The 72,089-nt window shown below is 42.3% G+C and overlaps 1 protein-coding gene across 1 annotated transcript; it reads left to right on the top strand.

The window, feature by feature from the left end:
* The first annotated feature begins 35,452 nt into the window (after positions 1 to 35,452).
* Positions 35,453 to 71,702, top strand: LOC114647678 (adenosine receptor A1-like). Its single transcript, XM_028796283.2, has 2 exons — positions 35,453 to 36,341; positions 71,028 to 71,702. Exons 1-2 carry the CDS (start codon positions 35,992 to 35,994, stop codon positions 71,674 to 71,676), a joined length of 999 nt encoding a protein of 332 aa, XP_028652116.1. The 5' UTR covers positions 35,453 to 35,991; the 3' UTR covers positions 71,677 to 71,702.
* Positions 71,703 to 72,089: the final 387 nt, after the last annotated feature.

Raw genomic sequence — 72,089 nt, 5'->3', positions numbered from 1 at the left:
TGCAGCACAGACAGGCGTCATTAGCAGGGCTTAACCTCAAACCACTACACCACACTGTCTGAACATATTTCAGATTTTTATTTTTAATAGATTTGCAAAAATTCTTACAATAGTTTTTTTTTTTGCCTTTTAATTCATGGGAATTGAGTGTTCCTTGATGATGGAAAAAAAAAGAGTTTTAATGATTTTAACACAAAGCTGCAACATAACAAAATGGGTATAAGGTGAAGGGGTCTGAATACTTTCTGTGTCCATGTTTTTATTTAGCTGTTCTCTTACTTGCGAATTACATACATTAAATACCTCTATTAGTGAGAAGACAGTCTGTGCAGGAAGTTGCACTAAAGGATATAAAATGTAATTTAGCGATAATGAGATCAAAGAAATAATATCTGCACATCAAAGGTCTGAGTTTTGCTAACACACGGTGGTAATGTAAGAATACACATTGAACCATTCTGGAACACTTCTGTGGCAGAAGTAAAGCATGGGATAAAGAAGGGGTTTTAACTTGCCCACACAAAAATGACAAAATAAATGTAGGAATGTGACAGGAAAGTTAATTTGCCCACTCCCAGGAATGGCAAAATAATATAAGGAAGCGAGATAGAATGCAGATAATTAAATCATTTGATAAAGATCTTACTTTATTTACCTTACCTTTCTCTGTTGTAGGAGGCTTACAACTTATTAAAAACACAAAGATTATAGGAATACCAGTAACGGCGCTCTGCACGATAACGTGCAGTGAATACACTTGACTTGAGCATTCCTAGTATTCATCCTCTTTCTCTGTCTCTGTTTAGCATTCATTTGCTCAGAGGTTGATGTGCTTGCTGCTTTCTGAGGAGCTCTTGTTTACTCCACCCTAGCGGCTCGCTGCTTCTCTTCTTTCGTCTGCTTCTTTTCGCGTTAAAACTGAATAAGTTAGTTTTTGTGTTGCAATTACTTAGTACATTTTCTTTAATCTTTCACTTAATCTGGCATTTAAGTCTTCCATCTGCCTCAAGAATGATTAGCGAAGGTTATAGGGAATGAGAATGGCGCCCGTACGCATGCGCCACACGGCCACCCTGCTGCGCGCTGCCTAGAGTTGATTCTACAATAAAATAAAAATAAAAAGAGTAATAAAATCATCACCCCGAAAGCAGATAGTAGACGTCACGTGGTATATGTGTACCAAATTTCAAGTCAATAGGTGAAACGGTTTGCGAACTGCAGGTGATTTAAAATTCTGGACAGACAAACGAACAGCCACAGTAGGGTATTATAGAAGAAGATGAAAACTGCATATTGTGAAAGCCCAGGGCGTGTATAGCCACTCTAACCCGACACAGACAGGCAGAGAGACGAGTTTAGCACACAACACCCGGTTTATTTACAGTTCTTCTCAGTGCACAAATCACCAGAGCCCAACACAGTCCCTTTTCCCAGCCAGTCCTTCCGCCTCCACTCCTTCTCAGGCTTTGTCCTCTTCCTCCCGACTCTGGCCATTGAGTGGTGGTGATTGTCTCCCTTTTTATAGGGCACCCTGAAGGACCCCATTGCCCAACGAGCTTCTTCCAGCCATACTTCTGGGTGTGGGAGAAGTGCAGCCAAATAAGGCCCTGAAAATGTCCATACACCCCCTGGTGGTGGCCAAGGGCCCCAGCAGGGTTGAGCCCCCTGGTGGTGGCCAAGGGGATTGCCTTCTGTTGGTCTGGGGGAGAAATTGACTTGAAAATACTCTCAGTCCTTCCGTAATGAGGGCATCCCAGCCGGGTAAGGGCCCTGGCTGTCTGCCACAATATGAATTGACATATAAGAAAAGACTCAAGACAGACAAACATGTAACACAAAAGAGGCTGGCTGCTAGAGTTCAACTTTATCTTGGCACAGGTAAGCAGTTTTACAATACCAAGTCCTTATGAATGGTGTCTGATATTGTGCGGAGTCGTTTCTTGTTGCTACTCACGGTTCAAGTGGAGGACTTTCTTCTTGTTGAAGTGCACCCTTTCTCTTTGAGACGTGGTCCTTTGTTGATGCTGTGCTATGCTTTTCTCGGGCACTTCCGTGTGTCCTCTGTGACTTCAAAGGGAAAAGCGTTACTCTTTCTGGCACAAGAGTATAGACAGGCAGACAGGCAGAGAGAGAGATATGAAGGACACTATATGATAGATAGATAGATAGATAGATAGATAGATAGATAGATAGATAGATAGATAGATAGATAGATAGATAGATAGATAGATAGATAGATAGATAGATAGATAGATAGATAGATAGATAGATAGATAGATATGAAGCAATAGAGTCCACAAAATCAAAAAGAGTTGGGGAATAGCCCCATATAATGTCCAGTGGACGTTATAGAATCAATAATGACAATGATCAAAAACTAAACCATGTGACATCAGACAGTTGTAACATGGCGATATTTATACAGAAAAAATGATGGTCGGAAATGATGTGGCAGGAAACAATGTCAAACCTGTTGGCTGGAAGTGATGTCACCATGGAAAAGATGGAAGTGACGTCATCATCAGGAGCCAGAAGTGACAAAATTGAGAAAGGAATCGGAAGCGATGTCATCAATGAGACGCGGAAGTGACGTTGGGTGGCCATTTTGTGAATCCAGAAGTATTGCAGGTTAGTCATTTTTCTTCTTTGGGTGTGACAACAAAGATACATAGATATGAAAGACAGACAAACAGACAGACAGACAGATGTAACTTGAGGTCCTGACTCTCTGTGGTCATAAAAGATCTCTGGACCTCTCACAAAAAGAGTAGGATGTTTTCTGATGTACTGGTTAAATTACCCACCACAGCCTGGTCATTATGGCCCCCTAACCATCCCATTTCTATAAACTGATGAACAGCATTTTTCACAGTGAATTAGGACCTTGTTTGCCGATTATTTTCCTGGAAATCTGATGTTCAGCTAGCTTAGGCACACATTTTTATCCAAGCACCCCATGATGCTTGGATAGCATTACATTACAGAGGTGTAGCAGCCATGGGCAGAACTTTCACACATGATTACTGTAAGATCATTGGCAACACTGCAGTTGTTGCATCGCAAGCACACGAGGAAATTAACTAAATAAATAAATGGCCTGTCAGACTTAACAGTGCTGCATGATATTTTTGCCCCATTAACCGCGACCACGTATAAGACCCAAAAAGTGATGGCTTGACAGGATCAAGGATGACATGCAACAAATTGACGTCAACAACAACAACAACAACATTTATTTATATAGCACATTTTCATACAAAAAGTAGCTCAAAGTGCTTTACATAATGAAGAAAAGAAGAATAAAAGACAAATAAGAAATTAAAATAAGACAACCTTAGTTAACATAAAAAGGAGTAAGGTCCGATGGCCAGGGTGGACAGAAAAAACAAAAAAAAACTCCAGAAGGCTGGAGAAAAAAATAAAATCTGTAGGGGTTCCAGGCCACGAGACCGCCCAGTCCCCTTTGGGCATTCTACCTAACATAAATGAAATAGTCCTCTTTGTAGTTCGGGTTCTCACGGAGTCACTTTATGCTGATGGTTATACAGACTTCTGGCTTTTAATCCATCCATCATTGTTGGAACATCATGGTGCTTTGGGTAGATGGTGGTGGCACAAGCCACCACCAATAGGACACCGGAAAAGGAAAACAGAAGAGAGAGTAGGGGTTAGTACAAATTTTGAATGAATAGTTATTATAATGAATTGGATATACAGAGTGTCAGGATTAAATTACAGTGAAGTTATGAGAAGGCCATGTTAAAGTAATGTGTTTTCAGTAGTTTTTTAAAGTGCTCCACTGTATTAGCCTGGCGAATTCCTACTGGCAGGCTATTCCAGATTTTAGGTGCATAACAGCAGAAGGCCGCCTCACCACTTCTTTTAAGTTTTGATCTTGGAATTCTAAGGAGACACTCAGTTGAGGATCTGAGGTTGCGATTTGGAATATAAGGTGTCAGACATTCCGATATATAAGACGGGGCGAGATTATTTAAAGCTTTATAAACCATAAGCAGAATTTTTAAAGTCAATTCTGAATGACACAGGTAACCAGTGTAGTGACATCAAAACTGGAGAAATGTGTTCGGATTTTCTTTTCCTGGTAAGGATTCTAGCAGCTGCATTCTGCACTAACTGCAAACGATTGATGTCTTTTTTGGGTAGTCGACCTGGAAGACACCCTAGATTGGAAGAAGTGGAGGAACGCATCGAAAGCAGCGTACCCTGTGTTAGCGTGGATTAAACTCTAGGAAAGAAGAACCACATCCATTTCACAAAGGGAAAACATTGCTCTTTACTCACGATTGGTTCAGCTCCTCTAGATATGCAAACTTCCAAACTTAGAGCATTTTCATTTGTGGGGATTAATAGTTGGCCATAATGAGAACACAGTGAGTATTACCACCAGATATAAAACTGTGAGCTGGCAGCTGCAGTACCGCATGGCTAATTATGCATTCAAATTAAAGGAGCCCTCCCTCTCCCCCTTTCCTCATCACAAAACACAGGACACTCTATGAAGTAATAAAAACAAAAGATTTTTTTCTATTTACAATGCATTTCTTGACACAAGCATCTGCACAGATAAAGTCAGAAACTAAACAGATGTTCTAGTTGTGCCCAGAGTCACATAAAGCAATAGAACAAGCCAGTCTTATGCCAGTGCTTAGTGGCACGACCAATATATGAGTGGAACTCTGTCAGCTCAATAATTTGTATTTTATTTACTTATTGCTCTTTTATGGCCGTTTGTTGCATTCTGTTTTCTGGTAATTGTTCTGTCTGCATCTTTCTTGTTTGAGGTAGGGTGGCACAGTGGTTAGCATGGCTGCCTCACAGCTCAGATCACATATTTGGCCACCCAAATCAGTCTGGCATAGTTGCCATACTTTTTCCTAGCCCTCATACTTAAAAGATCATTGCACCATTATAATCCATTTACAACCAGTTCAGTTCCTCGTTTTCTATTGACTTCAGCACATTTCGTGGAGTTCATCGAAGTCTGCAAATATTGACATGATGTGGCTGAACTCACAGTGAAGAAAACGCTGCAGGATTTGTTCATCACTTCTGGTAACTGTTGCTCTCACCCCTTCACCAGCTAATAGATAATATGTGCTGGACGTACTGGCACAAGAATCATCCAAGTGGACTCCGCACATTGATGGAGCTTGAAGTGGCTCCCCACTCTCTACATAAAGTACTCTGAGTAGCAAGAAAAGTCCTCTATAAATGTCATTTGCTGTTATTACTTTTATTATTTCTTGAGAAAAAAAAACTTTTTTGGCTTCTTTTCCAAGAAAGGATTCCATTTAGAAGAAATGGAGAAGTAACCTCCACGCTAATGTAAAGTTCCTCTTTTGTTTTCAATAAATTGAGAAAAAACCCTTTCCTTAGTGGATGCTGTGGCCTGGAGGGGGAGTAGCAGAGCGACAAACCTCAGACACAGTTACACCAAAGACAGTTACGGGTTCAAATAAACTATTTTTATTACACAAAATACCTCATCATAGGTTTCAATATTAGTACAAATATTTATCTTTACTTTTCCTTCTCTCCTTCACCCCTTCCCAGGCAAGATTTGTCTTTCTTCTCTCCCGAGTTGGAGCGGGTCCTTTTATTTCAGACCCTGGATTGCCACAGCATTGCACACAGGAAGCAATTCTGGGCCAGGCGTGACCCGCTTAAACTGGAGAAGTCTTTTTCCTGTAGCTTCCAACCCTAGGAGCTCAGCAGGGCTACAACTTCTAGGAAGTCTTGCAGTTCAGAAAAAAAACAGAAATCTTAGTGACTGGCAAAAATGGATATAATGAGGGTATTAGAAATAAACAGGCTTAAAAGACAAGACAGAAGTAAAGAATTTAGGAGTAATTATTGACTCTGAGCTAAATTTTAAATTACAAATTAATCAGATTACCAGCATTTTTTTACTTAAGAAATATAGCAAATGTTAGATCCCTTACAACTTTGCAAGATATTGAAAAATTCATTCACACTTTTGTTTTTAGTTGACTAGATTACTCCTCTCAGGACCACCAAAAAAGACAATGAGCGCAGAATAAAGCTGCCAGAGTCTTAACTAGGAAAAGAAAATCCGAGCACATCACCCCAGTTGTGATGTCACTACACTGGTTACCTGTGTCATTTAGAATTGATTTTAAAATCCTGCTTATGGTTTACAAAGCCTTCAATAATCTGCTCCAACTTACAGTGCATCCGGAAAGTATTCACAGCGCATCACTTTTTCCACCTTTTGTTATGTTATAGCCTTATTCCAAAATGGATTAAATTCATTTTTTTCCTCAGAATTCTACACACAACACCCCATAATGACAACGTGAAAAAAGTTTACTTAAGGTTTTTGCAAATTTATTAAAAATAAAAAAACTGAGAAATCCCATGTCCATAAGTATTCACAGCCTTTGCTCAGTACTTTGTCGATGCACCTTTGGCAGCAATTACAGCCTCAAGTCTTGTTGAATATGATGCCACAAGCTTGGCACACCTATCCTTGGCCAGTTTCGCACATTCCTCTTTGCAGCACCTCTCAAGCTCCATCAGGTTGGATGGGAAGCGTCGGTGCACAGCCATTTTAAGATCTCTCCAGAGATGTTCAATCGGATTCAAGTCTGGGTTCTGTCTGGGCCACTCAAGGACATTCACAGAGTTGTCCTGAAGTCACTCCTTTGATATCTTGGTTGTGTGCTTAGGGTCGTTGTCCTGCTGAAAGATGAACCGTCGCCCCAGTCTGAGGCCAAGAGCGCTCTGGAGCAGGTTTTCATCCAGGACGTCCCTAGTTCCTGCCGCTGAAAAACATCCCCACAGCATGAAGCTGCCACCACCATGCTTCACTGTAGGGATGGTATCGGTCTGGTGAAGAGCAGTGCCAGGTTTCATCCAAACATGACGCCTGGCATTCACACCAAAGAGTTCAATCTTTGTCTCATCAGACCAGAGAATTTTCTTTCTCATGGTCTGAGAGTCCTTCAGGTGCCTTTTAGCAAACTCCAGACAGGCTGCCATGTTCCTTTTACTAAGGAGTGGCTTCCGTCTGGCCACTCTACCATACAGGCCTGATTGGTGGATTGCTGCAGAGATGGTTGTCCTTCTGGAAGGTTCTGCTCTCTCCAGAGAGGACCTCTGGAGCTCTGACAGAGTGACCATCGGGTTCTTGGTCACCTCCCTGACTAAGGCTCTTCTCCCCCGATCGCTCAGTTTAGATGGCTAAAGCTCTAGGAAGAGTCCTGGTGGTTTCGAACTTCTTCCACTTATGGATGATGGAGGCCACTGTGCTCATTGGGTCCTTTCTAAGCAGCAGAAATTTTTCTGTAACCTTCCCCAGATTTGTGCCTCGAGACAATCCTGTCTCGGAGGTCTATGGACAATTCCTTTGACTTCATGCTTGGTTTGTGCTCTGACATGAACTGTCAACTGTGGGGCCTTATATAGACAGGTGTGTGCCTTTCCAAATCATGTCCAGTCAACTGAATTTACCACCGGTGGACTCCAATTAAGCTGCAGAAACATCTCAAGGATGATCAGGGGAAACAGGATGCACTTGAGCTCAACTTTGAGCTTCATGGCAAAGGCTGTGAATACTTATGTACATGTGCTTTCTCAATTTTTTAATATATTTGCAAAAATCTCAAGTAAACTTTTTTCATGTTGTCATTATGGGGTGTTGTGTGTAGAATTCTGAGGAAAAAATGAATTTAATTCATTTTGGAATAAGGCTGTAACATAACAAAATGTGGAAAAAATGATGCGCTGTGAATACTTTTCGGATGCCCTGTATATTTCAGAATGTCTCCCACCTTACAATCCAAAATGTAACCTTAGATCTTCATATGAGTGTCTGCTTAGAATTCCAAGAGCTAAACTTAAAAGAAGTGGCGAGACGGCCTTCTGCTGTTATGCACCTAAAATCTGGAATAGCTTACTGATAGGCTGATACAGTGGAGCACTTTAAAAAACTGCTAAAAACTCATTATTTTAACATGGCTTTCTCATACCTTCATTTTAGTGTAATTCTGATATTCTGAATATGCATTTAATTATCATTATCATTCATGGTGGCTCCACAATCCGTAATAACCCTTACATTCTCTGCTGTTCCTTTTCTGGTTCTCTGTGTTGCCAATCTGCGCCACCCACCTGATCAAAGCACCATGATGTCCCTTCATTGATGGATTAAAGGCCAGAAGTCCACATAAAATAAAATACATACGGATGATGCTATCACAAGTATGAAGATAAGTACAGATGACAGCAGATTGTGACTAGTGCATTTTCATGCACATGACAGCAGCCTTCCTGATTCTTAAATTAACTTCCTGATTACCTCACATGACAGGAAGCAAGGGAAGGGAGGGAAAATGCCAGCTGGACCCACTAGATGGAGCTAAACTGCAAATCTTAATACAATGAACAGTTTTTAAAAGTTGTAAAAGAACACCTACATTTCCACAAACTCAAATACCTAAAAATTAGAATCAGGTACAATGTAGACTGGGGCAAAAATTCACTTTTCAGCATGACATGACCCAAAGTATACAGCCATGACAATGCTAGGGTGACTTTGGGACAAGAAAACCCTATAGAACAGCTGTGGAGAGACGTGACGACAGCAGTTTACAGACACTTCTCATCCAATCTAACGGAGCTTGACAGGATCAGCCAGGAAGAGTGAGTGAAATAAACTGTCCCAGTCCAGGTGTGCAAAGCTTGTAGGGACTTACCAAGGAATACTGAATCTGGAACTGCTGCCAAAGGGGCTTCTGCAAAGAATTAAGAGTCTGAATAGTTGCATAAGTTTTTGCTTATTAACAAATTTGTTAAACGTCCTGAAAACATTCTTTCATTTTGATATTATGGGTTAGTGAAAGTAGATTAAGGGACAAAACTGGACAAATTTATCCATTTAAAATTAAATCTACAACAGAATATAGTGTGCAGAAAGTGAAGGGGTGAATACTTTCTGAATCCACTGTACTTCTCATAACAGGGAGAACCATTAAAATGAAGGCACCTACTGTAGATACTTGCGTATAAGTCGAAAAATTTATGCCTTAAAATTCATTCAAAAAAACAGAATCGACTTATCCGCGGGGCAACACAATTGTCCATAGAATTTGGGTAATGACATTGTACACTCAACGCTTCACGGTGTTAAGTCACCGGTCATCTGCCGTTTCCCATGGTCTTTGAAATAATTATAAGCCAGCAATACTATTGCTAATTAGCTAGTTTTTTTTCTAATTTCATTAAATAATTCTTTAAACTGTGAAATACCTGAATTTGAGCATTAGCTTTTGCAGGTTTTGGATAACAAACATACCATTAGCTGCCACATGCAACCAGATTTGGAATCAAAAGAACCAAGGCAACGCACGCTATCAATGCGATGCAAGTGCAGCCCGCGATTCAAAAAATTTCTCTGCCTACCTGTTTGTCTCATCTGACAGTAGCTGAAAAGCAGCATCAGGAGAGAGCAGCCTGAAGTAGTCCAGCAGCGGGTGATCTGTCGTGTCCAACAGCAAGCCATGCTGTCTTGTGAAGTCCGGTAGCCAGTTTGGCTCCCACGGATCAATGTCTGGGTATTCCTCCCACGCGAACCTTGCCGTAGCTGCATCGGCTGCGCGAATGCGTTCAGCTGGCAGCCGATCAGCTGGCACGGCATCGGTTGGTGTCCGATCAGCTGATGCCGGCTTCTCACTCTCTTGCTCGATTCCTGATCACTGTCAATAAAATCCGATTCTGAAAAATCAGAGTCCGACTCAGTGATAATGTGCAAAACATTGTCTGCCGAGTGTTTTCTTTTCTGCACTCGCTTCGCTCCCTTGTGACATATCGACGCCATCTTGCCTTTGCTTACATTTCGCAACTCACGCACACACAAGGATTAGTTGCCGAGTCAACGAGTCTAGCATTTCTCTAAGCACAGAGGGAATGCCTGTGACGTGACAGTGAGTTTTGTCGCCATTAACAGATGATTGTCGCCCTCTATCTCTGATAGCTGTCAAGTTTTACCCTCGACTTATACGCGGGTCATAACAAATTTCGTAATTTTCGGCTTAAACAATACACTCGACTTACCTGCGAGATCGACTAATACGCGAGTATCTACGGTAATTCTTTTTCTTCTCAATGGATGGCCAGTGTCACGTGTGTGATCATGAAACACGGCTTATTTGCTTGATTAAGTATGATTACTCGCCAAGCCAGAGGTTGGTGCTGTGCTCTAATCCTTTTTCTCTTCTCCCTCTGCAGATCAGCAGACTGATGACACTTCAACTGTTGATGTCATTTCCTGTTTCTGTTCTCCTGAACCCGCCACTTCTGGTCTACCCACCATATAAACCACCACTCATCCTCCATCCTCAGCTCTATTCTGTTGTGGGTCCGTGTCTGTAAAGCCTTATTGATTTCTCTTGCTAAACGTCAAGCATACAGGCTTACCAAGGTGGTGGTCCCACCTCTCATTGGGTGTTTTGTCTCTCTTATTTACACCAGATAAAAAGAATTAAGGTGACTTCATCGATGTCTGCTGGTTACATGACCTCTTGGATACACTCAGCAGCTAATGTGGTCACAAAAATCAAATAAAAAGTCAAAGATGTGTTAAGAGTGAAGAGGAAACAGAGCAACAGTAAAAGAAGAAGCAACTTGAAATCAGAAAATGGTAATGTCGGCTAAATAGTCTTGGAAAGCAGAAGGAAACGGCACAGTTGGCACTGTCAGGCATTATGTGCCCGGGTGGCACAATGGGAAGTGCTGCAGCCAAGTGCTGTCCATTCTCTTGGTGTTTGGATTCATGTCAGTGTTTTAAAATGAAGTAGAAAAACTTTGTCACAGTACTTGAGTATGTTTTGAGAACATCTCTGCTTTACTGTCTGCTACATTTTCAAACACAAATGGCTACTTTTGCTCCAATACATTCTGCTAGACGCACTCGTTAATGCAATAATAAGCAGACGGTCTACACAAATATGCACAATGCGTTACTCCAGTGTTTCTTAAACTGAATGAGAAAAGGGAACGAGAAACCTTTTGCGAAAAGCCTTACAATGGGTCAATGCTTGCATGGCTGAGAATCGGCAGCAATTCTCTAAAGGGGAACGACGATGATCAGAGGAGATTCTTCAAGGGGAAGGGGGCGACAATCGAGGATGATTCTCCACGGGGGACGAGGATCAGTCACTGTTCCATGGCAATTACAGGTTACGAAGACGTACAAATAGGCAAAATTGGGTTGCAAGAAAAAAACGTTTAAGAACCACTGCTTTACTCTAAATGTGAATTTCCCACTGGGATTAATAAAGTATCTATCTATCTATCTATCTATCTATCTATCTATCTATCTATCTATCTATCTATCTATCTATCTATCTATCTATCTATCTATCTATCTATCTATCTATCTATCTATCTATCTATCTATCTATCTATCTATCTATCTATCTACTCAGTCAGCCTCCCCTAAAATACGGAACAACGGTTTGCAGAATGGAGAGGGGCTACATGTTCAGAGCAGGGCTGGACATTGATGATGTGTAAACCCAACCTCAGTCATTTATTTTCCACGGCTCATGCTGTGGTGTTCAGACGTTGTCCTCGCTGCAGCCTGCCAAAGGGTGTGGGGCTTGATCTGCAGGCTGCATCTGCTATTTTATCAGGTTGAACTTATCAGTATTTCATGTTTTATTGCTGCTTGTGTTAATGTTGAGTTATTATATTTCATGCCTGTTTGCTTTTTTCTGTTGGTTTCATATGGGATGTTGCAATTCCAGTATGTGCAGTTCCTTTAAACAGAGCTATGTTCCTTGTACTGTGAAGTTCTCCAGGCTGGTGGTAAGGCTGTCCTCCTGGCAGCGCAAGCAATCTTTGCTTTCATTAGGGAGACTGGCATCAACCCAACTGACTCAAAAACGGGACTTGTCGTCTCTATCTGGAATTCGCCTGGATTGAAGTACCTACACTGCTTTCGGTGTCTAGTTAGGTCCTCACTAGGGTCATCTTCAATAGGATCTGTGATCATTTGCTTACCTACCAGCGACCGAAGCAGTCTGGTTTTACACCTAAAAGGTCTACCATTGACTGTATCCTGGCACTGAGGGTTCTCAATGAGAACAAACGTGAATATCAGCAGAGTTTCTTTGCAGCCTTCGTCGATTTTCATAAAGCGTTCAATACAGTTGATCAAGCTGTCCTTTGGGACATCCTGAGACTTTGTAGGATCCCCTCAAGGTTGCTGGATATCATGGCCAGCCTGTACACTGGTACTGTGAGTGCTGTGCAGAGTGGAGGCAGAACCTTTGTGTTTTTCCCATTTGATTCTGGGGTTCATCAGGAGTGTGTTTTTGCTCCTACTCTGTTCAGTCCTTACACAGACTCGGCGTTGGGAAGGGTCTTGGGGTCCAGTGGCTGTGGGGGATCTGTTGGTGAAGAAAGATTCACTGATCTTGACTTGATCAGGGTGAGGAGTCTGTCTGAGGAGGCTCTGATCAGGGTGAGGAGTCTGTCTTGTGAGTGTCCTGATAAAAACTGAGATCAGCAGTGTGTCTGTCTGCGGAGAGAGTGTCGACCTCGTCAAGAGGTTTACTTACCTTGGCAGTGACATTCATGTCTCTGGTGACTCTTCCTAAGAAGGCAGTAGACGGATTGGGAGAGCATGGGGGGTCATGAGGTCACAGTAAAGGGGTGTGTGGCACTCCTGATATCAGTGCAAAAGGATGAAGGTCCAAGTCTTTAGAGTCCTGGTGCTTCTTGTCTTGCTAAATGGTTGTAGGACATGGACGCTATCTAGTGACCTGAGACAAAGACTTGGGTACCGTTGGTTTGACTTTGTGTTGAATGAGTGGTTGCTCATGGAGTCCCGAATGAGGTACATTACCTGCATTTTAAGAGAGCGCCAGTTACAGCACTATGGCCATTCCCTGAGGGTGACCCGGCTTGCAGGATCCTCTTTGTGAAGGACCCAAGTGGCTGGACCAGGAAAAGGGGAAACCCACGTAACACCATTTTCAGGCGGTGGGACTGGACCGCGTGTCTGCCTGGGGGGGTTGCCAACCAGGATCCAGAGCTGCTTCATCGTGTGGTGGGTGTGGCAATGTGCTGTACCAGTCCATGCTCCCCAACTTGTCTGGACCTGCTCCTTGTAGGTGGAGCCTCAGGAGGCGGGGCTCCCCAGACATTACCACCACCCCGAGCCCCCTCTCAGGTTTTGTGAACTGGCTACTTCTCGGTAGCCATAGCGGGTAGTCATTATTAGACTTCGATAACTGGGGGTACGCAGTTAAATAACTGCCACCCATCTGTGAAAGTAATGTGGAATTTATGGAGCATGCGCCCCTTAGGTTTCACTAACAGAATGCAAACAGTATTACTAAACTTCAATGACTAGCGTGGGTGGGTGCTCCCTTTATTGTCTGAAGCAAACACCCGTTCAGATACATAATTGTCGCATCTATAGGTACATACCATAGAATTTACAGAGCTTGCAATCCTTAGCTTTCATAAACAGCATGCATACAGTATTACAAGACGTCAAGGACTAAGAGAGGGTATCCCCCTCAGTGTCTGGAGTGCGCGCCCCTTTAATTATATAACTGCTGACCCTCTGTGTACGTAACGTGGAATTTGCAAAGTGTGAGCCTCATAGCTTTCATAAAAGTAAGCAAACAGCATAACTTGACTTTGACGACTTTGTCCCCCTCTGTGCTTGGACCATACGCCTCTTCAGTTACATAAATGCTGCCCCTCTGTGCACATAACTCAAACTTTTAACAAAGCCCATACCACTGAAGTCTAAACACGCAACACTTAACTGTCAAAAATGGCACCTCTAATGGAGTCACTGGTTCAGGCTGTAATCATCACTTGAAATTTTTTGGTATGGACGCCCTGTGCTGCTCATGGAAAGATGCCACCTTGGGCAGCTGCCCATACCTAATAACATCAAACAAAGATCTGAACGTCCTTAAAGTCCTAGTCAGCACCACATTACTTGGTCATTGATTTCACGTGTTTATGGTTCTTTGCATGAGAAAAAATTTCCAAAATTTGTGTGAAATCTGCCCTTAAGTTTCCAGCTGTGTGCCCTTGTTCTTAATGAACTCGTTTTAAAGTCACAATCTCGATCAACTGGACTAATTCAGTTCTCTTCATAATTTTGAACACTTCAATTGTGTCTCCTCTTAAGGCTTTTTTTGCCTAAACTGAAAACTCCCTCAATCTCTCATACTTCTTAGCCCAGAATCAGCCTAGTCGCTCTTCTCTGAACCTTCTTCTAGTGCTGCTATGTCTTTTTTGTACTCTGGAGTCCAAAAATCTGCACACAGTACTCCAATCGAGGCCTCGCCAGTGTGTTATGAAGCTTAGTGTAGCCTTCTTTGACTTGTCCTCTAAACCAGGGGTCGCCAACTCCTGTCCTGCAGGGCCGCAGTGGCTGCAGGTTTTCTTTCTATCCCTTTTCTTAATTAATGACCTGTTTTTGCTGCTAATTAACTTCTTTTGAATTAATTGGAATTGACTCTTGAAGACGGGTGGCACGGTGGCGCAGTGGAAGTGCTGCTATCTCGCAGTAAGGAGACCTGGGTTCGCTTCCCGGGACCTCCCTGCGTGGAGTTTGCTTGTTCTCCCTGTGTCTGCGTGGGTTTCCTCCGGATACTCCGGTTTCCTCTCACAGTCCATGACATGCAGGTTTGGTTCATTGGCGATTCTAAATTGTCCCTAGTGGGTGAATGTGTGTCCTGTGGTGGGTTGGCGCACTGCCCGGGGATTTGTTCCTGCCTTGTGCACTGTATTGGCTGGGATTGGCTCCAGCAGACCCCTGTGACCCTGTGTTAGGATATAGCGGGCTGGACAATGACTGACTGACTCTTGGAGACTCAGACCCCTTAATTGTTTCTTTTTCCTTAATTAGCTGCCAAACAATAATGAGATACAAAATGAGCCAAAACAACTGGTCATACAATATCTGAAGATAAAGAAAGATGAAGATCTCAGGAATGCTGATCTGCTCAGGTCCCCTAAACATTTTAACAGAGCTCTTAGAGAGAGAAAATCAACAATTATAGAAATGTCTGCTAATGCACCATGAGAGCAGCAACAAGCCACGGAATTAAAGAACGAGTTTAATTAACGACAAGAATCGGCATCTCATTAAGCAACTGGTTAGAGTGAAATTGGTTGGATTTTGAGGCGCTGATTTAGGTGGTCTTCTGTTGGCTCACTCACTTCACATTTTATTTCTGTTTGGGTGCCGTTTAAGGAAAGAAATGAAACAATTCAAAGGAACAAATCTTAAAAGAGAAGACAATTAAAACGAATTCACAAGAAGTTAATTAGCACAAACAGGGCACTCATTTAAAAAAGGGTTAGAATGAAAACCTGCAGCCACGGTGGTCCTCCAGGACCGGCGATGGGGACCCCTGCCCTGTACATCCTGAAACACACTGGACACTCAATTAGCTTCCTTGATAACTTCTGTTCACTGTCTGAATGTTTATAGGGGTGAGCCCACTACAACTCCCAAGTCCTTCTCCATTCACGTTTCAGACCTTCCATTGTGTATTCTGATCTAACATTTCTACTCCACACATGTAATACTTTACATTGACTTACATTACATTTCATCTGTCCAAGTCCCACTATATCAGTTTAGATGATTCTATGTTATCTTCCCTTCCACTTGTCTTGGTATCATCTGCAGACTTAACCAGCTTATTATTTATATACTTGTGCAGATCATTTCTGTATATTAAAAAGAGCAGTGGTCCCAGGAATAATCACAAATGACGTCATTTTTAACATCACCTAATTCTGAAAAAGTTTTCGTAACCTAACCCTTTGCTTCCTATATTTCAGCCAATTTTGTACCATCTGTGCCCTGAATTCCTTCTTGTTAGCTTAAATGTTAGCCTTCTGAAAATCAAGATAAAATATTACATGCACCTCTTTGATCATATTTTGTTGTTGCTTCCTTATAGACGTCCAGCATATTAGTGAAACACAACCTTCCACAAGCCCATGTTGAATCTTTGCTAAGCTTTTGCTAGACATGTGCTGCCTGATCTTTTCCTTAATAATTCCTTCTGTTAATTTACAGGGGATGTAAGATAAGCTTACTTGCCTATGATTACTTGGATCAGTCGGATCACCTTTTAATACAATGGAATAATATTTGCCAGCCTCCAGTCTTTAGGAATTTCCCCAGTTTTGAAAGATGTGTGCCAAGGGTTTATATGTGCGCTCACTAACTTCCTGAAAGCGAAGGAAACCTGCACACCTCTGCTAATAATGCCCCACTGAAGTAAGATTCAATCATTAAAAGATGTCTGCTCAGGCTGCTTCAAATTTCAGTTACTTGGCCCATATTTCAGTGACTGTAACATGACACACATAAAATGAAGGCAGCCCGAGTTATTTTAAGTTTATAAAATCTTTCTTTGACTATATATATATTGTAAGGGATGGCTGGCTGCCTTACCTGCTCATGAGATGGAAGCACCAGTGGCGTAGCTGGGGGGGGGGGGCAAGGGGGGAGATCTGTTTCCGAGGGCGCAGCATCCAGGGGGCCCCAAATTTCCCTTCCCCATTGCATTTTGGCAAACAGGAGGGGGCGCGAAATCTTCAGTTGTCCCCTGGCGCTGAAAACCCTAGCTACGCCTCTGGGAAGCACTGGGGGAAAGAGCAGGCACAGGGCATTATCTCCCAAAGAGCAGTAGATGGCAGTCCCCATGGGTTGCAGCGGTGCCTCTAATTCCTACAGGGCAGCATGGGACTTAGTCCTGTTGGGTTTCTGTGAGTGCAGAACTGTGCATTATAAAAAGAGCCAGAGTGAAGGAGAAAGAGAAGAAAAAGAAAGAAAAGGAGAAAGAAATTAAGTGTATTGTGCTTTGGGAATGCGTGTTAGACTTGTGGGGAACGGGGAAGGCGTTTCCCACAAGGGAAAAGAAAAATAAATCACGTGTGCTGTTATAACTGTGTCCTACGCCCGTCTGTGTCAGGGTTGGCCTTTACAAATGTTTATTATGTACATTTTTCTTTGTGTTCATTTGTCTTTGGTTAATGTCCCTTGTGTTTTGTGGGTGGCTCCCCAAGGGGCGGGGCCACCTGCCTATCATCACCAGGAATAGGCCCCCATCCATCCATCCTATTTAAGGGGTGGCCTCCCATAGTCCCTGTAAGTTCATTGTCCAGTGTTATTGTATCTTTCGCTTTTGCTATTGTTTTGTGAACTTGGGCTTTGTCTTTGACTTCATCTTTGATTGTTAATATTTTTGAACCTCTGCTCTGTTTTCGACCATGATTTTGCATTCTGTTTTGGGACTTTGTTTATTGTGTTTTTCCTTTCCTTTCAGGCAGTTTTTTGTGTTGTTTGGAGCTTTGTACTGCACAACCTTTGTTAAAATAAACCTTTTATTTTATAAAGATTTCTCTTGGTCTTTTGGGTTTTCTAGTTAGGGTTTTGACAGTGTTTGCCCCCACTCTAGTGGGCAACTTTATAAAGTATTTTTGGTACCTGTGCTTTTGGGACTCCCCAGATCACGACGCCAGGCAGCAGTCAATCTTGAATGGTACCCTGCTCTGTCATAGTGCACCCTGAGTCCCTGTTTCAAGTAACCAATCCACCACACCTTCAAATTCAAAACCATGAGAAACAGGGAGAGCAGACCAACTCCAACAAAAACAAAAACAACAAAAACCTGCAGCCACTGTGGCCCTCCAGGACCCACATTGCCGACCCCTGAACTAAGGGGTCTGAGTCATGTCAATTAAAACTAAGGCAAAATCAAGTTAATCAGCAGTAAAAACAGACCATTAATTAAGAAGATAGTTAGAATGAAAACCTGCAGCCACTGTGGCCCACCAGGACTGGAGTTGGGAACCTCTGATCTATAGCAATGATGAAGAATTATGTATGTTCTTCATTACCAAATGAAAGGGAACTGGATGTATCACAATTTTCATATTGTTCCAGTAGATCCACAGTGGATGTCACCCTGATGCTACATAAAATATTGCCCGCCTAAAGAATAGGAAAGAGAATTCTGTGTGAATGCAATTAATAGTCTATGGTTCAGGATTTAACACCATAATCCCCTCTAAGATCATCTCCAAGCTCAGGGACCTGCATCTGAACACTTCACTGTGCATCTGGGTTCTTAACTGCTTGACAGGCAGACTCCAGGGAGTTTGAGTAGGTAGCCACACTTTGTCACCTCACCTTCAACACAAGGGGGGCTCCACAGGGCTGTGTTTCATGTCCTCTGCTGTACTCCCACTACACATATGGCTGCACGTGACTCATTATCAAGTTTACTGATGACACAGCTGATCTTTAGCAACAATGAGCAGGCTTACCTGAAAGCAGTGGAGAGTCAGTCACACCGGTGGCAGGACAACAGTCTTTTCATGAATGTCAGCTAGGCAAAGTAACAGATGCAAAATTCAAAACCTTGAGACACAGGGAGAGCAGACCAACTCCACATAAGAGGGAAAAGGCCAGGATTCAAACTCGGGTCCCTGAAGTCTGGAGTAGGCATCCCCAACTGGCATGGCACCTCTCAGCATATAAAGTGTGAACACTAGGTGTCGCTGTTGTCCCTTTAAACCCAACAGACTCGGGACACAGGGTAAAAGCATTAAGAGGTATTTTGATACTTTTATTTTTATAAATAGTGCCCCTAAGCACTACAGCCACAACTAATACAACACAATTCTCTCTCTGTCTTTTCTCCTCCTCACCTCCCAGCAAGCTTTGTCCACCAACACCCGACTCTGGCTCCCTCGCTGGGTTCACAGCAGTTCTTTGTATAGTGTCCGAACATGAAGTGCTTCTGTTTTTACGTCCATGTGACTTGCCAGCACTTCCAGGTCAGATGGAGAATTTGTGTTTTTCTTCAGCCCGGAAGTACTTCTGGATTTCCGTCCACATGACTCACTAGTACTCCAGGCTATGAGGGAAGCAGGACTCCCCAGATCCTCCTGCAGCGTCTCCCGCAAGCACCCATGGTACCCAGCAGGGTTGAGAAGCCGAACTCCAAATCCCATAGTGCCCAGCGGGAATCCGGGGCACCGCTATGCTGCAGGGAAGTCCCCATCTAGCGTCTTGGGGGAGGCAGTGTCTAAACGTAGTTGCCTTCCCCCATTCTCCCCTTCTCATGGGCGTCCCGGTTGGGTTGAGCTGCCAGCTATTCTTTACAAGAGGTTCACCAATTTTCTTTAAAATAAAAAACAAAAGGATCATTTATGGCTTCATATTATTACAGAGTCCCTGCATTATTTCTTCTTTTCAGGATAGCTTAATTGGCCTCAGGCATATCTCCCAACCTTGTGCGTCTGCTAATATTTGAATTTGTAATCCTCTAGTGGCTATTATCGTGCGTTTCTAATGTATGATCTACAGTGCTGACTCTGCATGTCCTTCCAGCTATGGCCACCCTCCCTTTTACACGCACTGCTTTCACTCGGCCAAGCACTAAATTCTGATTGAAGAGATTGTTCAGTTATACAAGTGCAGGACTGCGAGTCATCATTTTTCGTTAGAAAGATGACATTTATTTGCAGACATCATGACTTCTTCTTTACACCCTTTGAATGATATAATTGAATTTATTAGTATTTTCGCAAGGCTGCCAGCTGGCCACAAAATGAAGTGAGCACTGCAGTAACAGTTCCATAAATCATTGGGTGGGAGTCGGGCATTTTGGCTATAGCAGGTGGTGTGGATCACAAGAAAGGTTTCCACAACATGTTTCAATATTTTTTAAATATGGCCCCCGGTTGAGTGCTCAGATTTTAATTTACCTTCCATCTCATTCAGTGGACAGGGTGTCCTAGTGGGTCTGGTCACAAACTGGAGACACTGTTTAATTTGTGTACCACATGTAGTGCTTACAAATACATTCCAGGACCCCAACATCTACACAAAATATTAATTTTTATAATGTTTACAGAGTTCACAGTAATATATAGTCTCTTTAACACAGTCTGCCATACAAGCATGCCTTAAAAGACCCCTGACTCAACAAAATTAAGTACAACCTGCCTAAATGACTACTAGCTCATTGCTCTAACATCTATGGTCCTGGAGGGCCGCAGTGGCTGCAGGTTTTCATTCTAACTCTTTTCCTAATCAGTTTTCACTGCTAATTAACTCCGTTTCCCTTCATTTTAATAGCCCTGTTTTTAAGGATTCAGTCCTCTGAATCAATTTGTTTCTTCATTAAATGGCAGCCAAACAGAAATGAGACATGAAACGAGCTGACAGATGACCAGCTAAATTAGAACATCAAACTCCAGCCAATTTCACTCCAACCAGTTTCTTAATGAGAAGCCGATTCTTGCTGTTAATTAAAGTCGTTACTGAATATCAGGACTTGTCGCTGCTCTTATTCTGCCACAACAGACTGTTGATTTTCTGTTTCTTCTAAAACCACCGTCAAGATGTTTTGGTGACCTGAGCAGACCAACATGACCGCGACCTTCACTTTTCTTTATTTTCAGGTTAGCTGGTCAAGTGGCAGCTTGTTTTGTGTCTCATTATCGTTTGGGTGCTCATTAAGGAAAAAGAAACAACTATGGCACGGGTGGGCAATGTCAGTCCTGGACAGCCACAGTGCCTGCAGGTTTTCATTTCAACCCAATTGCTTAATTAGAAACCAATCCTTGATAGTCTCAAACTTTATTTAATTTTATGACTTGTTAGTCTGCAATGTAAGGTTCTTATATAGTAGATTTTTTCCTTTTCCAAGGATATCTTCAAAATGATTTGAAGCCTAAAATGGATAATTTTCAGTCTGTCACATTTTTCTGTTAAGTGTTTTATTAAATCAAACAGTGCATGATGAACACACACAGATGTAAATTGAAAGAAGCTAGATGGAGAACTGCTGGCTGCTTTATCATTTACATCTTATTGCTAATAAGGAGCCATTAAAACAGTGAATGCAGCTATTTAAACAATTAAGGGTGGGGAACCTTAACAAGCGAGACCACTAAAATGAAGCATTAAAATGTCACTTAAGTAATAAGCGCTTCATCAGCAATAAATAACTTCTCATTAAGAAACTGGGTTGGAACAAAAACTTGCAGCCACTGTGGCCCTCCAGGACCCACATTGCTGACCCCTGAACTAAGGGGTCTGAGTCACGTCAATTAAAACTAAGGCAAAATCAAGTTAATCAGCAGCAAAAACAGACCATTAATTAAGAAGATAGTTAGAATGAAAACCTGCAGCCACTGTGGCCTACCAGGACCGGAGTTGGGAACCTCTGATCTATAGCAATGATGAAGAATTATGTATGTTCTTCATTACCAAATGAAGGGGAACTGGATCTATTACAATTTTCATATTGTTCCAGTAGATCCACAGTGGATGTCACCCTGATGCTTCATAAAATATTGCCCGCCTAGAGAATAGGAAAGAGAATTCTGTGTGAATGCAATTTATAGTCTATGGTTCAGGATTTAACACCATAATCCCCTCTAAGATCATCTCCAAGCTCACGGACCTGCATCTGAACACTTCACTGTGCATCTGGGTTCTTAACTTCTTGACAGGCAGACTCCAGGGAGTTTGAGTAGGCAGCCACACTTCGTCACCTCACCTTCAACACAAGGGGGGCTCCACAGGGCTGTGTTCCGTGTCCTCTACTGTACTCCCACTACACATATGGCTGCACGTGACTCATTATCAAGTTTACTGATGACACAGCTGATCTTTAGCAACAATGAGCAGGCTTACCTGAAAGCAGTGGAGAGTCAGTCACACCGGTGGCAGGACAACAGTCTTCTCATGAATGTCAGCTAGGCAAAGTAACAGATGCAATGTGGGGGAAAACAGACAAGGCACTACCACCTCCTTTGAATTATCAGCACTCTACACATGATTGATGGTGAATGATGACCAGCTGTGCTTCACTGACCACACTCCTGTTATCTCTCAGTTGAGCAGATGCAGATTCATTCTGCATAACATCTGCAAGATCAGACCCTACCTGACAGAGTATGCAGCGCAACTCCTGGTCCAGGCTTTGGTCTCATCACGTCTGGACTACTGCAACTCTCTGCTGGAAGTGTTGTGGAGAAATCTTAAAAAAAACAAGCAGAGTCTTTGGAAAGGCAGTCAGGATTTAAGACTTTATTGCACAGCATAGAAAACAATTGCGGAGCACATAACGCCTGTCTCAGTTCATGAAGTGAGCCCTGAGTGTCCAGAGCACCCTGAATATATTACAGTTCTTATCTCTAAATGCCCCCCTTCCAGACTAGGTTCCCAGCATTTACTGTATGGAGGTTCCCATTTGGAGGTTTTCCCCATTCAGCACCTTTATCCATAGCAATCACCTGAGCACTAGCACATGTCACTAAGCCACTGATTTAAAATATAGAAGTCTGGTCTTCATCTAGCTGTGGTGAGCACACGTGCCTCCTCTTTTCAGATCACTACATTGGGAACTCTTTGGAAACATCTATTAAGTTAAAATGCCTAATGGTTGCCTACAGAGTAATCAATCAATCAACACCTCTATATATGGAGATACTTGTGAGGTCCTGTACTCTTTCTTGACCACTCAGGTCTGCCGATGAACAACGTTTGGTGATACCATTTGTGTCTGGCATCAGATCTCAGTCCATTCTCTTTTCATGTGGAGATCCTAGCTGGTTGAATGAGCTGTCCACATCCATTCAAAACGAAATCATGCAGCAGAATTGTGTTTTGTGACTGACATTGTGGACATTAGCTGACCTATGGCCATAGGTATTGCAGGCTCTGGTTAGACCCTTCTCACTTTCAGAACCTTCAACTTACTGAGGCAGCAGGAGACAGCGCTGCATTGTGACCTGTTTGCGCGTGCGCAGCGTTTGACTCGCGTTGCATGTGGCATCTGAGCGGCAGTCCCAGTCAGACGACTAAAAAAGGAAAAATCTACATAATCCACAAATGTAAGCAACCGCACCGCTCAACAGGTAAAGCAGAAATAGTAAATTAATTCCGAGTTAAAGTCGCACAGAACGTTTAAGATGGACGAGTTCGCAAATTCGCCAGCTCTTTTCAATGGAAGAATTTGAAGTTTTAAAACTTCATACAGCGCAATCTGTTCGAGATATCTCAACAAAAATTGAATTGCCTCGCCAAATTTCTATGAAGAATTAATATGCTACATCACAGCATTGGTCCAGGGTTGGGGGGGGGGGGGGGGGGGGCTTATTTGTTTCTCGTGGCCAGACTGGTAAGTGCTTTCCTAATGCAGGTGTTTCGCGCATTACTTGTATATGCAAACGCACCTAAAAATGCTTTAGCTTTCAATCAATTCCCTCGTTGCGTCTGAGCTTTATGCCGCACATTTTCTTACTTGGTTCTTTTTAAACTGCAAATATCGCCATCCAACCTGAGTTTTGGTCAAGCTTTGGAGTCTTATACACGTCTAATGTTTAGACTTGAGCTCTCAGAGCTCATTAGCATAAAACTTAAAAGACAGAGAGGAAGGCGTTTTACTATAATGCAATTCCAAAGACTGCGGTGACAAGCCATAAATTGTAAGTATAATATGAGATGGGATACCACAGATAATGCGATCGTTTCATTAAAAGGCTGTCTGAAGGAGTCAATTTACAGATCGTACATTAAAGGCAGCACTTCAATCACATATGCGATAGCTGTCTGTGGCGCTGGCCTTTAATGTAAAGCCCTTAGCTTGCAGAGTGCAGCTTGGCTACGGCGTTGAACTTGGCAATGGAGACCTGACTCATACTCTGAGGCATGAGAAGTGATGTCAATGCTGCACGTGAGAGTGGGTGGCTTGGAAATGAAATGTGAGACAAGATAAGTCTTTAAAATGTTTCCTTTTTTCAGTTACTGCATACATCTGAATTAATGTATTTGAGCTTGAACTTGTTGTTTGAGGACTAATATATGTTATCGTCAGGATTTTTATACATTTTTGGTGAGGTATTTCTGCAATTTATATTGTTCTTTTTACCTTCCTATTAGGGTTTTCAAACATGCAGATTTCATTTCTGCTGTTTTAATATTTTTGACATGTTTTTTAAAGACCTCTTTTCTGACTCTATTTGTTTTTATTATGAGCGCCATCAACTTTTGGATTGGTCGCTAAGAAAACTCTCTTGGGTGGTGCAACACGTCACATCACTCACGTGAATGCATAAAGGTCAGCCTCGGGGACTGCTGATCACCAGAGGAAAAATATTAGACATACAGGAATGAAGGGCAATATATGGGTGGGGGGATTATTAGTAAGGTGGGGTCCAGAAGGTGTTGGTCATAAAGTCTTTTTTTATTATTTAGATGTTTTTCTTTTTAAGCCTGCATATGCTGATTCAAGTCCAAGTTTCTGTTAATTGCATATTCATCAGAGAGCCACAATTCAGCCAGCTCTCTGGCACTTAGCATTGGCCCTGAATTTTACTTTCACAGTTTCCCAGTTAAATGTCTGTCCAGTGGAACTTGAATGTGTGTAAATCAGAGACCGTGGGTCTTTCATTCTGACAGCATTGCGATGTTTCTGTATACGTGTTGGGAGTCTTTTAGATGTTTGATGTTTAGATGTCCCACGTATACCGCTGAGCATGCACTGCATGGAATGCTGCAACCTGCGTTTCTTGTCTCTATGGTCAATGTTTTACTTTTGGCATTGAAAAGGACAGTCCGTAAAGTGTCTGCTGGTTGGTGCACGATTCCAGACCTGGACAGGACTCGTGCTGTACTTTCTGATACTGAATTTGGGACTTTCATTAGTTGTAAGTTATAATCATCAACATTAAAAGAAATATATCAGTCTGTGTGTAATGAATGAATCTAATATACAAGTTTCACTTTTTGAATGGAATTACTGAAATAAATCAACTTTGTCATGATATTCTAATTTTATGACCAACACCTGTATATATATATATATATATATATATATATATATATATATATATATATATATATATATATATATATATATATATATATATATATATATATATATATATATATTATATATATATATATATATATATATATATATATGGGCGGCACGGTGGCGCAGTGGGTAGCGCTGCTGCCTCGCAGTTGGGAGACCTGGGGACCCGGGTTCGCTTCCCGTGTCCTCCCTGCGTGGAGTTTGCATGTTCTCCCCGTGTCTGCGTGGGTTTCCTCCGGGTGCTCCGGTTTCCTCCCACAGTCCAAAGACATGCAGGTTAGGTGGATTGGCGATTATAAATTGTCCCTAGTGTGTGCTTGGTGTGTGGGTGTGTTTGTGTGTGTCCTGTGGTGAGTTGGCACCCTGCCCAGGATTGGTTCCCTACCTTGTACCCTGTGTTGGCTGGGATTGGCTCCAGCAGACCCCCGTGACCCTGTGTTCGGATTCAGCGGGTTGGAAAATGGATGGATGGATGGATATATATATATGGAAGAGAAATTCTGTGATACGGTTTGCATATTTGCAGCTGGAGATCCACAAAGGGAGAATATGAATCACATATCATAAAGTAATTTTTATTCCTGAGCTTTCAGCCCCTACCAGGGGCCTCTATCAGAGGATAATGCTTAGACTTACAAGAATCAAAAGCAATATATAGCAAAAATTACGTAGTGGAGGGGGGGGGCGGCGAGGGGGGGTAAGTCAGTGTGAAGGGGGGGTTATTGGTTGTAAAGATATGAACATGTTCTTAAGTTTGCATACGCTGGATTTATGTCCAAATAAAATACTTTTTTTACAAAACCCCCCTCACACTGATTAGCCCCCCCCCCCCCCAGATAACCCTCCCAAAATCCATCCATCCATCCATTTTCCAACCCGCTGAATCCGAACACAGGGTCACGGGGGTCTGCCGGAGCCAATCCCAGCCAACACAGGGCACAAGGCAGGAAACAATCCTGGGCAGGGTGCCAACCCACCGCAGGACACACACAAACACACCCACACACCAAGCACACACTAGGGCCAATTTAGAATCGCCAATCCACCTAACCTGCATGTCTTTGGACTGTGGGAGGAAACCGGAGCCCCCGGAGGAAACCCACGCAGACACGGGGAGAACATGCAAACTCCACGCAGGGAGGACCCGGGAATCGAACCCAGGTCCCCAGATCTCCCAACTGCGAGGCAGCAGCGCTACCCACTGCGCCACCGTGCCGCCCCCCTCCCAAAATCCTAATCTTAATCATAGTATTATGTTAATCATATGCTGATATTAACCATATTCTAATATGATTAGTGTTATGTGGCTGACATTGAGGGCGTTTTGTGATTTTGGGGCATTACTTTTCTGACCTCAGGGGTACTGCGGTCTGCAATTACACTCTGTTGGAAGTTGGTCCTGGGGACCCCCTGTGGCTGCAGGTTTTCGTTCCAACTAGCTTCTGTTTTTAAGTGGACTCCTGGGCTAATTAGGTGAACTGTTATTTCCCAGATTTTGTGTTTTGGGAACAATATAGAAATTATAAAACTAAGACTATTAATATATATATATATATATATATATATATATATATATATATATATATATATATATATATATATATATATATATATAATCCAACATCTGTCTGTCTGTCTGCTTTTCACAAGAGAACTGCTTAATGGATTTAGATTGGGTTTTTTCTATAATTTGCTTGAACATTCCACTTTATTTGGCGAGGTCTCTAATCACGCTATGTATCATACTTTGCTTGCGGTACTGGTTTATTTGTGTGAATCTGAGAGACATGCTCCGGGCCGAGGGGAGAGATAGCAGTATATAAATATATTGGCCACTTCAATATATACATATATATATATATATTCACGGCATTCGTAGTCTGTGTCTCAATCTGATTATTTGGGTGGTTACCTACCAGGTAACACTTGTGGTTGGCCAGCAAGTCTGCTAACATCTGCCACGGTGTCCTCAGTTTGTGAAGAGCAGATCATAGAATTGTTGAAATAGTTTACTGTCAAATAATGCAAAGAGTACGCGACACGTGTTTCGCCCTCATTCTGGGCTCATCAGGCGTACACACTCTAATGCACTCCCTCTCGGGAATCGAACCTCGGATGTCAGCGCCAGAGGCGATGCCCCTAACGTTGCGCCACGGCGTGTGGTTTGTTTATTTGACAGCATGTAGATCGGGGTAATTACATTCACGGCATTCGTAGTCTGTGTCACAATCTGATTATTTGGGTGGTTACCTACCAGGTAACGCTTGTGGTTGGTCAGCAAGTCTGCTAACATCCGCCACGGTGCCCTCAGTTGTGAGAAGCAGATCATAGAATGGTTGAAATAGTTTACTGTCAAATAATGCAAAGAGTACGTGACACGTGTTTCGCCCTAATTCTGGGCTCATCAGGCGTACACACTCTAATGCACTCCCTCTCGGGAATCTACATGCTGTCAAATAAACGAACCACACGCTGTGGCGCAATGTTAGGGGCATCGCCTCTGGCGCTGACGTCCGAGGTTCGATTCCCGAGAGGGAGTGCATTAGAGTGTGTACGCCTGAAGAGCCCAGAATTAGGGCGAAACACGTGTCGCGTACTCTTTGCATTATTTGACAGTAAACTATTTCAACCATTTTATATATATATATATATATATATATATATATATATATATATATATATATACAGTGGAACCTCGGTTATGCGAGCATAATTTGTTCCGGAAACGTGCTCGCAGTCCAAAGCACTCATATATCAAAGTGAATTTCCCCATAAGAAATAATGGAAACTCAAATGATTCGTTCCACAACCCAAAACTATTCATATAAAAATGATTAATACAAAATATAAAGTCAAAAATACATAAAACAAATTAACCTGCACTTTACCTTTGAAAAAAATCATGGCTGGTGTGAGTTAGTTTCTAAAGTCTTGTGGGATTCCACCCAACGGGACGACATGCGGAAGAGCAATATAAAGCAATCGCAGTCTCCCAGCGCTGTAGCAGTTCGCCGATAAATTGAATCCGAAAAGATGCTATAAGTGCCTGCCGTCGATGGGTGATACAAGAACAAGGAACATTATAAATGAGCAGGGCACACTACTACTTGGCCACAACCCTGCCTGACTGCTGTGTCTGTGTACAGGTGAGTGGCAGATCCCGCTACAATAAATAACCGCGCTGTTGTTGTTTCAAGCTGAATAAAGCTGGTGTTGCTAAAGTACTGAGACTCAGCTTCATGTTTTGGGGTGCAAGACGGGGACTCACAAATCATAGCACACATGCGCACATGTGCACGTGCACACACACACACACACACACACACACACACACGCACGCACGCACACACACACACACACACAGTCACAATGCTGTAGTAAACACTATACCCTCGTACGGATGTTGACTATATGAGTGAGGTACGCCGACTCAGACGGAGAATAGGAGACAATTTCCCACAATCCCGCAGCAAGAGAGAGAAGAACCATCAGCTCAGTTGTGATCACATGACACTCAGCAGACAAAGCGTATACATACTAGATAGATAGATACTTTATTAATCCCAAGGGGAAATCTATTTATACTTCTCATATTGCAAGACCTCACTCATTTATCAAGTCAAAATTTATTAAAAATTTTAGTTTGTCTTGCAAAACACTCGTAAACCAAGTTACTCGCAACCGAGGCTCCACTGTATATACATATTTGTATATAAAATGTTTCAATTTTTGGGCTAGATTTAAATACTTAACTGTCATTTGTTGTTTTCCTATTATTTTTTCTCTTTTTTATGTAGTTTGATCCTTTAATTGTATCCTTATAATGACAATTAACAACAAGCAGCACAGACACCTGGGCAAACAACACTGAATAATAAAAGGCTGAAACTACAGCATCAGACCCTCTAACTAGTAAATAATAGAGCATCTAGAAAAGCAGAATAAAAATAAGGATGAAAATGTTGTTAAAAAGTAAAAAACAAACTACAGTATATTATCCTCTGTAAGAGAAGAGACAAACCACGATAAAGAGTAGGGGAATTACCCTGGTGAGCTCATATAACTGGAGTTCAGCAAACACAAAAGAAAACATGCAATAATTGTGAAAATACAGACACGAATCCCCAAATGAACTGTCTCAATAAGTCTTTAGTCCTTCTAGCAGGAAGAGGCAAGTCCAGGCTGTGGCATATGGCTGGGGCCCTTGTCCAGCTGGGACACATCCATGCTGGGAGGCAGAGCCGGGCCTAGAGGTATTTTCACCTGAGGCAGAAAAATAAATTTGCGCCCCTAGGTATATAGTATCTAATAAGTATTAAATAAAAATACTTTCTAGGGCGATATCATACGAGGAAACGAGTGTATTGAGTGAGAGCGTCTGATGCAAATCGTCAGTTTGCTTAAGGTATTTAATGAATATTGAAACATACATTTGGCTTTTTCTTTTTTTTTATTTTGCAATATTTTAAATTTCATTTTTCATCAATTTGGCGCCCTTTCTCATTGTTCACCTGAGGCAAGTGCCTTGTTTGCCTCACCCTTGTCCTGGCCCTGCTGGGAGGACCAGGGGAAGGAGCCTATCCTGAGCATTACCTCCCCCAGAGTGCTAGGTGGCAGTCCCCCTGGTTTGCAGCAGTGCCTCGGACTCCCGTAGGCCTCAAGCCCTGTTGGGTCCCTTGAATGCTGCCAGGGGCTGCTGCAGCTGCTGCTGATCCCTTTGGTGCTGCTCTTCTGCCACACCCAGAAGTGCTGCTGGAAGTAAATTAATGAGCACTTGGAGCACTTCTGGGTGCCTTGTAAGAGAAACTAGCAGCCACTATTCAGGGAGCCAGAGTCTGGAGGAGGTAGACGAAGCTTGCCTGTAGGAGTGAAGGAAAGAGAGCAGAGAAGAAGAAGAAGAAAAGACTTTCAGATTGTACCGGTGAGTATGCTGAACTGTGTTGTACTTGTGTGAAACGGGGAAAGGTGTTTCCCACGAGGGAAAAATAAAAAATAAAAAGCATATGTGCTTAACTTGTGCCCCTGTGTCTGTCTGTGTCGGGTATGGACGGCAGGCCACAAGGCACACAGACACCGGAAGTAACATCAGAGGTGTTACTGCTGTCAATCATCCAGTATGCAGAAGGAAGAAGAGATAAAGCATTAGGGCACAGCGCCAACTTCTGGAGTGGCAGGAAATTACAGTCACCAGAACCCTTAAGTTGCTCCCTGTGCTCACATGCATGACACCCTATAGTACCGCTTAGAACATTTTAATAAAAAATATACCTTAGTTTTGTAATTATTACATTGACCCCAAACCACAGAAACTGGAAATAACAACTCATTTAACTACACGTGGAATCCAATTAAAAACAGACGTTGGTCAAAACAAAAACCTGCAGCCACATGGGGTCCACAGGACCAAATCAATTCCAGGTTTGTCTGCCGTATTAGATTTTGCTCAAGGCAGGTTATTTCAGCTTGTATAACTTGTCAACAGTATTTTCCCCTTTTACACCCCTAAAAGACACTCCTGTCAGCTAAACAGACAGACAGTAGTCAGTACGAGTGATTGACACGGTAGTGCGCGTGGCTACGGCTTACACCGACTATACATACAGCAGCCTGGCAGTCTGAACAAATCTCTGTCACACGTCTTACATACTCCCCTGACAAAATCATTACAAAACAAAAATGTCATATCTGTCTCTTTAATGACGCCAATAAATAATAGAAAATGGTCCAACTTTCAAACGTTATGCTATTTTACATTTTCTAACTTCAGAATGCTTTCTGTTGTTAAAATATCATTAATAATATTTTTTTTTCCTTTTCCGTGATGATGACTGACGGATAAACCAATTTAGACGTCCTAGAGTTGTTCTCTTGGAGTTCTGTGCTGCATTGGAGCCTACATTAGAGAGACCATCACGCAGAAATCATGCAATCCCAGTTCAGTTTATAGGTTTAGAACAACCGGGTTTAGAAAATGGATATATGGATTGATGGATGGAAATTAAAATTGCGACTGACGCATTATTAAAATGCTTAAAGAAATTCAATTTTCTGTTCACTTCATTGTCTGCCTGCCTGGAGCCACTAAAATGCCAACACCAAAAACGTCTGCATAGGGCTTATGGATGTTAAAAATTTTGGTGATGTATCCAGCTGCCGACAGGACAGTTTTAGGCCTCTGACAGATCTGAGCACTTCAGACACTGTGAGGCCTAGAACCTCTTGGTATTCATGTGAGAAACACTTTGACATTTTTTCCCTCTTGTATAACTGTACAATTAAATAATTTAGTAACTGGATTTAGTAGACACTTTAAATGTGATGTGCTGCTTTACCTAGAAAATTGATTCATTTTTTCACGCAAAAAATAAAAGTTACATTGACTTCAGAAAGGTCAGGTCAGGTTGGGGAGCATGCACTGGTACAGCACGTTGCCGCACCCACCATATGAGATACACTGGACCAGCAGGCAGATACACGGTCCAGTCACAGCCCCTGGACATGACCCTCTATCTGCCACAGCCAGGTGTTACATTGGCATATCCTTGGACTGGTTCAGCCACTTGGGTGCTCAACAATGAGTATCCTTTGAGCCGGATCACTCTCAGGGAATCGCACCACATGGCTGTAGTGTCGTATCTGATGCTCCCTCACATGGCAGGTAATGTGCCTCATTTGGGACTCCATGAGCAACCACTCATTCCACACAAAGTCAAAACAGTGGTACCCAAGGATTCTCTTAAGAGACACACAAAGGAGTCCAGTCTTCTTCTCAGGTCACTGGATAGCGTCCATGTCTCACAACCATATAGCAAAACAGGAAGTACAAAGACTCTAAAGACTTGTGCCTTCGTCCTTTTGCATAGATATCTGGAGCGCCACACACCCCTTTCCAGTGACCTTATGACCCCTCATGCTCTCTCAATCCATCTACTGACTTCATAGGAAGAGTCACCAGAGACATGAATGTCATTGCCGAGGTAAGTAAACTTCTTGACAAGGTCGACGCTCTCTCCGTAGACATACACACTGCTGATGGCTGTGCCTAAAAGGTCATTAAAGGCCTGGATCTCGGTTTTTATCAGGACACTCGCAAGCCCAGACACTCAGACTCCTCACTCAGTCTCTCAAGAGCCCCCATCAGAGGCTCCATTGACTCTGTGAAGATCACAGCATCATCAGCAAAGTGAAGATCCACGAATCTTTCTTCACCAACAGATGCCCCACAGCCACTGGACCCAACGACCTTGCCCAACACCTAGTCCATTCAAGCACTGAACAGAATAGGAGCAGAACACATCCCTGACGAACCCCAGAATCAACTGGGAAAATCACAGAGGTTCTGCCTCCACTCTGTATAGCATTCACAGTACCAGTGTACAGGCCAGCCATGATATCCAGCAACCTTGAGGGGATCCCATGAAGTCTCAGGATGTCCCACAGGGCAGCTCAATCAACTGAGTCTAATGCTTTACAAAAATCGACAAAGGCTGCAAAGAAACTCTGCCGATAGTCGCGTTTGCGCTCCAAGAGAACCCTCAGTGCCAGGATGCAGTTGATGGTAGACTTCTTAGGCATAAAAACAGACTGCTTCAGTCGCTAGTAGTTGGGCAAGTGATCACATATCCTATTAAGGATGACCCTAGCAAGGACCTTACCCAGCAAAAAGAGCCATGTTATTCCCCTGTAGTTTGAAGCAATCATCTTTCCCTTTTCAGATAGGGATGACAAGTCTTGTTTTCTAGTCAGTTGGGATGACGGCTGTCTTTCAAATGGAAGCAGAGATTACTTGCAATGCCAGGAGGACAGCCTTACCACCAGCCTTTAGAAGTTCACCCCGGACACCATAGATCCGTGCAGCCTTCCTTACTATCAGCTTGTTCACCACCTGTGAAATCTCAGTGAGATTGGGTGGTTCACAGCTAATTGGAGGATAAGCCTCAACCCTAACCCTAACCATGGACCCAGAGATATCCAACATCCTAGCTGGAGGATCAGCTTTAAACAACTGCTCAAAGTAACCAACTCATCATGTCTCAACTGCAGTGTTATCCGTATGGATCATTCTGTCAGCCACCCGGACTGATATATACTGTATATATCAAAAACCAATAACAAAAAACACATCCATTCTGTAGATTTGCTTCGGATGCAGAACTGAGAGACCTCGATAGTTTCGAAGTTTAATAAATTCTGAATACACAGGCCTCAAAGGTCCACTAGTTTGATAGCAGGAACTAAAAGGAATTGAAATTGACTTGAGGGAGGTGTAATGTAGGTGTCAAAAGAGATGCCTCTGACAGGGGCGTCATCACATGGGCCTCAGAACGCCTTCAGACTACCTCATCTGCAGCTGGAGTCTAAGGAAAGTTTGCACAACTTGAAGCCAATTTCCATACCAAGGTCAGTGGACTTCATCAGTGTGAGCTTATGACTTGCACTTACAGAGAATTCCTAATTCATGGTAACAATTGCATGCCCTGGTCCACATCACAATATGGGTCCAACACCTTACCCATACCTCTGAGAACTGGGCAGGCACACTTTGATCCACTCAGTGTAGAGTAGCCCTGGACATCTAAAGATGTCACAGATGTGTTATTGCTCTGTCTCACATGTTCACTACTGTGCAGCAGACCTCTCAGAACTTTTCTCCTTCTTCATATGGCCATGAAAAGGTGTAAATCGTCTACATATTCTCAATTATAATAGAAATTTGTCATTTCTCACTATATGACAGAAGTTCATAGAAGCCTAGATCATTAGAAAATGTTCAAATTAAAAAATAACATTGTATCTCTGACCTTAAAATACTCTAAAACGATGTCCAGCATGCTTATGTTTGAAATGTATCATTCTGAACCTTCCACAAGTGGCTCTCAGAGGGCTAGGACCATTGGTGAAGAATCAGATATCAAAAAAATTATCATTATTTATGATCAGCAACCTCAAAATAGTATAAAACGACACCCTACATGTCTATTTTATTGAAGTTTTGTGAAAATGAGTAACTTTTAACCATTAGGGGTCAAGGGTGTAGACAAAATGGAACTGGCCAAGATCCAAAGCAGACTACATTTTTTAGACATGGTGGTGGGCGAAGGGGGGGGGGTGGCTGTTATGGCTTGGGCATGTATGGCTGCCACATCATTGATAATAGGACTGCTGACAGCAGTAGCACAATGAATTCTATGGTGCATAGAAATGTCTGATCAGCTCAAATTTCAGTAAATGCTTTCAGACTCATTGAACACAACAAGGTAATGATCCCAAATATACTACAGAGCCAACACAGGAGTTTTGAAAAAGCTAAAAACTGGAAAATTCTTGAATGGCCAAGCCAGCCACTCAATGTAAATGCAATTGAGCAGACCTTCCATATGCTGATAAGAAAACTTAAGGGGACAAGCCCCCCTGAAACAAGCAGGAGCTGAAGATGGTAGCATTAGAGGCCTGGCGGAGCATCACCAGAGAAGACCCTCAGCATCAGGTGATGTCTATGAATTGCAGACTTCAAGGATACCCTAATTTCATCATCACACTTCCAATTTCCAGTTTCATAATCATTACTCTGCCTGACACTCTTTTCACCTCCACAACACTCTTGACACACTGTTCCTTCAGAATAACTCCTACTCCATTTCTCTTCCTATCCACAGCATGATAGAACAATTTAAATCCACCTCCAATCCACCTGACCTTACTCCCCTTCCATTTAGTCTCTTGCACACACAATAAATCAACCTTCCTTCTCTCCATCACATTGGCTAACTCTCTCCCCTTACCAGTCATACTGTCAACATTCAAAGTTTCTACCCTCAGTTTCATTCTCTTTACCTTCCTCCTCTCCTTCTGCCTCCGGACACGTCTCCCCCCTTTTCGTCTCCTTCTTCTTTGGCCAACAGTAGCTCAATTTCCGCCAGCACCCTGTTGGCTAACAGTACTGGTGGCGGTCGTTGTTAGCCCGGGGCTCGATCGATCCGGTATGGGAATTTGTATTGTTGTCCGCATATTGATTTGGCAAAATTTTACACCGGATGCCCTTCCTGACGTAATTTATCCGAGCTTGGGACCGGCATGAAGAAACACACTAGTCTGTGCATCTCCCATGGCTGAGTTGTGACAAGTCCTAAATATGACGGCTTTAATAGACCTGCCACTGTTATGTCCCAGACATTAGGGTGCCCTGAAGTGGGGGACCATGTAGAGGAAGTGTGTGACTGTAATGTCTGCAAATCCCCTTAAATGAAAGTCTGCCGTGTTCACTTTAATCACGATGTCTGAATTAGAGACAGTAGAGCGATAAATCAAAGAAACAATAATGGAGGGCACTGTATACCTCATGCAATTTATGCCATAAATGATAAAGGGATTTCTCATAGCTGGTGTACTTTCAGGATGAAGGACTTACTCAATGCCATAGGAGCCACTGACTGAACCAACAGGCTTATGATTTAATAATAATAATAATAATAATAATAATAGTAGTAGACAACTTTCCATTTTGTTCCTTTTTGTTTCACTGACTGGATTGGCTGGAGAAGCAGATGTGTTCAGCTGGGCAGTTTATTAAGAGGGCTTCATGCCATTGTCATAATTTAAACTCTGCAGTGCCCCCCGTACACAGTGACAGCGGGAGCTCATCGCACGGCAGGAATGCGAGCACAGCAGTTGTTTCATTCATTTCTCTCCTTGTGAAGTGTTCAGGCACCGAGAGCCATGCAACAGATGAAAGCCACACAGCTCAGCTGGAAGACCCCCAAACCGACATGCACTCCCCCCACCCGCTCCTTTCATGTAAGTGAAGCTGTAGCCTGAGTCCATCTGTCTAAAGTGAAATCCTGCTACTCAGTCAATGTTCCTTGGGAATGTATTGGAGATTTTTTTTTTTTCCCTGATGCAGCAAACGGGCTGACAAGAGTCGGAGGTCCTATGCCTGCAAAAAATATGCAAACTAAAGTGGAATAAGCCCCTGTGCGGGTCGGAGAAGTGACCTGAGCAAGTAGAGACTGAGCTGTTAAGCTGCCTGGGCAGAAGACACAGCAGACTGTCAAGAATGTCAGACGGAAGTGGCCTACAAGGACATGTAGATGCTCTGTATATCTCAGTGGAAGCTGTCATTGCCTTAGCATCTGTCCTGGGAAACACACTGGTGGTGCTGGTGGTGAGAATAAACCGAGCCTTAAGGGATACTACCTTCTGTTTCATCGTCTCCTTGGCCGTGGCAGACATTGCAGTGGGAGGCTTGGTCATTCCGCTGGCCATCGTGATAAACATTGGATTCCGAACTCAGTTCTACACCTGTCTCTTTTTAACGTGCCTGCTGCTGATTATCACGCAGAGCTCCATTCTCTCCCTAATGGCCATCGCGATAGACCGCTACCTGAGAGTCAAGATACCCACGAGGTAAGGAGTCCGCACTACATCAAGCGCGCTGAGTTTTAGAACACAGGTGTTAGTTTGATTTAGATGATTCAGATGAGAGGGAATTTAGGCATTAAAAGCATTCGAATGACTTGACGTTTCTGCGAGTATCGACACTTTAAGGGGAAAGGTGCTATATTTACTGCGGTGGGTTGGCACCCTGCCCAGGATTGGTTCCTGCCTTGTGCCCTGTGTTGGCTGGGATTGGCTCCAGCAGACCCCCGTGACCCTGTGTTCGGATTCAGCGGGTTGGAAAATGGATGGATGGATGGTGCTATATTTAAAAAAAGAATTGATTTGAAAATGGAATGAATACTTGATCAATACACCTGAGAAAATAATTTTATGTATTTTTGTTATGTAAGAGTAATTGTATTGAAATTTGATGACTACCATAACAGTTTTTACAGTCCATTTGTGCTAAAACTGCTTTTGTCATTTCACTGAGTTTCAGCACTGCGGTAATGGTATGCTGTAAGAAAGCCATAATTCATTTTAATAAGTATTTAAATAGCAATTCTTCTCAACATTAAAGTTTTTTTATTTTTGTGATGTAGAAATGTTCATATCCCTAAGCGCCCTACTGGGAAAGGTGCTATATAATAAAGATTGATTACATTAACAAACTTTTTAGTTCGGTTGAGACCTGGTGGCGCAGTGTTTAGTGCTGGTGCTTCACTAATTCAGCATCTCTCCACACCTGCATGGGTTTTCCACTTCTTCTTCTTTCCATGTTTATATGACTTTGCTGTTATATTTTTACTCGACTTTGCCAATGGAGGTTTGATTTGTACAGCCAGATGCCATTCTTGGCATCAACCCTCTCATTTATCCGGACTTGGGATCGGCTCCAATATGGAGACTGGGTTTCTGCATGGGTTTTCCACAGAATACTCTTAATGTCTTACTCCCCCATTTTAAAAAAATGCCCATGTTACTCTGATTAGGGATTCCAAGGTGTTCCTGCGTGAGTGCCAGCATATGCAGGTGCGTGAGCAAGTCCTGCTGCAGATGGGTGCTCCTTAAAGCACAAGTTCCCACCTTGCACCCAATGCTGCTGGGATGAGCTCCAGTCTCCTGCAGTTTTTTAGATCCATATCTATGACTGTAAGATTTAGCACTCTGTGGTGTACTGGTTCTAGCTTTGGACTTTAAGCTCGGAGGCTGTGGGGTTCAAATCCCTAACCCTGAGCAAGTCACTTCACCTGCTTGTGCTCCAATTGGAAAAACAACAGCAATGTAATGAATTGAATCTCATAATCAGTAAGTCACCTGGGATAAAGGCATCACTTTTAACAATGGGAAGGGTTCTATATGAGAATAGCGGATCTGAAATGCAATGAATATGTGTAAAAGTTTTTATTTATTTGTAATGGTTTCTGACAAGAAAAGGATTCTGACAGGAAAAGATTCTACATAAGCAGAGTTCATCTGAAATTGAATGAATGTCTGATTTTGTATATTTGTCATTTAATGTGATGTGTTCATTTCTGTGAGTTTGAAAAGGAATGGCGCCATATGAGAATACTGAATGTGTGCATCCATTCAAAATCAATAGGGATGGACGAGGCTACTCCGCTGTTTTTGCATTAGGAGGATGTGGCTTCAAAATAAAATTCATAACTTTCAAATCTTTTACGTTTCTCCGTATATTGCTAAAAGGTTCTACTTATTTCTGATTGTTGCAGTTGTTTAATTATAGTAATGGGGATGCTTTAGCATCCGACGTGTGCCTTTCTCTAATTGCATTTTAGGCCTCACAGCCCACGTGTCCCATATTTTTGCGCAGCTTAAACTCAGATCAATGGTCAAGACGAAGAAAGCTTTTAGGCAAATTAAAACTCTTCCCATCCAGATCTGCAAAGCCATTTAAACAAGTTGATGGCTTGGCATTTTTGGCAGCGCTGTACGAAATTCGATTTAACTAAGTACAAGTCAGAGTGAACTTTCACAGACCAAGAAATGAAATTTTTTAATTTAGATCTTAAGGCACAGTGGGTAGTGCTGAAGGCTCACACCTCAAGGGCCAAGGGTTCCACTTCAAGGGCTGCATAGTACATGCCGGTGGGCTCTGATTGCCACCCATATCTGAAACACGTCCAAGAGAACCTAAACGTTCCAGTTTATTATTTAGCATTAAGAAGAAGGACGCCTCACGACTGGACAAACTGGTGAGGAAGGCAGGCTCTATTGTTGGCATGGAGCTGCACAGTTTAACATCTGTGGCAGAAAGACGGGCGCTCAGCAGGCTTCTATCAATTATGGAGAATCCACTGCATCCACTAAACAGTATCATCTCTAGACAGAAGAGCAGCTTCAGTGACAGACTGAGGAGATCATTCCTCCCCCACACTATGCGACTCTTCAATTCCACCCAGGGGGGTAAACGTTAACATTTAACATTATACAAAGTTATTGTCTGTTTTTACCTGCATTATTATCAATCTTTAATTTAATATTGTTATTGTATCAGTATGCTGCTGCTGGAGAATGTGAATTTCCCATTGGGATTAATAAAGTATCTATCTATCTATCTATCTATCTATCTATCTATCTATCTATCTATCTATCTATCTATCTATCTATCTATCTATCTATCTATCTATCTATCTATCTATCTATCTATCTATCAGTGTCAGTCAATATGGCGATGCGTCTGAGTTTACGTGGTGCTGGACCAACATCTCATCCAGGCTGGTTTCTACGAGGGATGTTCAAAAGTTTCTGCACTTTTATATTTTCATTAGAAATGGTGAAGGCACCAAATTTCTGTCTTCAAATTTGTTGGGTTATAAATTGATCTGTTTGTATGGAATGATTACAATGAAAATTAATAAAATAAAAATATTAAAAAAAAGAAATGGTGAAGGCAGGAGGAGTAGTAATTGGTCATTAAAAAGTTGGTACGATGCTGGGAAAATAGCTTCACAAATGAAGGTGACTATGTACAGAGTGGTCCAGATCTAATTGTGCAATTATTGCTTTGTATTGGATAACAAGTTGCATAGTTAGATCTGGACCACCCTATAGAAAAGTGATTTCATTTATTTTTGAAATTCTTAATAAATAGAGTTAAATAAAAGAGCGGAAACATTTTGAACGTCCCTCATATCTTGTTTGTCATGCTGTTGAGATGTATTTGGGGTCTCACACAACACAATCTCTTTGAACTGCCTTTCCCAAGGTTTCTTCCATTTTTCCCTACTAGGTTTTTTTGGGAGTTTTTCTTTGTCTTCTTAGAGAGTCAAGGCTTGGGGGCTATCAAGAGGCAGGGCCTGTTAAAGCCCATTGCGGCACTTCTTGTGTGATTCTGGGCTATACGAAAATACATTGTATTGCATTGTATTGTAATACAGCCAAAGGTTCATAACTATGGGTTGCAACAAAATATTGGGTTGCATGTTGTTTATGAGTTATGTTTCACACTAGTACTCAACGGGAAAGAGTTGCTTGTGGTTTGCAGATTGTCTTACATTTTAAACAAACATCATTGCTCCACTGCGACCTGCATCAGCAAATCTCCAAGGACCCCTCCAACCCTGACATGATGGCCGTCATCGGTGATTCTCCAAGAGGGACCCTAGCGATTCTAGGTCTCGAAGACACAAAAAAGATGCAAAACTGGGTTACAAGAAAAGAAGATTTAAGAACCACAGTGATACTGGAATTGATTCATTTCCAGAAAATTGATGAATGGGTGCAGGTTAGGTGGATTGGCGATTCTAAATTGGCCCTAGTGTGTGCTTGGTGTGTGGGTGTGTTTGTGTGTGTCCTGCGGTGGGTTGGCACCCTGCCCAGGATTGGTTCCTGCCTTGTGCCCTGTGTTGGCTGGGATTGGCTCCAGCAGACCCCCGTGACCCTGTGTTCGGATTCAGCGGGTTGGAAAATGGATGGATGGATGGATGGTTGCAATTTTTATCCAAAGTAGTGTGCAAAAGTTTGGACACCTTGGCCAAATTAAATGTTTTGTTGATTTGTGAAGTGAAAAGAAGTTAACGCTGCTATTAAGGTCAAGTCAGACGTCTTTGCTTGGCTCTTGTTTAAAATGCTTCTTAAAATGTTCTTTTCATTAATGATCATCTCTGACGAAAATTATATTAGTGTTAGATATCTCTCTATTATAATAAAAAAAACCTTGGGTCGATATGTGATCTTCTCGGAAAGATACTTTGACGTCCTACGAGACTAGACTTTACAACCTTTGGAAGCAAGACCTGTGAGATGGTCACTTTTGCACGTCACCCCCTACTTCCAAACAATTTTAAACAAGATCACAGACATCTAACCTCGCAGTTGTAGGAATGCTTTTGGCAGACACACTTCATGTGCTCTCAGCTCTTAAAGGAGGCAGCTTATACGTCCCCCGGGCCACGAGGGGGCAACCACCCTGGATAATGAGGGGACCACGGGAACGAGCCAGGAGGCTCAAACTTATAGAGGCCCGTGGCCACCGCCAGGGGGCGCCCCAAGCATTGTGGTGCCCAGGACACCTGCACTTGGAGGAAGAGCCTTCCAAGGACGCCCAGAGTGCTTCCGGGTGCTAGTGCGGCACTTCCACCACACCAGGAAGTGCCACCGGAAGATCAGCAGCAAGCAGCTGGAGCACATCCGGGTGAAGATAAAAGGGGCCGCCTTCCTACAGTCAGAGATCTAGAGTCGGGAGCTGGAGCAGGACAAAGCTCCAGTGACAGGAGGAAGAAAGGCGGCCCACGGACATTGGGAGAGGCCCATGCTGGGAATGTTTGGTGCTGGAAGCACTGTGTGTTGTGTGGGATTTTGAGAATAGTAAAACATGTGTTTTATAAAGCGCTGGTGTTTGTCTGATGGTGTTCGGACCAGCTCTCACACTGGAGATATTTGCATCATAAGTGGTGCACCCAGAGAGTCCATGCAAGACTAGGAGTTGGCTTTTCTAGTTATTACCAGAAATTTGTGACACAGTAGCTTCAGATTTGGCTTGGGGTGATGTGCACAGCTGGTACCGCCAATGTTCCCAGTGGTACTGTAAGAGCCAATCTTAGAAAGTTAAAGCTTTGAGTTAGTGTTTGCTTAATTTGAATAGAATATACATTTCTTTCATAGTTATAGACAATGCTGTAGTCTCTTCCCCTGTAACAGAGGCGTGACCACGGGGGGGCTGGGGTGGGCACTACCCCCCCAGAGACAAGCCGTGCCCCTCCTGCGAAATGCTCTGTCTGCCCAATGAAAACTCTGGACAAGAATAACATTTGATTTTCAAAACTGAGTTGCTTTCCAATCGGCCCGTTTGAATTTGGGGCATATCCGTCAGTGTCTCCTCCACTAGACAGGCACCGTGCTGCTCACAGTTCACTTCACCACACATTTTGCAGCACATTTTGAACCTGTTGACCGCATTCTTTAAATAAAACAGCGTATACGTTCCATTCTTCTTTTATTTTCTGGTTGGTAACACCAAAGGCTATGCATAGGTGGCTTATTAAAAAGCAGACATCTTCAACCTCTGTCCCTCCGCAAGCTGCTGGCTCCATGGTTGAGCCCAGCACCGCTGCTACCAACATGGAGCACAGCGCACCCACGTCGGGAACTGAAACTCTAAAAGATGTAGATAAGCCTACACAATCCTCCAGCTCTGCGCCCATGTCGGGTAATCCAAACATCTGCCTTCAACAAAATATACAGTCCAGTCTGCCTGACTTAAATACGGATAGCCCATCCCAGCCCGTTTTAATTAATTATCCCATGCGCGCATTCGGACAGACACTCAGATGTTTTAGTGCAAGCTGGTATCAGTCTCGACCATGGCTTGAATATTCTGTTGTCCGTGATGGCAGCTTTTGCTTTACCTGCCACAAATTTAGTGTTTCCAATTCGGACTGCGAGGACCGAACACCAAACACGGCTACACTAATTGGAAAAAAGCTCTAGAAAAAAACGGTGGCGGCTTCCACAAACACGCGTCTAGTATCCCGCACGTCAGAGCCATGTCTGCATCACGGCACTCATCATTGGTGTGTCTTCAGCTGCATGTGAAAGCTCTTTCTCTACTTTGAACCGCATTCTCACTCCACTCTGCCGAACAATGCTGCATTCAAGGAAGAGAAATTTAGTTATTCTGGCACATGAGAAAAACATCACAGAAAATCTAAACATGAATGAAGTTATTTCAGAATTTGCGAAGAGTAACCGCAGACTGGTCTTGTAGATAATATCCAGGTTAAACACTGGAAACTGATGTCCTATAGCCTCCCATGACTACAATAAGCCACGTTTCTGTTCTTGCTCTCATATGTTGTACACATTTGACTTTATTGATATTTACCTTGTAGATGTAGTTCTATATTTGTTCACAAAAAATAATAATACAAGTTCCATTGCCTCTGTTAATTTTATTGAACAATAGGTTATGATTTATGCCACAATTTTTGCTTTTATATGTTATATAAAACTGTTGTTATTATTATTTGACCCCCCTACAAAAATGGGGATGGATGGATGGATATTTTTTGCCCCCCCAGACAAGCCAAATGCCCACCCACACATGATGTTCTGGTCACACCTCTTCCCCTGTAAGTTAGTATGAGGTAGAACTTTCTTGCTATAATTAAGATACAGCGAGTTAACTGAGTTAGTTGTTGGTTAGAACAGGTCCCGTTATACAGGGACTTAAAAGACCCATTTTAAACATAGAAATGGGACAGGCGTACAGTTTTCTAAACTTTTTGAAATGGTTTACCTGTATAAGCAAACTTAAAGAAATGAAACAAGAATTTTAAGCTTAAACTTAACTTTTCTTAACAAGAATTTTTTTTTGCTATATCAATTTTCTCTTTTTTGTGGGAACTGTTTTACTTTGAATTTTTACTAAAGCTTTTAAAAACAACGATATTTTGTTTGTGGAATCATTTCGACACGTTAGGCTTTTGTTGAATCCCATTTTGTATGCCAGAGCTGCAGAACTTAATTTTGGGAGAACGCAGCTACAGGTACAGTGCAGTATTTGGGACAGTGTTAGCATACGGGTATGTTAGGAGAGGAGTGGGTGACGTGAATATCAGAGTTTATTATTTCTTACAATCATTTTTTGCTGTTGTTTATTGTTTATTCACTAATTAAATTAAAAAAAATTTGACAGAGGAAAATAATCTCCTTGATGTAAGATGACCTGCTGTCATGTCCAGCCATGCCCTTGATACCATTTAATTAGACTGCCAATCCCTATGACCTAAAAAAACTGGAAAAGGATGGATGGGCTCATTAAAAAATCTTCTCATTAAATCCCAAAAGCCAATGTTCCCTCTGTCAAAAGAAATACAAACTACTCTGTAAGTCGCTCTGGAACAAATAAATACATACTCAAAAAAATCAACATGATGGACTGCCTGGCCAGAGACCCAGATTACTCATGGAAGTTAAAAGCTGCTACTTTGGCTGAGTGATTGTTTTTGGCAAATGTTTCACATGCAGAAAGAACATCATGACAAACTCGCAGTAAATACATCTTTTAACCTTGCAATATTCTTTATGGAATTTATGGAACTACAGAATTTTAACCCAAAAAAGCATGCAGCCTTTAAAATGCTTTATCCACACACACTGTCGAGTGGAGAACATTAAGAAGAATGAGGTCCTAGTCTGAGAGATACAGTGGATTTAGAAAATATTCATTTTCTGCACTCTTCACTGTGTTGTAGATTAAATTTTAAATAGAGAAATTTACCATTCTTGCAATCAATCCACACTAAACAACCCATAATAACAAAGTGAAAACATGTTTTTAGAAAGGTTTGCAAATCTCTCCATCATTTATGCATGTAGACTCCTCATTCAGTGCTTTTTTTGAAGATCCTTTAGCAATGCAGTGATTACCACCTGCAGTATTCTCGGGTGAGATTTTATAAACTTCACCTGCCCAGATTTGAATAATTCTTCGCATTGAGGCAGATATTCTCAAGCTCCATTAGTTTGAATGGGAAGCATCTGTAAAACGGACATCTACAGGTCTCCGTACAGATGTTCAAGTCTGGGCTTTAGCTGAGGCACTCAAGGACACTTACAGAGTTGTCCCGAGGCCACTGCAGCAAAAATAATAATGCAGCAAAAATAATAATGATAACATAAAATAAATTTGTCCAACGGTCTGTGCTTTAAATTTGTTTTCTGTATGATTCCAATAATTGTGATCATTTTTATAGTGAAAATCGCTGAATTGGCACATGTCCTGCTCAAATAAAGGGGAGAAGCGTGAGGTGCGGCAGCGACAAGCCTCACCTCACGTCGGACTGCGCTTTCCCTCACACACAGGGTTGATGCACGCAATTGTCGTGTGCCTGTTGCTGTCTGTTTGTATGTCGCCGATGTAATGTTTTCAGACACGTTTATTACACACCCTGACTTTCCACAGTCGGGATAATATCTTTAATGAATGTGTGTGACATATTTAGTCTTGCTGATCGGACATAAAACCGCAGTGAAAAGCCACAAGGTGAGGCAGACAGTACTGTGCCGCCCTGAAGGGGGCGCATGTGAGCCCAACAGGTGCTTGTTGCTGCTGTTCTTCTATGCAGAGGCGCCAATAAGTTAGCGCTGTCAGAAGGTCAAGTGCACTGCAGCGGTCCGTTTATTTTTATTTTTTGTTCTAAATTGACTGTCAAAATGGAAGATTAACACTTTTAAAACTAAAGGAAAATAAGGATTTCTTTTACAAGAAAGTGATGTGGAGATTTTCGTGGAGAAGGATAGGCGTATGGACTTCATTTACAAATAAAGGTAAGACCATTAACGGTTTTCAATTTTATAAAAAAATGGGATCAGACTAAGAAAAATACAATCCAATATTTAAAAACTAAATCTTGACCTTAAATACAATATTCTACATCCTTTTGTTGAACAGTCTGTATTAAAATTGATTAAAGCATCATAATTAAAAGCTTTTCAAAATAACTAAATATTTCAATAAAGGTCAAAATTGAAATCCATTTTTTTTGTATACTGCTCTATACTTTCATTTATATTAAATTAGTTTGAATTGTGGAATTGCAACGGCAAATTTAGAACACATGGAGGGTGAGGAGCAAATGCGCTCTCTCCGCTCTCTCTCTCTCGCCGCTATAAATGTAAAGTTTTATCTCAGTCAAATATGCACCTTACCTATGCGTGTGTAAAGAATCCTAATGAGATATGAAACCTAACCAGTAGTCAGTGTGCGGGCTGCCCATTGATTAGTGAATAAGCTGCTCTTTTGGGTTCATATATTTGTAAATCTGACTCTGAAGGAGTCAGTGTCTCACCAGCCATGAACCTCACCGCACGTCACTGTCTCAGCATTGTCTTGGCTGTATGCTGCAGGATATTGACAAAGGCAGAGAGAGAAACTATCTATTCAGACAGATGGATATCTGAATTTGTATGACATCTTCAATAAAAGTATCCATCACATGTAAACTAGTATCAATGAATAATATGGCATTATATTTTATAGTAAACTAGCTGTCCCTCATGGCTCTGCACGTAGTAGTGAAAGAGGATAAACTTTTAAAATCATCACAAAATAAAAAAAAACGTAATTCTGGGCAAGCGGAAGGTAGGTACGCTCCAACGTCAAACGTTGGCACTGTATCTGATCGTGTTTAGCTCTGACAGAAGAGTATCCTCTGCTTGGGGAGAAAAGCACATGGCCGTGAAATTTCATCAATCACCAGGACTCCGCCCGCTTCCCCCTCCACTCTGCATGCAGCCTTTCTGTTGGATTCGCGTGAATAAATCGGTATTGCAAGTAAACTATGATAATTAGTACCATGAGAGCCGGAATGTTCAAGCAATCATACAAAAAACCCCATCTAAATCCATAGTTCTCTCATGTACGGAGGAAAAACATACAGATCGACAGACGTTGGATTATATATATATATATATTATGATTTGGTTTATATATAATTAATTTGTCGAACTGTTCCAAGAGACTGAGTTCGAATAGCAGCATGTTCAAGTGTCTGTGTGTGAAATTCACATTTTCTTACCTTGTTACAGTGCTCTGCTCTCACATGTATGCATGTTTGGTTAACTTGTGACTCTGAATTTGACTGGTACACAGTATATGTGTATGTGCATGAATGTGGCAAGCAATAGACTGCTGTCCAGTCATTACTTGTTCACTGCTTTAACACCAGTGGAGCCATGACAGATGGTACTCATCTAAAACAGACTGAGCAGGTTTGATCATAGACTGTGGAAGAGGGGGACCACCAGGCCACCCAGCCAGTGCCCCTTTAAGCCAGTGCCCCTTTAAGTTTATTAGTTAATATGCATGAGCCAATGATTGGAGTGAAACTGTTTATGCAGCAAAACTGTCATTTAAAAAAAAAAACTGCTGTTTTATGACCAATAAAATTCACAACATTAACCCAAGAGTTAAGATGTTTAGTATATATACAGGTGCTGGTCATAAAATTAGAATATCATGACAAAGTTGATTTATTTCAGTAATTCCATTCAAAAAGTGAAACTTGTATATTAGATTCATTCATTACACACAGACTGATGTATTTCAAATGTTTATTTCTTTTAATGTTGATGATTATAACTGACAACTAATGAAAGTCCCAAATTCAGTATCTCGGAAAATTAGAATATTAATTAAGACCAATGCAAAAAAAGGATTTTTAGAAATGTTGGCCAACTGGAAGGTATGAACATGAAAAGTATGAGCATGTACAGCACTCAATATTTAGTTGGGGCTCCTTTGGCCTGGATTACTGCAGCAGTGCGGCGTGGCATGGAGTCGATCAGTGCTCAGGTGTTATGAGAGCCCATGTTGCTCTGATAGTGGCCTTCAGCTCTTCTGAATTGTTGGGTCTGGCGTATTGCATCTTCCTCTTCACAATACCCCATAGATTTTCTATGGGGTTAAGGTCAGGCGAGTTTGCTGGCCAATCAAAAACAGGGACACCATGGTCCTTAAACCAGGTACTGGTAGCTTTGGCACTGTGTGCAGGTGTCAGGTCCTGTTTGAAAATGAAATCTGCATCTCCATAAAGTTCGTCAGCAGCAGGAAGCATGAAGTGCTCTAAAACTTCCTGGTAGACGGCTGCGTTGACCTTGGACCTCAGAAAACACAATGGACCAACACCAGCAGATGACATGGCACCCCAAACCATCACTAACTGTGGAAACTTTACACTGGACCTCAAGCAACGTGGATTCTGTGCCTCTCCTCTCTTCCTCCAGACTCTGAGGCCTTGATTTCCAAAGGAAATGCAAAATTTACTTTCATCAGAGAGCATAACTTTGGACCACTCAGCAGCAGTCCAAAGGCGAGACGCTTCTGACGCTGTCTCTTGTTCAAGAGTGGCTTGACACAAGGAATGCGACAGCTGAAACCCATGTCTTGCATACGTCTGTGCTGGTGGTTCTTGAAGCACTGACTCCAGCTGCAGTCCACTCTTTGTGAATCTCCCCCACATTTCTGAATGGGTTTTGTTTCACAATCCTCTCCAGGGTGCGGTTATCCCTATTGCTTGTACACTTTTTTCTACCACATCTTGTCCTTCCCTTCACCTCTCCATTAATGTGCTTGGACACCGAGTTCTGTGAACAGCCAGCCTCTTTAGCAATGACCTTTTGTGTCTTGCCCTCCTTGTGCAAGGTGTCAATGGTCGTCTTTTGGACAACTGTCAAGTCAGCAGTCTTCCCCATGATTGTGTAGCCTACAGAACGAGACTGAGAGACCATTTAAAGGATTTTGCAGGTGTTTTGAGTTAATTAGCTGATTAGAGTGTGGCACCAGGTGTCTTCAATATTGAACCTTTTCACAATATTCTAATTTTCCGAGATACTGAATTTGGGACTTTCATTAGTTGTCAGTTATAATCATCAACATTAAAAGAAATAAACATTTGAAATACATCAGTCTGTGTGTAATGAACGAATCTAATATACAAGTTTCACTTTTTGAATGGAATTACTGAAATAAATCAACTATGTCATGATATTCTAATTTTATGACCAGCACCTGTATATATATATATATATATATATATATATATATATATATATATAGTGGCAAGCAGCTGGGGGCGGTACCCAGTTGGGACATCCAGAAGGACCGGAGGAGGGCTTACGCCTCCTCCAGACCACCAGGGGGTGACCGCCCTGTTGGCTTTGGGGACCACGGGAACAGAGCTTAGAAGCTCAACCCTATAGGGGCCCGTGGTCACTGCCAGGGGGCACCCCGATGCCTATGGAGCCCTGGCCCTCAGCACTTCCATCATACCTGGAAGTGCTGGGGGGAAGAAAACCAGGGACACCCGGTGCGCAGCTGGTACTTTCGCCACACCAGGAAGGGCCAGCGGAAGCTTATCAGGAGGCACCTGGAGCACATCCGGATGAGCATAAAAGGGGCCGCTTCCCTCCATTCGATGGCTGGAGTCAGAAACGGAGAAGGACGGAGCTCGGAGGAGAGGAGTGGAGGTGGACCGAAGGAAGGAATAGAGAAGGAAGGCCTGGACTTTGAGGGAGTACTGGGTTATGTGTGCACTTATTTGTAAATATATAATGTACAATAAACGTGTGTTGGGTGAACCATTGGTGTCCGCCTGTCTGTGTCCGGGCTATGCTCCACAATATATACAGTGGTGTGAAAAACTATTTGCCCCCTTCCTGATTTCTTATTCTTTTGCATGTTTGTCACACAAAATGTTTCTGATCATCAAACACATTTAACCATTAGTCAAATATAACACAAGTAAACACAAAATGCAGTTTTTAAATGATGGTGTTTATTATTTAGGGAGAAAAAAAATCCAAACCTACATGGCCCTGTGTGAAAAAGTAATTGCCCCCTTGTTAAAAAATAACCTAACTGTGGTGTATCACACCTGAGTTCAATTTCCGTAGCCACCCCCAGGCCTGATTACTGCCACACCTGTTTCAATCAAGAAATCACTTAAATAGGAGCTGCCTGACACAGAGAAGTAGACCAAAAGCACCTCAAAAGCTAGACATCATGCCAAGATCCAAAGAAATTCAGGAACAAATGAGAACAGAAGTAATTGAGATCTATCAGTCTGGTAAAGGTTATAAAGCCATTTCTAAAGCTTTGGGACTCCAGCGAACCACAGTGAGAGCCATTATCCACAAATGGCAAAAACATGGAACAGTGGTGAACCTTCCCAGGAGTGGCCGGCCGACCAAAATTACCCCAAGAGCGCAGAGACGACTCATCCGAGAGGTCACAAAAGACCCCAGGACAACGTCTAAAGAACTGCAGGCCTCACTTGCCTCAATTAAGGTCAGTGTTCACGACTCCACCATAAGAAAGAGACTGGGCAAAAACGGCCTGCATGGCAGATTTCCAAGACACAAACCACTGTTAAGCAAAAAGAACATTAGGGCTCGTCTCAATTTTGCTAAGAAACATCTCAATGATTGCCAAGACTTTTGGGAAAATACCTTGTGGACTGATGAGTCAAAAGTTGAACTTTTTGGAAGGCAAATGTCCCGTTACATCTGGCGTAAAAGGAACACAGCATTTCAGAAAAAGAACATCATACCAACAGTAAAATATGGTGGTGGTAGTGTGATGGTCTGGGGTTGTTTTGCTGCTTCAGGACCTGGAAGGCTTGCTGTGATAGATGGAACCATGAATTCTACTGTCTACCAAAAAATCCTGAAGGAGAATGTCCGGCCATCTGTTCGTCAACTCAAGCTGAAGCGATCTTGGGTGCTGCAACAGGACAATGACCCAAAACACACCAGCAAATCCACCTCTGAATGGCTGAAGAAAAACAAAATGAAGACTTTGGAGTGGCCTAGTCAAAGTCCTGACCTGAATCCAATTGAGATGCTATGGCATGACCTTAAAAAGGCGGTTCATGCTAGAAAACCCTCAAATAAAGCTGAATTACAACAATTTTGCAAAGATGAGTGGGCCAAAATTCCTCCAGAGCGCTGTAAAAGACTCATTGCAAGTTATCGCAAACGCTTGATTGCAGTTATTGCTGCTAAGGGTGGCCCAACCAGTTATTAGGTTCAGGGGGCAATTACTTTTTCACACAGGGCCATGTAGGTTTGGATTTTTTTTTCTCCCTAACTAATAAAAACCACCATTTACAAACTGCATTTTGTGTTTACTTGTGTTATATTTGACTAATGGTTAAATGTGTTTGATGATCAGAAACATTTTGTGTGACAAACATGCAAAAGAATAAGAAATCAGGAAGGGGGCAAATAGTTTTTCACACCACTGTATATATATATATATATATATATATATATATATATATATATATATATATATATATATATATATATATATTGTGGCAGGCGGCCGGATCCCTTCTATGTATGTCCATGGGCTGCTCAATACCTCACCCAGGACATTTGGTGGCAGCCTCACTAGCTGACGGTGGTGCCTCAGCTTCCCGCAGGGCTCCATGTGAGATGAAGTTCTCCACAGCCCTGTTGGGATCTGGGGTGGCCGCCAGCAGAGCCCAGCTGGACTAATCTTCAGCCCCACCCGGGAGTGCAGCTGGAAACAGGTGATCAAGCACCTGGAGCACTTCCAGGTGGGCCATAAAAGGAGCCAGCAACCACCAATCAACAGCTAGTCGGGAGGAGGAGGACGAAGCTTGACGGGAGGAGTGGTGGTGGTGCCAGAAGGGAGTATTGTGTTGGAGAGTTGTGTGTTTGGGACTGTGTTGTACCTGTGGGTTTCACGGGGAAGATGTGCCCTATAGGTGAAGAAAAATAAACATTTGCTTTATTTTATACATGCCTTGATGTCAGTGTGTGTTGGGTCAAGTGCAATATAGCGCCTTTGTTACTATACAGTGGTGTGAAAAACTATTTGCCCCCTTCCTGATTTCTTATTCTTTTGCATGTTTGTCACACAAAATGTTTCTGATCATCAAACACATTTAACCATTAGTCAAATATAACACAAGTAAACACAAAATGCAGTTTGTAAATGGTGGTTTTTATTATTTAGGGAGAAAAAAAAATCCAAACCTACTTGGCCCTGTGTGAAAAAGTAATTGCCCCCTGAACCTAATAACTGGTTGGGCCACCCTTAGCAGCAATAACTGCAATCAAGCGTTTGCGATAACTTGCAATGAGTCTTTTACAGTGCTCTGGAGAAATTTTGGCCCACTCATCTTTGCAAAATTGTTGTAATTCAGCTTTATTTGAGGGTTTTCTAGCATGAACCGCCTTTTTAAGGTCATGCCATAGCATCTCAATTGGATTCAGGTCAGGACTTTGACTGGGCCACTCCAAAGTCTTCATTTTGCTTTTCTTCAGCCATTCAGAGGTGGATTTGCTGGTGTGTTTTGGGTCATTGTCCTGTTGCAGCACCCAAGATCGCTTCAGCTTGAGTTGACGAACAGATGGCCGGACATTCTCCTTCAGGATTTTTTGGTAGACAGTAGAATTCATGGTTCCATCTATCACAGCAAGCCTTCCAGGTCCTGAAGCAGCAAAACAACCCCAGACCATCACACTACCACCACCATATTTTACTGTTGGTATGATGTTCTTTTTCTGAAATGCTGTGTTCCTTTTACGCCAGATGTAACGGGACATTTGCCTTCCAAAAAGTTCAACTTTTGTCTCATCAGTCCACAAGGTATTTTCCCAAAAGTCTTGGCAATCATTGAGATGTTTCTTAGCAAAATTGAGACGAGCCCTAATGTTCTTTTTGCTTAACAGTGGTTTGCGTCTTGGAAATCTGCCATGCAGGCCGTTTTTGCCCAGTCTCTTTCTTATGGTGGAGTCGTGAACACTGACCTTAATTGAGGCAAGTGAGGCCTGCAGTTCTTTAGACGTTGTCCTGGGGTCTTTTGTGACCTCTCGGATGAGTCGTCTCTGCGCTCTTGCGGTAATTTTGGTCGGCCGGCCACTCCTGGGAAGGTTCTCCACTGTTCCATGTTTTTGCCATTTGTGGATAATGGCTCTCACTGTGGTTCGCTGGAGTCCCAAAGCTTTAGAAATGGCTTTATAACCTTTACCAGACTGATAGATCTCAATTACTTCTGTTCTCATTTGTTCCTGAATTTCTTTGGATCTTGGCATGATGTCTAGCTTTTGAGGTGCTTTTGGTCTACTTCTCTGTGTCAGGCAGCTCCTATTTAAGTGATTTCTTGATTGAAACAGGTGTGGCAGTAATCAGGCCTGGGGGTGGCTACGGAAATTGAACTCAGGTGTGATACACCACAGTTAGGTTATTTTTTAACAAGGGGGCAATTACTTTTTCACACAGGGCCATGTAGGTTTGGATTTTTTTTCTCCCTAAATAATAAAAACCATCATTTAAAAACTGCATTTTGTGTTTACTTGTGTTATATTTGACTAATGGTTAAATGTGTTTGATGATCAGAAACATTTTGTGTGACAAACATGCAAAAGAATAAGAAATCAGGAAGGGGGCAAATAGTTTTTCACACCACTGTATATATATATATATATATATATATATATATATATATATATTGTCACGCACAAGAGCATGGGGAGCAGTTTAAGGACCCGACGTGCACCGCGACAAGTCGTGCCAGGGAACAATGGCAGCGTACTAACCTCTCTCTTCTTATTTTCTCAGAAAGAACGAGGCACCACCGCCATAATACCAGCCAGACGACCAAAAGAGCCGCAGCACTTCCGAGTTCCTTTCTTCCCTCTGGTCCTCGTTTGATGACGTCAGCCACCCATCCATTACCACGGTTTTCCCAGCATCCCACTGTTTAATTTCCGGTCTGACCCTATAAGTTGTCCATCTACCAATCCTTCTGTGTCTGTTGAGTTTTGGAAAAACAATTGACCAATTTCTGTTACAGTATACGGGGCTAAAAACCCCAAACCTTTATGCGTGTCTTTGCTTGTTTATTACAATATATATATATATATATATATATATATATATATATATATATATATATATATATATATATATATATATATATATATATAAATAAATACCTTCCTCCCTGTATTTTCATGTAATCTGCTTTGCTTTGTGGCAATTCTAAATACAATTCCCATCAGGCAGCAGGAATGTGCTGGGGCTGATGGGAGGATGCCTTTTTGTAGGATCTAAGATGCCAGGTACAGAACTTTCTTCTTAATTGATCTGGATAACCATTCGGAATGGGAGACTTTTTTGTCTCATTATGGGTTGTGTTTTACCATGTTGAGTTTTCCAAGTTTATTTTCATCTGATCTCTTTTCTGAGAAATATAAAGGGTCCATCGGAATAAGATCAAGAGCACCTTTATTGTCACTTTACAATACAATGACATATCATTTGGAGTAAGCCTATAGATGCCTTATATAAACGTATATCATAGTAGAAAATAAACTAAGTAAACATTAAACTATGAGAAGCACAGTTACTATTAACAGTCTCAAATATACACAGAGTTAATGTAAAGGCAAACATGTAAGTATAAATAGAGAAATAATAAATGTCACAAGTCACAAGTAACTGAAGTCTGTGGACCCCAATCACCCCTATCCCCCTAATCTAGATGCTTTCCGTGCTCCATGGGTTTAATAAAGGACAGATGGATATACGTATATGGGATTGAATTAAATGAACTGAACTAAACTGAAAGAATTCCGTGCCCGTTTTGTTTTGCATGTAAACCCCTGCAAAACACGTTAACTCTACAAAGAAAAGGAGCTGAGACAAAGGCACACTGCACAAATCAGGTGTAGCCTGCAGGGGGCACTCCAGCTCTCCAAACCCAAAACAAACAGACACAGGCACAAGTCTCCACAACAAGGCTTTTTATTTTGCTGTGGGAAACTCTTCTCTAAGCGTTTTTTCACCTGCACACAGCACAGTATAAGTAAAGCAGCACTCAGCAATGCCCCCTTTTTCTTCTCTCTTCTTCTTTTCTCTCTCTCTTAATGTCTGTCTCCACTCCTCCTTCAGCAAGCTTTGTCCTCCGTCCTCTCAACTCTGGCTACTGGAGTAGTGGCAGCTGTGCTCCTTTCATGCTGCACCCGGGAATACTTTCGGTGGTCCGTAAATGCAGTCTGAAAGCACTTCTGGGTGAGGTGGGAGCCTGACAAAGTAGAGCTCTGCATTCTGTGTAATCCCCCCAGCGGCAACCTCGGAACCCAACAGGGCTGAGCCACCAATCTCCAACTCCCATAAAGCCCTGTGGGAATCTGTGGCATTGCAGCATACCACGGGGGCTGCCATCTGGCAATCTGGGGGAGATAATGCCCTGAGCACACTTTCTCCCCCGATTCTTCCAGGCCAGGTAAGGGTGCCAGCCATCTGCCACACAGGTATAAAAATTTTTCAATTAGCCATAACCCTCCACATATCATTGGCATTCCTGGCCTGCTGCCCACAATGTCAATTACCTGGGTTTTAGAATAATTATTAATCTGTAAATAAGGCAAATACTGAATACAGAGTGATAAACTCTGTGCCACTCACTCACACATCTCAATTGTGCTTTTCAGCAGTTATGGGATTTCCACTCAATTAATGTGTAACGTGCCGGGCCACCACAGAATGCCCTCAGGTGACAGCGTCCCATTCATTCAAAGCAAGACACTCGCACCGCATCATGTCACAAGTTAATCATTACATTCAGTTGCTAACTTTTTTTTTTTATTTATTTATGAGTTGACCCATAATTTACTTACAGTTGGGGGGGGGGAGTTAAAGAAACAGTTGTAATTTGAGGAGCTGATTATTAATGCTGACAAAATGTCATAGACTCACTCACTAAACAAGAAACACACATTTCCCATTGAGCAGGATTGTATGCCTAGGATTGTAGGTGTCCAACAAGTAAAACGTTTCAAAATATTCATAATTAATATTTAGGGGTAACCCCCACAATAGTAAAAAAACACCTCAAAATATCAAAAATGCTTTCAATGATTTGATTGAAGTTTGGTGACATTTTAGAAAAATAAAGAAATCGTCCCATGAATGTTTTTTTTTTGTTTGTCAATATTTATTTAAATTATGCTGCACTGAGAGTGTCCATTATGCAAATGAAGTATGCAACAGAAGTGATTGACGGGCCATGTGAATGGCACCACTAACCAATAGGGTGGAGGTACAACTGAATGAGGAGTCGCGTGCTGGACAGGAAAAAAGAGACCTGATCACATTGTGAAAATGGAAAAAGAAACTTCAGTGAAATTGACCGAAGGAAAACTTTACCGTTTAAAAGTTGATCTTTGAAGGCAAATGAGACTTACAGTGCATCCAGAAAGTATTCACAGCGCATCACTTTTTCACATTTTGTTATGTTACAGTCTTATTCCAAAATGGATTAAATTCATTTTTTCCTCAGAATTCTACACACAACACCCCATAATGACAACATGAAAAAAGTTTACTTGAGGTTTTTGCAAATTTATTAAAAATAAAAAAACTGAGAAATCCCATGTACATAAGTATTCACAGCCTTTGCTCAAAACTTTGTCGATGCTCCTTTGGCAGCAATTACAGCCTCAAGTCTTGTTGAATATGATGCCACAAGCTTGGCACACCTATCCTTAGCCAGTTTCGCCCATTCCTCTTTGCAGCACCTCTCAAGCTCCATCAGGTTGGATGGGAAGCGTCGGTGCACAGCCATTTTAAGATCTCTCAGAGATGTTCAATCAGATTCAAGTCTGGGCTCTGGCTGGGCCACTCAAGGACATTCACAGAGTTGTCCTCAAGCCACTCCTTTGATATCTTGGCTGTGTGCTTAGGGTCGTTGTCCTGCTGAAATATGAACCGTCACCCCAGTCTGAGGTCAAGAGCGCTCTGGAGCAGGTTTTCATCCAGGATGTCTCTGTACATTGCTGCAGTCATCTTTCCCTTTATCCTGACTAGTCTCCCAGTTCCTGCCTCTGAAAAACATCCCCACAGCATGATGCTGCCACCACCATGCTTCACTGTAGGGATGGTATTGGCCTGGTGATGAGCGGTGCCTGGTTTCCTCCAAATGTGCTATTCACAGGAAAGAGTTCAATCTTTTTCTCAACAGACCAGAGAATTTTCTTTCTCATGGTCTGAGAGTCCTTCAGGTGGCTTTGGGCAAACTTCAGTCGGGCTGCCATGTGCCATTTACTAAGGAGTGGCTTCCGTCTGGCCACTCTACCATACAGGCCTGATTAGTATCAATCCAAAGCAAGGACTACAGTTTTGTAATCATACTTAAGAGTTTTATTACCACAAATAATTGTCCACACATTTCAACATTTAATACAAATACATTCAGACTGCAATTAAAAAAAAAGAAAAATGTTAACACACTGCTTGTAAAATCGGAGCCCATTGTGTGACTTTACTGAGACCTCTGCTGAATCTCAAGAGGAGACACTTGTGAGATATTGTTTTAAGGAGAAAAACTGAGAAGTAGGAGAAGGAAGAAAATGTCTCCATTTTAGAAAATTGGAACAATCTAGATGAGAACAGACCATGCAGTTCACCAAAGCTCACCTGTCCTATCCAATTAATTCTAATTGAAAGTCCCTAAAGTCTTACTGTCTACCACACTACTTGATAGCTTACTCCAAGTGTCTTTGGTTCTCTGTTTAATTTCCAATGTTTTTGTGAAATTTACCTTCAACAGGTTTCCAGCTGTGTCCCTGTGTTCTTGATGAACTTGTTTTAAGATAAAAGTCTCGATCCACTGGACTAATTCCCTTCATAATTTTAAACACTTCAATCATGTCACCTCTTAATCTTCTTTTGTTTAAACTGTAAAGGCTCAGCTCTTTTAATCTTTCCTCATATCTCATCTCCTGTAGCCCTGTAATCAGCCGTGTCGCTCTTCTCCGGACCTTTTCTAGTGCTGCTATGTCCTTTTTGTAGCCTGGAGACCCAAACTGCACCCAGTACTCCTGATGAAGCCTCACCGGTGTGTTATAAAGCTTGAGCAGAACCTCCTGTGACTTGTACTGCACACAGCAAGGCGCTATATAACCTGACAGTCTGTTAGCCTTCTTAATGGCTTCTGAACACGGTCTGGCAGTTGAAGGTGTTGAGTCCACTACGATTCCTAAATCCTTCTTGTAAGTGTACTCTTGATTTTCAGATCTACCATTGTGTATTCAATTCTAACATTTTTACTTTCTATGTGTAATACTTTACATTTACTGACATTAAATTTCATCTACCACAGACCTGTCCAAGCCTGTATGCTATCCAAGTCCTTCTGTAATGATATACAGTGATCCCTCTCTATATCACGCTTCGACTTTCACGGCTTCACTCTATCGCGATTTTTTCTCATACACGCTTACGTCACTACGCATGCGCTTTCTGAGAACTTTTATCTAAGCCCCACGATGGCTCCTAAACGTTCTGCTTTTTCTAAGCCTTCTGACAATGAAACTAAGCGCCGGAGGAAGATGCTTACCATCCAGGAGATGGTGAAACTCTTGGATATGATCAAAGATGGCAATACCCTACAAAAGCCTCCTCACGCATATGAAAAGACAGCGCCAGCAACTGCCTATCAAGATGTTCTTCAGCCGCACACCCGGACACCCACTGCCTTCTCCTAGTACTCCTTCAGCGGAAGAAGACAACGAAGCACCTGCTGAAGATACTGCACCACCTTGTCATGCTTGGGTCACAGATTTGCACAGAGACACAGGAGGTTGTAGAAAAAAAAGAACTTTATTCAAAGCACTGCAAACAAACATTTCTCTTTTCAAAACTTTAAACGTGCTCCATGACAAGTCAGAGATGACAGTTCCAGCAGAAGCAGAGAATATCTGAGAGTGAGAGAAACGAAACAACCAATTCCAAAGCTGAGAGGCGCTGCACAATACTTTTAAGAAAGCGGAGTACCGCGTGAGAGGTTTATCGCGCGTTATAGTGCAAGAAAGAAGGGTAAGGAGCAATATGAAGGTAGACTGTCCGCTGTTTCAGGGGTTTTCCCAGGGGCGTCTGTGTCCTCTGAGGGTGCGATCAGCACAGCACAGCTTACAACCTGAAGACTCTCCTACTGAGCTCGTGCCTTCATAGGTTAGTGGTTGTATGCGTGTGTGTGTGTAATTAAATGTACAGTACAATAATAAAAATGATATTTTTAATGTCTAATATGTCTTATTTTCTTTTATTTTGTCTAATATATTGGGTAATACTAGTGTAATGGTGACTAAAGGGTGTTATTTCATGTCTAGAGGGCTCTAATACTGTTAAAAAACGTATTTAGAAGGTCGTAAACAGGTTTTCCATACTCTGCGAAATATTCAATTTATAAATAAAGAATCCTACTTCGCGAAAATTCATTTATTGTGGTAGAGTCTGGAACGGATTAACCGTGATAAATGAGGGTTCACTGTAAAGGATTCCAAATTATCTGCTAATCCACCTGTCTTGGTATCATCTGCAAACTTAACCAGCTTGTTACGTATATTCCTATCTATTAAAAATCACAGCAGCCCCAGCACTGACCCCTACTGAACACCACTCATAACATCAGCCAGTTCTGAGAAGGTTCCTCACACCATCACCCTCTACTTCCTGTGTCTGAGCCAATTGTGCACCCTTCTACACACCACACCCTGAACTCACACTTCTTTTAGTTCAACGTTTCTCAACCTTTAAGTATTTGCGACCCGAGTTTTCATAACAGTTTTAATCGCGCTCCCCTAATGTTTTTTTGAAACCCTAATAAAATGTATTCCTATATTTTTTGCTGCCGATGCACCACTACGGTTTAAAATTTCCCTACGAATAGCGAAATTACGCCACATATGGCAACATTCGCGCCCCCATTTTTTGTTACTTCGCGCCCCCCACAGTTTGAGAACCGCTGGTGTATTGTGTCTGGACTGTCCTTTTTTAAGCATCTCTTTTTGTGACTTGTTGCCCTTGGAGCTTTCTTTTTTGTCCTTATGAAGCAATTTTTAAACAAGTATTTTATTTAAAAAGGTTTCTCGTTTACCATTTTCATCTCCCAGCCAAGGGTTTACGGTCATCCATTCCCTAGTTGAGCATTTATATATAATTGTAACAATTATGAATATTAAGAATAGCACCAATTAAGGTGTACATCCCAGCATACATGAGAACACGTAGTATTATGGGATGTCAGGTGAGAGAAATAGATGCACATGTACTAGTCATTTCCATACATAATAATAGTTTGTATTATACTGTTTGTATTTGTATTATACTGAATCAATAAGAAAGTGAGTGTTTAATGGCCAGAAGTAAGTTCATTTGTATTTACCTTGCATTGCTCATTTGTTTTACAGTTAAGATGTAACATTGTTCAAAGTGTACTTTTTAGTGTTAAGAATGTATGCCTCAATGTTATCAGTTTAAGTTTGTTGAATCTGTATATCGATAAACTCTATTGCTTTAATTTTCATACTGCTGACAAGTTAGTAACTAGACTCATTTGAGAATTACACTGACATCTAGTGGAATTTTATGTGTAATTTACTAATAGGTTTTTCTGTATCCTTTCTTTATTGCAGAGCACACACACACTCACACTCAAATACATGTATACGTCTTTATTTACCATTCAGTAAATTAGGCTTAATGTCCTTCTGAGCTGCTGTGTAGAGTATTCTAAATCCTTTACAAGAGTTCTGACTGACAATCCCGAGTGAACACCACATGTCCTGAACGCCTCAAACATACACCGTCATCCTTTGCTACAAATATTTTTTGAACTTTGATTTAGAAGTTCATTTTGACCCTGGTGTAAAGCTACCTTTGTGCTCACCCCTCTGGGTAAATGTTGTTCCTGGCCATTTTGGAGACCTCACACCACTGTGATTATTTTGAGTAAGTGAATCACTAGATAGATAGATAGATACTTTATTAATCCCAAGGGGAAATTCACATACTTCAGCAGCAGCATACTGATAAAGAAAATATTAAATTAAAGAGTGATAACAATGCAGATATAACAGACAATAACTTTGAATAATGTTAACGTTTACCCCCCTGGGTGAAATTGAAGATTCGCATAGCGTGGGGGAGGAACGATCTCCTCAGTCTGTCAGTGGAGCAGGACGGTGACAGCAGTCTGTCACTGAAGCTGCTCTTCTGTCTGGAGATGATCCTGTTTAGTGGATGCAGTGGATTCTCCATGATTGACAGGAGCCTGCTCAGCGCCCGTCGCTCTGCCACAGATGTCAAACTGTCCAGCTCTGTGCCTACAATAGAGCCTGCCTTCCTCACCAGTTTGTCCAGGCGTGAGGCGTCCCTCTTCTTTATGCTGCCTCCCCAACATACCACCGCGTAGAAGAGGGTGCTCGCCGCAACTGTCTGATAGAACATCTGCAGCATCTTATTGCAGATGTTGAAGGATGCCAGTCTTCTAAGGAAGTATAGTTGGCTCTGTCCTCTCTTGCACAGAGAGTCAGTATTGGCAGTCCAGTCCAATTTATCATCCAGCTGCACTCCCAGGTATTTATAGGTCTGCACCCTCTGCACACAGTCACTTCTCACGATCACGGGGTCCATGAGGGGCCTGGGCCTCCTAAAATCCACCACCAGATCCTTGGTTTTGCTGGTGTTCAGGTGTAGGTGGTTTGAGTCGCACCATTTAACAAAGTCCTTGATTAGGTCCCTATACTCCTTCTCCTGCCCACTCCTGATGCAGCCCATGATAGCAGTGTCGTCAGCGAACTTTTGCACGTGGCAGGACTCCGAGTTGTATTGGAAGTCCGATGTATATAGGCTGAACAGGACCGGAGAAAGTACAGTCCCCTGCGGCGCTCCTGTGTTGCTGACCACAATGTCAGACGTGCAGTTCCCGAGACGCACATACTGAGGTCTGTCTTTAAGATAGTCCACGATCCATGCCACTAGGTATGAATCTAATCCCATCTCTGTCAGCTTGTCCCTAAGGAGCAGAGGTTGGATGGTGTTGAAGGTGCTAGAGAAGTCCAGAAACATAATTCTTACACTTTCACTACTGCACTGAAGTAGGAGAGTAAATCAAAAAATAAATGCAATTTGAAAATTACTCTTTAACCTTAATGGATAGAAGCTGACGCAATACAACACGTTCACGTTGGCTCATGGGTAGTTTGAACAAACACAGCACAACACTCTGCTGTTAGTGTAGTTGAAGCCAGAATCAAATGAACATGGACGCTCCATTGTGGAATTGCAACTTTGTTGTCGTAATGAGATTTCTTTGGGCAGATAGAGTGAGACCTGTTGAAATTCAGGGAAGAACGTTGGCTTGTACAGATCATTCATTTCTTCGGTATCCATCTTGTATGTACTTTGCTGTTTTACATCAAATCATGATGCACTATGGTATCTGCAGATCCATCACTTATATCCAAATGTGCAGATACAGCAGATAACATAATCCATTGGTTTTCTCTGATGAAGGCAATCATCATGTTAATGGTACATTTGTGTGCACGGTGTTGATGGTTGATAAGATTGAGCTTCATCGGTTACACTTGTACTTCATGCTTATAAACCTTTCTACCCATTCAGAAACTTTGAGTCTTGCAGTTTTCATTTCCATATTGAGCCAACAAGCTTTGGTGAATTTCAACAGGTTTCACTCAACCTGCCCAAAGAAATCTCACTACAGCACATTGTTCAATACTAGTGAAATCAAACAGCAAAGCATCCATGCTCATTCAACCTTGGCTTCAACTAGACTCATGGCAGAGTTATGTACAAACTACCCATAAGCCATTGCGAATGTCTTGTATTGCATCAGTTTCTATCTGTTGTGGTTCCCACATAATGTTCAAATTGCCTTTTTGATTTACTACTATAGTTGTTTTCCATTTTTTTAAGTTTTATCCTATAAGATTTGATGTAGTGGGTCTCATCGACATTGTAATATCAGCTGTGATAAAAACACAGACCAGACATCATAAAAAGGTTTGGGGCAGCCACCCGTATAATATCCCTGGCTGAAAAAAGTTTTAAAATTGACAGAGATGTTCACAATACTGAGTCTAAAACAAAACTGATTCCTTGGTGGTAAGATGGTGGCTTTAAAAGCCCATATAGGAAGTGACATCATCAAGGGGGCCGGTCCCAGAAGTGATGTCATCGAAGGGCCCAGACCCGGAAGTGACATTGTCTGGACTGGGATTGACATCTCCTGAGGTACCAGAACCTGGCAGGATTTCTCGGGAAAGGTCTGCAGGGAAATGAAAAAAACAGTTAGTGCACCCAGCCACCCCCTGGTCGGATGTGGTATTACCATTACTTAAGCCCTTCCTCTGCTTCCTACTCGCACGTGTGTGACACAGCTTTTATTCTAACATCATAGGAGGCTGCAGAGGACTTTGATCAGGAAAACCTACTGCAGTCCTCTACGGTGATGTGAGTGAGAGACGTAAATCTGAACAATTTTACCCATGCAATTACGCAGCAGCAGAAAAGAACATATGTAAACACAGATTTGGGAATGAGGCTTTAGGGAGCAGTATTCCTTGTTTTCCACTGTTACGGACTATCAAAGTCCTAGGGGTATATAAATATGCCAAACACAAGTGAAAGAGAGAGAGGGAGACAAAACACAGGAAAAAAATAAACCAGCTAAAAAAATTGACTCTGTAACTTCACAGATACAGTAGAACTCCGAGTCCAGCTCAGGGTGGCGAAGGAGCAGTACAGGAGAAAGCTGGAGCAGAAGTTGCAGAATAACAGCATGAAGGAAGTGTGGGATGGGATGAAGATCATCACTGGCTGCAGCTCGAAGCGGGGTACCACCATTGAGAGAGACGTGAAGAGAGCAAACCAAATGAACAACTTCTTTAACAGGTTTGACCACCCTAACCCACTCTCACTCTCACCTCGGAGTATTGCACCCTCCACACATCCTTCTGCTGATACCAGCATAGGAAAGACATCCCTACCCATAATTACAACAGCGCAAGTGAGCAGAGAGCTGAGGAGACTTCGTGCCAGCAAAGCAGCGGGTTCAGATGGAGTATCGCCACGACTGCTGAAGGTCTGTGCATCGGAGCTGGGGGGCCCTCTACAGCGCATCTTCAACCTGAGCCTGGAACAGGGGAAAGTCCCGAGGCTTTGGAAAACATCTTGTATCACCCCAATCCCAAAGGTATCACGTCCTAGTGAGCTGAATGACTTTCGGCCTGTTGCTCTGACATCACATGTGATGAAGACCATGGAGAGGCTGCTGCTTCACCACCTTAGGCCACAGGTTCAACACGCCCTTGACCCTCTGCAGTTTGCATATCAGGAGAAGGTGGGAGCAGAGGATGCCATCATCTATATGCTACACCGATCCCTCTCTCACTTGGACAGAGGTAGTGGTGCTGTAAGAATTATGTTTCTAGACTTCTCTAGCGCCTTCAACACCATCCAACCTCTGCTCCTTAGGGACAAGCTGACAGAGATGGGATTAGATTCATACCTAGTGGCATGGATCGTGGACTATCTTAAAGACAGACCTCAGTATGTGCGTCTTGGGAACTGCACGTCTGACATTGTGGTCAACAACACAGGAGCGCCACAAGGGATTGTACTTTCTCCAGTCCTGTTCAGCCTATATACATCGGACTTCCAATACAACTCGGAGTCCTGCCATGTGCAAAAGTTCGCTGATGACACTGCTATCGTGGGCTGCATCAGGAATGGGCTGGAGGAGGAGTATAGGGACCTAATCAATGACTTTGTTAAATGGTGCGACTCAAACCACCTACACCTGAACACCAGCAAAACCAAAGAGCTGGTGGTGGATTTTAGGAGGCCCAGACCCCTCATGGACCCCGTGATCATCAAAGGTGACTGTGTGCAGATGGTGCAGACCTATAAATATCTGGGAGTGCAGCTGGATGATAAATTAGACTGGACTGCCAATACTGATGCGCTGTGCAAGAAAGGACAAAGCCGGTTATACTTCCTTAGAAGGCTGGCGTCCTTCAACATCTGCAATAAGATGCTGCAGATGTTCTATCAGACAGTTGTGGCGAGCGCCCTCTTCTACGCAGTGGTGTGCTGGGGAGGCAGCATTAAGAGGAAAGACGCCTCACGTCTGGACAAACTGGTGAGGAAGGCAGGCTCTATTGTTGGCATGGAGCTGGACAGTTTAACATCTGTGGCAGAGCGAAGGGCACTCAGCAGGCTCCTATCAATTATGGAGAATCCACTGCATCCACTTAATAGTATCATCTCCAGACAGAAGAGCAGCTTCAGCGACAGACTGCTATCACCGTCCTGCTCCACTGACAGACTGAGGAGATCGTTTCTCCCCCAAACTATGCGACTCTTTAATTCCACCCAGAGGGGTAAACGTTAACATTCAACATTATACATAGTTATTGTCTGTTTTTCACCTGCATTGTTATCATTCTTTAATTTAATATTATTTATTGTATCAGTATGCTGCTGCTGAAGAATGTGAATTTCCCATTGGGATTAATAAAGTATCTATCTATCTATCTATCTATCTATCTAGAACCTCTGGTCACAAACATTTCTGAAATTGGGTTACGATCAAAAAGTTTGCCAATATTTTGCATCTGTTCATGACCACACGCTTTGGTGGCGAACAAAAACACTGGCGGCCAGTTTTCTACGTACGTTCGTACGCGCCAATGATTTGCCATTCTTCATTTCCCATTTTCTTTTGTTTGCGTATACAGGACCTAACAAAGCAGCTGATGTTGCAAAAGGAGGTACAATATGGGGCAGGTGGCCAGACGCCCCTGCACTCTATATTCAGGGGGAGCAGACCTGGACAGTGCAATACCTACCCCTGGACGCTAGATGGCCGCCCTTCTGGGTTGGAGCGGTGCCTTGGTTTCCTGCAGGGCTCCATGAGAATTGAAGTTGGGTGCAGCCCTGTTGGGTCCTGCAGGCACTGCCAGGGGGTGCTGTATTTGGGACTCCTGAGCCCGTATGGGCAGCGTATTTGTCACACCTGGAAGTGCAGCCGGAACTTGACAATCAAGCACCTGGAGCACTTCTGGGTGGACTATAAAAGGAGTCAGCAACCACCACTCAGCGGACCAGAGTCGGGTGGAGGAGGACAAGGTTGCCTGGGAGGAGTGGTGGTAGGAGAGAAACAGACAGAGAGAGAGAGGGGCGTGATTTATTTCTGTGTTGTTTGGGACTGTGTTGTGCCTGTGGGGATTACAGGGAAGATGTGCCCCACAGGTGAAGAGAAGTAAATAGTTTGTTTATTTTACATGTGCCTCCGTGTCAATCTGTGTCGGGTCGGGTGCAATATAGTGCCTTTCTTACAAATGTTAATCAAGCAGAGGCCTCAAGTGCTGGAAAAGGTGGACAAACTGTTGCTAGTGTGGTTGAACGAGAAGCAACTTGCAGGGGTTAGTGTAAGCGAGGCGATCATATGTGAGAAAGCCATGAAGATTCATGGCGGTTTGCTGAAAAAAATCCTTCTTCGAGTGGCGAAGGTGAGGAATTTAAAGTCAGTAGAGGATGGTGTGAAACATTTCGCAAGAGAAGTGGCATTTAATTTTTTTCAATGTGCTTAAAACTCATAAAAAAAAGTGTTTACAGCGAGCGGTTCGTAAGGGTCTAGCGAGAACTCTTACAATGTTAGTTTTCTCTGTTGTTCAAGGTTTTTCCATTTAGTTTACTATTACACTGTGCATTCTATGGTATAATAAACTATTTTTGTGCTTAAAAAATATATATATTTACATACTGTTCGTATGGTCTGGAACGGATATAATTTCTTTTTTTTTTATATTTTATTAATTTTATTGTAATCATTCCGTACAAATAGATCAATTTTTACAAAAAATAGGATTGAAAACAAATCAACGGATTAATTGTATTTACATACAGTCATGGGGAAATTATGTTCAGGTCGCAACCAAATTGGGTCGTGTCCAGAGTTTTGGAATGAAATACAGTCGCAACCAGAGGTACCACTGTATGGAGACAGTTACACACAAAACAGAAACAAGGCAGGAGGACAACAACAAACAAGGTTTACACAGCTAGATGCTCTATCCACATGTATCACCTGAATGGTGAGTTTACAACAGTTACATTTCTTTAAACAAGCAAAAAGAAACTAAAAGCCAGAACAATCAGCCCTAACTCTCCATACCTTGCTCTGTTAAACTCAAATCCTTTTCTTTCTTTCTTTCTTTCTTTCTTTCTTTCTTTCTTTCTTTCTTTCTTTCTTTCTTTCTTTCTTTCTTTCTTTCTTTCTTTCTTTCTTTCTTTTTTATACTTACACCCCACCCACAAACCCAGGTGTTTTAATAACAACGGGCAATTGAATAGATGGGTAATCGGGGCAGAACTCAATTAAGTCATCTGCAAATTAAGAAAAACAAATAGATTTACCAAACAGATCTGAGTATGTCGTAACATCCACCCATTAACAAAAACCCTTAAAATTTCAAAAAACTCTTTAGTGAGTTTTGCATTTAAGAACACAAGAAATCCGATAAACAAGAGGACTCCATTCAGACCAGCAAGCCTGCTTGCTCAGCTAATAGCTAAGATGTCCCAATGTCTCATTTTTAAAGGTCGTCAAGCTTTCTGCTTCAACTCCATGTCTTGGTAGTTTGTTCCAGAGTCAGTCCCAAAACTCTTAACATAAAGAAGTGTTTCCTGGCCTCAGTTCTAAATACACTTCCCATTAATTTCCACTGATGTCCTCAAATACGCGATTCACCCTTATGCTGAAGGAATGTTTCTGGATTTACTTTATCGATGCCTTTGTGGATTTCAAATACCTGGGTTAGGTCCCCATGCATTCTCCTCTGCTCGAGTCTGTCACAGTAGGACATGTCCTTAAGTCCCATGATGCTCATGATTGCTCTCCTCTGAACAGCTTCATGTGCTGCTATGTCTTTCTTGTACAATGGTGACCAGAACTGCACACAGTACTCCAGATGAGGCCTCACTAGTGCTTTATATAGTTTGAGCATAATGTCTATTAACTTACGGGCAGCATGGTGGCACAGTGGTAGCGCTGATGCCTCACAGTAAGGAGACCCGGGTTCGCTTCCCTGCGTGGAGTTTGCATGTTCTCCCCGTGTCTGCGTGGGTTTCCTCCGGGTGCTCCGGTTTCCTCCCGCAGTCCAAAGACATGCAGGTTAGGTGCATTGTCGATTCTAAATTGTCCCTACTTTGTGTTTGGTGTGTGGGTGTGCTCAGCGGTGGGCTGGCGCCCTGCCTGGGGTTTGTTTCCTGCCTTGCGCCCTGTGTTGGCTGGGATTGGCTCCAGCAGACCCCCGTGACCCTGTAGTTAGAATATAGCAGGTTGGATAATGGATGGATGAATGAATTATTTCTGTGCATTGCTTAGCTGATGTACGTAAATGTTGCATTATCATAAACCCCTAAGTCCTTTTCCGAGGTTGCTTCCTGTATTTCAGTGTCTCCCATCTTGTATTTATAATTGAATAGCTGTCCCCCGCGGCTCTGCCCACATAGTAGTGAAACAGGACAAACCTTAAAGATCAATAAACAAAATTTAAAAAAATGTAATCATGGCGAAGCGGAAGGTAGGTACATCAATCGTTGGCACTGGATCTGATAATGTTGAGCTCTGACAGGAGAGCGTCTTCCACGTGGGGATAAAAGCACATGGCCGTGATATCTCTGCCAATGACCAGGTACCTTCTAAAACACACGTAGCTCTGATCTCTCTCTCAAGAAGGTCAAACGTTACTCCTTAACAATCTGTAGATGATAATATCTACTGAACAAACAGGTATTGCTAGCTAAAGCAAGGTGCACTCCAACACGTGGCGAGATGTAGACTAACTCGAACAGAGGCTGGTGCGTGAGTGAGGAGGGCCCCTCCCCCCTCCCCTTGGTCCTCAGCATCTCTCTCAGATTCGCGCGAATAAATGGGTACCCCAATGATAGCGCGAAAAGAGAAATTGCAAAATCAACCAGAATGTTCAAGCAAATTATAGAAAAATCCCGATCTAAATGTGTTAAGTAGTTCTCTCGTGAAAAGTAAACAGACATACAGACAGACATACAGATGTTGGATTTTAAATTTATATATAGACTAGCCGTCGAGCTCTGCCCATGTAGTAGTGAAACAGGACAGTGAGGAGGGCCCTGCCCACTCCCCACTCCTGACGTCCCTCTTTCCCCCTCCCCTCGGCCCGCAGCCTCTGTCTCGGATTAGTGCGAATATCCTGCAAGTGAAGTATGATTCTTAACGCGATGAGAGAAGTCACAAAATCAACCGGAATGTTTGAGCAAATTCTAGAAAAATCTAAATCTGTTAAGTTGTTCTCTCGTTCGCTAGTGAAGCGGATGTAAGATAAGCCCCAAGGCTGGCGCGTGAGTGAGGAAGGTTCCGCCCCCTTCCCCTCAGTCCGCTGCGTCTCTCTTAGATTTGTGCAAATAAATCGGTACCGCATTGGAATTATGATATTTACCGCGATGAGAGAAGTCACAAAATCAAATGGAATGGTGAAGCAAATTCTAGAAAAAAGCCCGATCTAAATCCATTAAGTAGTTCTCTCGTGAAAAGCAGACAGACAGACAGACATTGGATTTTATATGTATGCAGATGTTCCTTTTGCCCACGTGTACCACTTTTCTTCATTAAATTGTATTTTCCAAGTGTTCACCCTGTTCTGAAGGTTGTTTGTGCCTTTTTGAATATTTTTGATGTCTCTTCAGTGTCTGCCATCCCTCAAATTTTAGTGTCATCTGTGAATTTCTCCATTTTGCGAACTACACTGGAATCAATGTCATTAATAAAAATCAGAAAAAGTAATGGTCCAAGGACAGACCCCCGAGGGACTCCACTGATGACCCCATTTTCCTCTTATCTGTACTCTTTGTCTCCTGCCAGTTCTGTAGGTTACCTGTGATGCCTGTAGCTTCTAATGTCAGAATTAAATTAGTCAATTGTGAAATTGCTTGTAAAGAAACACAATTTAGTGTCAGTTTCACAACACCGCATGTGAATCCAAACTTGCCTGTCTTGCTCTTAGATAGCGGTCAGAGTACTGGACGTGGCACCAGTCCATTACAGAGTGCGTTCACACTCATACAAGAGCACAGTGGGTCACCAATTCATGTAATCTGCCTGTGGACAAAGTGAGAAAGTGCAAACACCACACTGGGTATTTGAATCCTGGGTCACCAATCTATCAGAGTTTGAGTATTTTAGGGCAACAACAATATATTTATTTCTATAGCACATTTTCATACAAATGATGTAGCTCAAAGTGCTTTACATGATGAAGAAAGAGAGAAAGGACAAAATATAAAAGAAATAAAATTAGGCAATACTAATTAACATAGGATAAAAGTAAGGTCTGATGGCCATGGAGGACAGATAAAAACAGAAACAAAACTCCAGACGGCTGAAGAAAAAAAACAAAATCTGCAACGTTTCCGAGACCACGAGACCACCCAGCCCCCTCTAGGCATTCTACCTAACATCAATGATCTCAATCAGTCCTCATGGCCTTCAGGCTTCACATGGAAGAACTTGGTGATGACGGTCATGTGGACCTCTGGCCTTCAATCCATCAATGTAGGAACATCACGGTGCTTTGATCAGGTGGTGGTAGCGCAGATCAGCAACACAGAAAAACTGGAAAAAGAACAGCAGAGAAAGTAGGGGTTAGTATGGATTGCAGAGATATTATAAAAATGATAATTAAAAGCATATACAGAATATCAGGATTAAACTAAGATGAAGCTATGAGAAAAGCCATGTTAAAGTAATAAGTTTTTAGCAGTTTTTTAAAGTGCTCCACTGTATTAGCCTATCGGTAAGCTATTCCAGATTTGAGGTGCATAAGAGCAGAAAGCCACCTCACCACTTCATTTAAGATTAGCTTTTGGAATTTTAAGCAGACATTCATTTGAAGATCTAAGGTTACAATTTGGAGTGTAAGGTGAGAGACATTTCGAAATATAAGATGGAGTGAGATGATTTAAGGCTTTGTAAACCATAAGCATAATTCTAAATGGCACAGGTAACCAGTGTAGTGACATCAGAACTGGGGTGATGTGCTCGGATTTTCTTTTCCTAGTTAAGATTGTCTTTTTTGGGTGGTCCTGAGAGGAGTGCATTACAGTAATCTAGCCCACTGAAAACAACAGTGAACTAATTTCTCTGCATCTTGCAATGTCATAAGAGGTCTAACTTTTGCTATATTTCTTAAGTGAAAAAATGCTGTCCTAGTAATCTGATTGATTCAGATTACAGAGTCAATAATCGCCCCTAAATTCTTTACCTCTGTCTTGATATTCAATCCTAATGGATCAAGTTTATTTCTAATACTCTCATTATATCCATTTTTGCCAATCACTAAAAGTTCTGTTTTCTCCTTATTTAGGGCAGACTGGTCGGAGATGCTGCCTCATTACTCTGAGGTCCTAGGTTCACTTGCCAGCTATGGTACTGATTGTGTAGATCTTTTACTGTGTCTGTGGGGGGCATTATTAGGGCAATGTGGGTTCCTCTCAGATTCTAAAATTGCTAACGGCTGACTGTAAATTGTCAGTCAGGGGGCACTACAATGGACTGGGACCTTATCCAGGCACCCAATGCTCCTGGAGAAAGACTTTGCTACCATGACCTAGTGATGATACTAATCAGTTTTGAAAATTGAAGGATGAGTGACTTTATAAATCCAATATGGCTTGCAGCATTCATTTGTGTTGAAAATGATTTTTGAAGGGTGATGTTTCTTACCAAAATCTATTGGCCAGACGGACAAAAAGACTTGAATAGTTCAATTTACAAGTCATCTCATATTTTGCTCTTTCTGCAGGTACTGCGTCATCGTCACTCAGCAAAGAGCTTGGATGGCCGTCAGCCTGTGTTGGCTGCTCTCCATGCTGACAGGCCTGGTTCCCATGCTTGGTTGGCACAACAAGGAGGTGCTCCATTCCAAGGAAAGGAACATCAGCTCAGGAAACATTGTCTGTCATTTTTCCACGGTGATGCGAATGGACTACATGGTTTACTTCAATTTTTTCGGGTGGGTGGTCCTACCCCTGACCATCATGGTAGGGCTCTACATCGAAATCTTTCACGTGATCAGAAAACAAATGAACAAACGGGCCCAGTCGTCCACCGACGCTAGCAAATATTATAGAAAAGAACTCAAGCTGGCCAAGTCCTTGGTACTGGTGGTGTTCCTTTTTGTCATAAGCTGGATGCCCCTGCATATAATGAACTGCATCAGTTACTTTTGTCCACAGTGTCAAGTACCCAAGAGCGCCTTATACGTTGGCATATTCATGTCGCATGCCAACTCGGCTGTGAATCCTTTGGTGTATGCTTTCAGAATAAACAAATTTCGAAGCACGCTCATCCAGATTTGGAAGAATTATGTGTTGTGTGAAAATGTCAGTGCAAGTTCATGCAATGTAATCTTGGAAAATGCTGCAGAGAAAAAAATAAACCAAAAACCTTAATATCTAGTCATGCTTGTTATTCAGGAACTGAACAGTCATGGAGAACCAGAATAAAGTCTCCAAGCCACACCAACATCTACTAAAAGCAGAGCAGCCTGAGAGTCAAATATTGGTTTATTGGTTTACTTATTTAACAACTTGGAGTTTAGGAATCCTCAGGCATTTGGAGGCCAATTGTTTCTCACTTCACCGCCCTTTCTATGGATTCAGTTTATGAAGGTTTAGATGGAGCAGGAGATCTGCTGGCAGAATCTTTAACATTTTGATTATTTTCATAGCAACAGCATATAAAGAAATATCTGGTAAAAATACAACATGTTCTATCCTGGTGGTCCCAGTTTACTTCCCTTGGCACAAGCAGGGGATCTTTGTTACTCGTTTTTGTTTGATTTCTTCTCTAGATCTAGACAGGG

This window comes from Erpetoichthys calabaricus, chromosome 3, assembly GCF_900747795.2.
Source record: "Erpetoichthys calabaricus chromosome 3, fErpCal1.3, whole genome shotgun sequence".
In the NCBI taxonomy this organism is placed as follows: domain Eukaryota; kingdom Metazoa; phylum Chordata; class Cladistia; order Polypteriformes; family Polypteridae; genus Erpetoichthys; species Erpetoichthys calabaricus.
Note: the sequence above shows the minus strand (reverse complement) of the source record. Positions and strands in the feature narration are given on the sequence as shown.

Excerpts from the sequence above, each read along its gene's own strand:
- LOC114647678 (XM_028796283.2), top strand. The coding sequence starts at position 35,992 with ATGTCAGACGGAAGTGGCCTACAAGGACATGTAGATGCTCTGTATATC. Across the intron at positions 36,342-71,027 it reads AGAGTCAAGATACCCACGAG|GTACTGCGTCATCGTCACTC; the intron begins GTAAGGAGTCCG and ends CTCTTTCTGCAG.